Consider the following 72,089-nt stretch of genomic DNA (forward strand, 5'->3'; position numbering starts at 1 on the left):
TAACAACAACAGATGTCAGCCTCTGGAGTTGGGGGGCTGTGACCGAAGGGGCTCAGTTCCAGAGGATATGGTCAGTTCAGGAATCTGCTCTGCCAAAAAACATCCTGGCACTCAGGGCAGTTTACAATGCTCTATTGCAAGCTTATGGGAAGCAGACTTCCTCAACAGACACAACCTCCATCCGAGGAAATGGGGTCTACATCCCCAGGTGTTTGAACAGTTATTTCACTGGTGGGGCTGTCTGCAGATAGATCTGATGGCTTCTCATTTCAACAATAAGCTGTGCTGTTACTGTTCCTGAATGATGGATCCGCAGGCTATAGCAGTGGATACGCTGACAACACCATGGATGTATCAGTTTGTGTACCTGTTCCCTCCTCTACCACTAATCCAAAGGTTTCTAAAAAGACTAAGAAGGGAAAGTGTTCAAGCAATTCTAATTGCCCTGGATTGGCCTCGAGAGGCATGGTACTCAGACCTCCTAACCATGGTTCGGGAGGATCCCGACCTCTGCCACTTCAAAAGGATGTTTTTCAACAAGGTCCGTTCATCTATCTAGACTTACAGCAGCTACGTTTGATGGCTTGGAAGTTGAGAGAGAGATTCTAGCAAGAAAAGGTCTTCCTTCCCGGGTTATTTCCACCATGGTTCAGGCAAGGAAGATGGTTACATCTAATCATTATCATCATATTGGGAAAGTATGTTTCCTGGTCTGAAAGTAGAAGGGTTTCTCCCGTGGAATTTAGAATTGGTCATTTTTTACTTTTCCTGCAAGAGGGAGTGGATATGGGCCTACGTTTAGGCTCCATCAAAGTAAAGATTTCCGTTCTCTCTATTTTCTTCCAGAAACAGCTTTCCATGTTGCCGGAAGTACAATCTTTCCTAAAAGGAGTTCTTCATATGCAACTGCCCTTTGTACCTCCCACGGCTCCGTGGGATCTCAATGTGGTGTCCTTTCTTCAATTGGACTGGTTTGAACCCTTACATAGGGTGGAGTTGAAATTTCTGACCTGGAAGACGGTGATGTTGTTAGCATTGGTGCCTGCCAGATGTGTCTCAGAATTGGGGGCCTTATCCTGTAAGAGCCCTTATTTGGTTTTTCATGAACACAGGGCGGAACTCAGGACCCAATCTCAGTTTTTGCCAAAAGTTGTTTCAGTTTTTCATGTGAATCAACCCATTGTGATTCCGGTGTTGTCTGATGCTTCTATTGGTTCAGAGTCCTTGGATATGGTGAGGGCTCTGAAGGTTTATGTCAAACGGACTGCTCATCATCGGAAATCTGATTCGCTGTTTGTCATTTATGATGACACCAAGATTGGTCATCTGTCTTCTTAGCAATCAATTGCTTGTTGGCTCAGGATTACCATTCAACAAGCCTATACTTCGGCGGCTCTACCCTTGCAGACATCTATTCATTTCCACTCGATTAGATCTGTGGGCTCTCCTGGGTGGCTGCCCGGGGTGTCTCGGCCTTACAGTTGTGCCAAGCTGCTACTTGGTCTGGTTCAAACACCTTTGTTAAGTTCTATCAGTTCGACACCCTTGGCCAAGGATGACCTTCAGTTTAGTCAGACGGTATTACAGGGGTCTCAGCACTCTCCCACCCATTTGGGAGCTTTGGGACTTCCCCATGGTACTAAAGTACAGTTCTCCAGTATCCACTAGGATGTAAGAAAAAATAGGAATTTGATACCCACCGGTAATTCCTTTTCTCGTAGTTCATAGTGGATACTGGGTGCCCGCCTCAGTGCTTTGATTCCTGCTTACCTGATAGGTGTTTGGTTGGACCTCCATTGCGGTCCGCTTATTATATTGGAATTGCTTTGCTATCCTGGTTAGGTTGGTGTTGCTATCCTCATTCTGGTTAGCGCCTTCCTTTTGGGTTATGGTTGTGTGTTGGCTAAGTGCCTCACCACTGTTGTACCTGTTTTCTTCTCTTGTGGTATGTCCGTCTCCTCAGCACAGTTTCCTAGACTGAGTCTGGTAGGACGGGCATAGAGGGTAGGAGCCAGCACACACATACACACATTAAAAGGTATTAAAGTGCCAGACTCCAGTGGACCTGATCTATACCCCATGGTACTAAAGTACAGTTCCCTAGTATCCACTACAGACTACGAGAAAATGGATTACCAGTAGGTATCAAATTCCTATTTTATTATTTAATTTAATTGTATCTACATTCAATTTTATATTTGTATATCTACATTTTTATCAGTTCTACCATTAACATCACAACTGCCATGCACACCCACACCAACTTACAAAGACCTCGGCCAATATTTACTAAGAATTCGAGTTTGTCCTTTTTGTGTTTTTTTTTCTAAGTCCCAATCCAGGAATTCACTAAGCACCAATCTCGGCAGTGTTTGGACTATTCATAATGGTTTGATTCGCAAAGTTCTGAAATACGAATGAATAGACCATCGGTCAAACACGGCTGTTATTTCATACAATACGGGCAAAAACTATTCATTCGTATTTGGGTGTTAGTTTCTGAGTGCTCAAGTGTGGGTCTGTTTTTTTCGATTCGTTAAAAAAAGCTGCAAAAAAATAGACCTGCTTTTTTCAGTCGAGTTTGGATAACTATGCACGGATCAGTGAGATCTGTGCATGGTTATCTATGGGAAAGGGTCTGTTTAGTGTAAAAACTGAAAAAAAAAATTGCGTGGGGTCCCCCCTCCTAAGCATAACCAGCCTGGGGCTCTTTGAGCCGGTCCTGGTTAGAAAAATATGGGGGGGGAAATGACAGGGGCTCCCCCATATTTAATCAACCAGCACTGGGCTCTGCGCCTGGTCCTGGTTCCAGAAATACGGGGGACAAAAAGCGTAGGGGTCCCCTGTATTTTTGAAACCAGCACCGGGCTCCACTAGCCAGGTACATAATGCCACAGCCGGGGGACACTTTTATACTGGTCCCTGCGGCCCTGGCATTACATACCCAACTAGTCACCCCTGGCCAGGGTACCCTGGAGGAGTGGGAACCCCTTAAATCAAGGGGTCCCCCCACTCCAGCCACCCAAGGGCCAGGGGTGAAGCCCGAGGCTATCCCCCCATCCAAGGGCGGCGGATGGGGGGCTGATATCCTTTTGAAAAAATGTGAATATTGTTTTTAGTAGCAGTACTACAAGTCCCAGCAAGCCTCCCCGCAAGCTGGTACTTGGAGAACCACAAGTACCAGCATGCGGTGGAAAACAGGGCCCGCTGGTACCTGTAGAACTACTACTAAAAAAATACCCCCAAAAAAACAGGACACACACACACCGTGAAAGTATAAGTTTATTACATACATGCACACCTCTATACATACATACTTACCTTTGTTCTCACGAGGCTCGGTCCTCTTCTCCATGTAGAATCCTTTGGGTACCTGTGAAAAAATTATACTCACAGAATCCAGTGTAGAATCAGACCTTTGTATAATCCACGTACTTGGCAAAAAAATAAAACGGAAACCCGACCACGCACTGAAAGGGGTCCCATGTTTACACATGGGACCCCTTTCCCCGACTGCCAGGACCCCCCCTGACTCCTGTCAAAGAGGGTCCCTTCAGCCAATCAGGGAGCGCCACGTCGTGGCACTCTCCTGATTGGCTGTGTGCTCCTGTAGTGTCTGTAAGGCAGCACACGGCAGAGATACAATGTTGCGCCTATGCGCTCCATTGTAGCCAATGGTGGGAACTTTGCGGTCAGCGGTTGACCGAAAGTAACCTCACCGCTGACCGCAAAGTTCCCACCATTGGCTACAATGGAGCGCATAGGCGCAATATTGTATCTCTGCCGTGTGCTGCCTCACAGACACTACAGGAGCACACAGCCAATCAGGAGAGTGCCACGACGTGGCGCTCCCTGATTGCCTGAAGGGACCCTCTTTGACAGGAGTCAGGGGGGGTCCTGGCAGTCGGGGAAAGGGGTCCCATGTGTAAACATGGGACCCCTTTCAGTGCATGGTCGGGTTTCCGTTTTATTTTTTTGCCAAGTACGTGGATTATACAAAGGTCTGATTCTACACTGGATTCTGTGAGTATAATTTTTTCACAGGTCCCCCAAGGATTCTACATGGAGAATAGGACCGAGCCTGGTGGGAACATAGGTAAGTATGTATGTATGGAGGTGTGCATGTTTGTAATAAACTTATACTTTCACGGTGTGTGTGTCCTGTTTTTTTGGGGGAATTTTTTTGGTAGTAGTACTACAGGTACCAGCGGGCCAATTTTTCCACCGCATGCTGGTACTTGTGGTTCTCCAAGTACCAGCTTGCGGGGGAGGCTTGCTGGGACTTGTAGTACTGCTACTAAAAACAATTTTCACATTTTTTTTAAAAGGCTATCAGCCCCCATCCGCCACCCTTGGATGAGGGGACAGCCTCGGGCTTCACCCCTGGCCCTTGGGTGGCTGGAGGGGGGGACCCCTTGATTTAAGGGGTTCCCACTCCTCCAGGGTACCCCGGCCAGGGGTGACTAGTTGGGTATGTAATGCCAGGGCCGCAGGGACCAGTATAAAAGTGTCCCCTGGCTGTGGCATTATGTACCTGGCTAGTGGAGCCCGGTGCTGGTTTCAAAAATACGGGGGACCCCTACGCTTTTTGTCCCCCGTATTTTTGGAACCAGGACCAGGCGCAGAGCCTGGTGCTGGTTGATTAAATATGGGGGAACCCCTGTCATTTTTCCCCCCATATTTATTCAACCAGGACCAGCTCAAAGAGCCCCAGGCTGGTTGTGCTTAGGAGGGGGGACCCCACACAATTTATTTCAGATTTTTTAATACTTTAAGCAACTTTTTAAGGTACACAATGAAACCCTGCACGGATCTCACAGCTCAGGCCGGGAATCCTTGTGTTTTGTCAGGCAGTGTTTTACTCATCACTCCCGTAAAACACTGCCTGATATTACGAATCACATCGACATCGAAAAAAACGATTGTGCAAAACTCGGCAGCTTAGTAAATGATCGTATCAGGATTCAAAAAGTTGCAGTAAAATGCACCCGATACCATTCGAGTTCAAACACCCTTCAAAACGGCCAAAACACAAATCTTTGTAAATATACCTCCTCATCTTTGTAAGTGGGTGCTTTTCTAGGCAATCCATTGGTTTATGTAATGTACAGTTTTGTACTCTCATTTTCCTTTATACCTTGTTTGCATGCGGTGTTTTTATTTCTGTAAAATGTTAAATAAGGAAATTACAAGAAGAGTCACTTGGATAACCTCTGACTATTTGATCATGTTTAGCTATAACCTGCTGACCTTGGAAGTTTAATTGCACTGGAGGTTCTTTCTACAGACTATAGTGTTTAGGCGCTTATTTCTGTGTATGGCATATGCCTCACATACTCTATGGATTATTTCTGCTGATGTCATGAGGTGCCAGACTTAAATGATTAGTGTGCATGTGATGTGGGTCTATGTCCCTTTTTTTGGCGTGCGCCTTCGGCGCTCACTCTTTTTTTTTTTTTTAAGGATTTATTTATTAAGGTTTTATAATAAACAAATGAAATCGTAATTTGACAAGTCAGAAAGATTAACAGTCTTATCTCGCAGTAAACTGTATGACATAACAATCACAAGGTCAATAAAATTTTTGCTAAACCTTGAACAATCTGACTCTGTATTAATTACTAGTTAAAGGTAAATTAAGAAATAGAAAGATAGATAAAGAGATGGGTAAGAGGAACACACAAGAGGGAAGTAGAATACGGGGAAGAGTCGTGTGATAGCAGCATTGACAAATAGTAATATATCGAAGATCAGCCTATAAGTCCACTCAAAATATCCTCACAAAGCAGAAATATACAATAGGCATTACAGGTACTGATTTAAATCAAAATTTCTATACACATAAGTTATATGTCACCGTTTTACAGTCTATCATTTTTAATACATGAGCTTTGTTATAGGGGTCTAAAGTATTGATAAAACAATTCCATTTTACACAAAATTTGTAGAGTCCAAAAAAAGAGTAAATTGTCAAAAATGTTTTCCAGTCGTAGTACATTAGTTGTAAGAGCTTTTGTTTAACCTCCGTAATGGTAGGAGCCGAATTTTTGACCCATCGGATTAATATACATTTCTTAGCAAGGGTGAGTATAACACTCAGCAAAGGGCATATCTTCGGTTTTAGATTCCAATTCTTAAAATTTAAACATAAACATGCTAATGGGTCTGGGTGAACATTCATGTCAAACATTTGATTAATAAGTACTAAAAGTTTATTCCAAAAGAATTTTACTTTTCTGCACTCCCACATACAATGTAGAAAGGATGCTGAAGAGACTCCACATGTAATACAGCTCCCTTTTTCACTAGGGATCATATACTTGCGTTGTAGCGGAGTGATATATGCCCTGTGGATCGTTCTCAGGTGTACCTCTTGGAGGTACGATGATCCCAGAAATTTAAGGGATCTTAAGCAGGGGTCAGTAAGTTCAGCAACATCCGTCAGGGCCGGAATATCCTTTTTTCATTTTAAGAGCAAGTTTTCCCATTGAACTGTGGGAGAGCAGTTCAGCAAAATAACGTATAAGGATTGCACTTTATAAGGGCGTGAACAGGTAAACTTAAGTAAAGAATCAATGTCATTGGGATGTGTTTTGGAAAGTATTTTCGAACCCCTAATCATTGTAGAAAGAGAAGGATGACTGATAGAATACACAAAGTGACGCACCTGGAAATACATGAACATATGATGTTTAGGAAGGTCAAATTTATGACGCCGTTCTGAAAACGAGTAAATAGAGCCTCCAGGATCAAATATTTTACTAAATGAGTCTAGCCCTTTAATTTTCCATTGTGAGAAGGCAGGATTTTGTAAAGATGGCAAAAAAACTGGGTTTCCCCAGAAGGGGATGAACTGTGAAAAATGAGGATTTCTATGAAGTATTTTGTTAACAGTGTTCCAAGCTGAAAAAGTGTCCTTAAATAGAATGTGGTCTTTAAGCTTAGATGGTATTTGGGAGGGATGTAGATGAATTAGAGCAGCTGGTGAGTATGGGGAAAAGATAGCATGTTCTAACTCAAGATCAGTATAAAGTGATGTATTGTGAAACCAATCTATTATATAACGGAAATGTACTGCCAAGGAATAGGCCTTTAAATCTGGGAAACTAAAACCACCGTCTTTTTTTGCCGATTTCAGTTTCAATTTAGCAATCCTTGGGCGTTTACCACACCATATGAATTTTAAAAACAGAGCTTCAAGTTTGAGTATATCAGAACGTGTAAGGGAGATCAGGAGCATCTGTATAAAATAAAATATTTTGGGGAACAAAATACTTTTGATGACTTCTATTCTACCTAGTACTGATAATGGAAGATCTTTCCATGCTTCAAGTTTCAAAAGTATGTTACCCATAGCCTGAGAAAAGTTTATTTTATATAAGTTAGTTAGGTTGGGGCAAATATTAATACCTAGATATTTAAAGTGGGTTTTAGAAATTTTAAAGGGAGGAATGTCCGTGTTCAAAAAGATGGCCGGTGAAGTATTACCTAGCAATAAAATTTCCGATTTTGTGATATTTATCTTATAACCTGCAATTTTTCCGAATGAAGAGATTAAATGGAGGAGAGCTGGTAAGGACTGTTCTGGATTAGTTAAGAATAAAAGTGTATCATCAGCAAAAAGAGCTATTTTTAATGTTTCTGTTCCTAATTTAATTCCCTGAATACAGTTAGATTGATGCACGGCCACAGCTAGTGGTTCAATCGATAAATCAAAAAGGAGAGGGGAAAGGGGACACCCTTGCCTCGTTCCTCGTTTTAATAAAAAGGGGGGGGACATTACTCCGTTACAAAATACATAAGACGAAGGGGAAGAGTACAACGTTTTTATAATTGAGATAAAAGATTCTGGGAAGCCAAAATTTATCAATGTTTGGTATAAATGTGGCCACAGTAAAAGGTCAAAGGCCTTTTCTGCATCTAGAGTGAGAATCAAACTATGGGGTGAATCTGGGGATAAAAGGTTATTTTCATGTTGTATGACTGAGAGAACTCTTCGTATATTCACCACTGAATGCCTTCCGGCTATAAAGCCAGTTTGATCTTTGTGGATCAGTACAGGTAGAATGTCTTTAAGTCTTTGCGCTAAAATGGATGTAAAAATTTTAAAATCAACGTTGAGCAAAGATATCGGTCTGTATGAACCCGGCAGGGAGAGATCTCTACCCTCTTTTGGCAAAACTTTAATCACAGCATCAGTAAAATATAATGGAAGAGTCCCCCCAGTCATAATATGGTTAAAAACAGATTGTAGTGTAGTGCACAATTGTGTGGCCATTTGTTTATAAAATTCATTGGAATACCTGTCTGGGCCAGGGGCTTTACATGATTTAAGTTTTTTAATGGTATCATAAATTTCAGTAGTCAAAATAGGAGATGTTAAAGAGGAGGCAAGGGCCGAAGGAACTTGGGGTAGTAGTAAATTGTCCCAGAATTGTTGTGGATACGCTTCAATCGAATTAGACAAAATATGGGGGGGATCATTTAAAGTTGGCTTAGGGGGGGAATACAAATCTGCATAGAAGTCTCTCATAACTTTGGAAATGTGAGCATTTGAAGATGTGTATGAGCCATCGGCTAATTTTAGGGGATGAATGGTCATAGGTTTTCTAGATCCTTTTAATAAAGTAGTAAGAAGTTTTCCTGATTTGTTTCCGAAGCGATGAAACTTATAACTGACAGTAAAGTAATATTTCTCACCAGAAGAGTGTAAAAGTTCATTAAAATTAGTTTTGGCTAGGAGGTAGGAATTTTTGGTTTGTGCTGTAGGATTGGTTTTATACGCTTGATAAGCCTGTGATAGATTTTGTTGGCTTTCTAGATATAGGGAATTATGTTTACTTTTAACATGAGATTCATAGGAAATTATCTCACCCCTTAAAACAGATTTCGCCGTAAGCCAAAAAATAAAAGGGTTTTCCGCTTCATATATTGCATTATTTTTTTTATATGTTTCCCATACAGATAAAATTTTATTTTTAAAGCCCTCTAAATTACCCAAATATGAGGGAAATTTCCAGGAAGGACGACCAATTTGCTCCTTCTTGTAGCCTAACTCTATCCTGACTAAGCCATGGTCCGAAATAGAAACCGGCTCTATCATTGCTTGGCGTATATGTGGAAAAAGGACAGAAGCGATTAATATGTAATCAATCCGAGACCACGTATTATGGGCCATTGATAAACATGTAAATTCCTTCTCGATTGGATTCACAGCTCTCCATGTGTCAATAAGGTTAAGTCTTTTAGCTATCCAAGGGACACCCATTTTAGGTAATAATCTAGAGGTCTTACTAAAATGGGACTTATCTAAATATAGGGATGAAACTAGATTTAAGTCTCCACATACAATTAGAGAGGATAGATCACATTTGTATAGCACCGTCAGAAGAGAAACAAAAAATGATTTCTTATATGTGTTGGGTGCATAAACATTGCAAATAGAATATTTCTTATTTTCTAATTGGCATTCTATGAGAACATACCTGCCCTCGGGGTCTGCTATAATAGATAGCACTTCAATTGCTAAAGATTTTTTTGCAAGAACGACTACCCCGCACGACTTTGAATTAAAAGAAGCCGCTCCCAAGACTACCCAGTTGAGCATCTGTAGTTTTTTTTGTTTCATGTAATACCAAGTGCGTCTCCTGTAAACAAGCTATGTCGATAGACTGCTTAGTAAGATACATCAGTATTTTACGCCTTTTTGCCGGAGTATTAATTCCTCCAACATTTAAAGTGCCTATTTTTATAGTAGACATAATTTGTTGTATACATATACTTTGCTTAAGACTGATGAGAAAATAACATAAAAGCTGCTAACAACTCCGAAAACATTGGGCAAGGAAGGAGGAGGGAAGGAAAAAACACAAGGGAGGTAAACGAAGACATATGGGAGATCAGACAACACACAGAAAAGAGAAATCAGTGTCAGAATAAACAGCATTTCAATATATACCGATGCAAGCATCAGGATAACCTTTTAAAGAACGTTGGACTTCAGGTAAACATTAATAAACTTTAACGTTAAATATATAAATCACCGGCAAGGCGACACATCCGTTGCCAGCACTTATAGTTGTGAAATAAAACAGAGCATCACAAGCCTAGTCCGAATGAAATAACAACAAAACGGAAAGATACGCATTGTAGCAAGAAGGTCAGTCATCTGCGGTGTTATCAGCGACATCCATATTGGAAGCAGAGATTTCTTTAAAGTATGCTGCCGCATCCTGTGGATTGGTAAAATCCTTGAAAGAGGATCCTTGGAATACTCTCAAACGTGCTGGGTATATCAGCGCAAATTTGTACTTCTGCAGTATTAATAAGGTGCAGATGGGTGAGAATGACTTGCGTAGATGGGAAAGTTCCACGGAGTAGTCTTGGAAGATACGAAGTGTAGCTCCCTCCCATTTAAGACCTTCCATTTTACGATAGGCTCTCCATATGGCTGTTTTATGCAGGAAGTTCATGGTCTTAAAGATAACTACACGTGGTTTATTTTTAGTAGCCCGCGACAGGTCTCCCATTCTATGCACTCTCTCTATCACTAAATCAGTGCATTCCATCTCAATATGTAGGAGTTTTGGCAGAGTGATACGCACAAAGTTTTCCAGCCCTGAGCTCGTTAATGATTCCGGCAAGCCCACTATACGGAGGTACCTAAACGAGTCTCCGTATCAGTAACTCGGCTTGTAAGCAGCTGAATCTGCGCTGTGATGTCGCTAACTGCTTTCTGCAGCAATGGTGCCATTGTATCTTGTATTGCAGCTACAATGTCCGCATATGTTGGGGAAGCCCCTATATTAGCATCAGTACGCACCTTAGATTCTCCCATGGCCGTGAGGATCGTCTTTTTTGCTGCTGGCTTCTCTGGGCTGGAGTCCGTGGAGGCAGGGGTGTTTTGCTCAACACGTCGCTTCTCCTGTCTGGGAGGGAGCACCGGCGGCTGTAATTTTGGTGGCGCCAGCGGGCCCAGGAACTTGTCCATGATAGCGGGGACAGGTAAAGGAAGGTGCCCTGTACGTACTGTAGTCAGCGGGGGTTATGAGTTGTGGCTGTGAGCAGGTAAAACGAGCGGTATTGCTGGCGGGACGGAGGAGCGCACGAGAGCTGCTGCTCACTCCTTCATGCCGGAACCGGAAGTCTCTCGGCGCTCACTCTTTATATACAAAGTATCAAGAGGGACACCAATGCTCTTTATGTAAAGATTAAGGGGGAGGAGGAGAACTGGAATAGTAAGGGGAGGAGTCTATGCCAGGAGCCAGATGTTGACATAGAGGTGGGCCTGTGTGTTTTTAATACCAGTGCCTAATTTTAGTCCCAGTCCGGGCCTGCTGCAGTGGGACCATGCAGTGTACTTGTTATGCACACCAGTGCCTGCAGGAAGGTACTGGTGTCAGAACTGTTATGCACTCCAGTGTCTGCAGGAATGTACTGGTGTTTGAACTGTTATGCAAAACAAATGGACTCACAGACAAACTGGGGAATATGACATAACGTACACAGAAGGTGATAGGGTAACAAAATACACACAAAGTGAACAGAGAAGCCCAGAGGCTAAGGAACTGGGTATCTCCCTTGTATTAGAACTGCTCAGATAGAAAAAGCAAGATGTTGTGTTTTAATACGTAGAGAACCCGAAATGCTGTTGCTAAGGGCAACAGCAAAACCCTAAAGGGTTACCAACGGGTGTGGCAGTAAACTCCTTGGTCAGAGATGGAATGATAGACACAAGGAGAGTCTCCACAATCCTATTTCTCACTTGCAGTGCACAGGTTTTAGCTTACTGCCACTAAACTGACCCCTGACACCTAGCACAGTGAGACAGGATTAGACAGGCAAGTCTTAGAATACAGCCGCAAACTTGCTAAGTTCACAGAGTAGTAACAGAACCCCAGCAAGCTAAACGACTGACTCCAGTCTTACTGCTAGGTCTGGATTGGCAGAGTGTAATACCAAATCCCCAGGCCTATTTGCAGTAAGCAACAAACAAATACAAAGCTACACAGTACTGGCTAACTTTCATGAACTGACTAACCAACAAAGATTCAGCAGCATCTGCTTACTCTGAAAAGAGGCCTTATAAAGCAGGTGCTGTCCACGCCCCACTCAGACCTCACAGACTGTGAGCACAAAAACCAGCACCGGATCCCCTGCCGTGCACAGAGCCTATAACCACTGCACAGCAAAAGACCCGAACCGGAGTATCAGCTGCGCTCAGGTTACTCCACTAGCACTTGTCTCCCGGTTGCCATGACGACGTGGCAGCACAGGGCAGGAGACCCTAACAGTACCCCCCCTCTGACGAGGGGTCAAAGAACCCCTACCACCGGGTTTATCGGGGAACTGCGAGAAGAAAGAGCGTATCAGTCTGGGGGCATGAAGATCACAACTGCGCACCCACGACCGCTCCTCCGGGCCATACCCTTTCCAGTGCACCAAAAATGACAGCCGACCCCGAACCACCTTGGAGTCAAGAATCCTTTCAACAACAAACTCCCTCTGGCCACGTATCAGAAGAGGGGAAGGTCTTCCACTGGAAGAAGGATTACTAATCGCCCGTTTTAAAAGGGAACAATGAAATGTTTTATTGATACCCAAAGAACGGGGCAGATCTAACTGAAATGCCACCGGATTGATAACCCTGGTGATCTTATAAGGGCCGATGAACCGGGGGCCTAACTTATGAGATGGCTGTCTCAACTTCAAATTCTTGGTAGACAACCAGACGAAGTCTCCTAATTTGAAGCTGCAGGGTCTTTTCCGCTTATCAAAAACCCTTTTGGTCACTAATGACACAGACACAAGGGCTTTCTTCACTTTCCGCCAAATACCTCTAAGGACCGAAACCACAGAGGAACCACCAGGCGTGGAGTCCAGGGGGTCAAAAGAATTGGCCTTAGGATGATGCCCATACACACAAAGGAAGGGAGAGATCCCTGTAGCAGAGTGAGCCGCGTTGTTATAGGCAAACTCCGCCATGGACAGATGAGCAACCCAGTCAGTCTGACACTTGGAGACATAACACCTGAGGAACTGCTCCAAGGACTGGTTCACCCTTTCAGTCTGCCCATTAGACTGCGGATGGTAGCCTGATGACAAGCTGACAGAAATCTGGAGATCGGAACAAAATGCCCTCCAGAATTTGGCCACAAACTGGGATCCGCGGTCAGAGACCACATCAAGTGGCAACCCGTGGAGACGCACAACATGCAGCATAAATAATTCAGACAGGCGTCTGGCTGATGGCAGCCCAACCAGTGGAACGAAGTGCGCCATCTTCGAAAACCTGTCAACGACAACCCAGATGGCTGTCATCCCCGAGGATTTGGGCAAGTCCACCACAAAATCCATTGAAATGTGGGTCCATGGCTTAGATGGAATAGAGAGTGGATGTAATGGGCCAACAGGAACCCCTCTAGGAGTCTTATTTCGGGCACAGATGTCACATGCCCGAACCCACTGATCCACATCTTTAGCCACCGAGGGCCACCACACCGCCCTAGATAGCAACTCCCGAGTTCTGGCAATACCCGGGTGACCTGCCGACTTCTTGGCATGGAATTCCAGGAACACTCGCTGTCTTAACCTAGGAGGCACAAACAAAAGACCTACCGGAAGGTCTGGAGGAGCCTGCTCCTGTGCTCTAAGGACTAATGATAAGAGGTCCTGGGTAATGCCCACTTTAATACATGATGGGGAAACAATGGGCAACGGCTCCTCGGTGGTCTCCTGGATTGGAGCAAAACTCAGCGAGAGCGCATCAGCCTTGATGTTTTTTGACCCAGGGCGATATGTTATCAAAAAATTAAAGCGAGCAAAAAACAAAGCCCATCGTGCCTGCCTGGCATTGAGACGCTTCGCTGACTCTAAATATGCCAGATTCTTATGGTCAGTGAGAATTGAGACCACAAACTTAGCCCCCTCAAGCCAGTGTCTCCACTCCTCGAGTGCATCCTTAATAGCCAACAATTCCCGGTTACCCACGTCATAATTCATCTCGGCAGGCAAAAATTTACGGGAAAAGTAAGCACAGGGATGAAGGCGATTATCAGACACTCCCATCTGAGAAAGCACTGCCCCAATACCCATCTCAGAGGCATCCACCTCCACCACAAAAGGACGCTCTGGATCTGGGTGTCGCAGCACCTTGGCCGAAACAAATGCCCTTTTGAGACGGGCAAAAGCCGCTTTAGCCTCACAAGACCAGTGAGCAACATCCGCCCCTTTCTTAGTGAGTGCCACCAAGGGCGCCACTATAGACGAAAATCCAGCGATAAATCGTCTATAAAAATTCGCAAAGCCCAAGAAACGCTGAAGCGCCTTCAAACTAGTGGGCTGCACCCAATCCAGGACTGCCTGTACCTTGGAACCCTCCATTTGGAAACCTTCTGGGGAGATAATATATCCTAGAAATGCGATTTGCTGAACTTCAAATTCGCACTTCTCCAGCTTCGCCCCAAGCCGGTGGTCTCTGAGTTTCTGGAGGACTAAGCGTACATGCTTCCGATGTTCCTCCAGGGAATGGGAGAAGATTAGGATGTCATCTAAGTATACAACTAAGAATCTATCCAAATATTCCCTGAGCACATCATTCATGAAATCCTGGAAGACTGCAGGGGCATTACAGAGCCCAAAAGGCATCACCAAATATTCATAATGCCCTGAGTGGGTATTAAAGGCAGTCTTCCATTCATCCCCCTCTCTTATTCGGATTAGATTGTACGCACCGCGTAGGTCAATCTTAGAAAAAATGGTGGCAGTACGAAGCTGGTCAAACAAGACCGAAATGAGAGGCAGTGGGTATGAGTTTTTTATCGTGATACGGTTCAATTCCCTGAAGTCGATGCAGGGTCGCAACGAACCGTCCTTTTTACCCACGAAGAAGAACCCCGACCCAACTGGAGACTGTGAAGGTCTGATAAATCCCTTAGCCAAGTTCTCCTGAATGTACTCTGCCATAGCCTGAGTCTCAGGACGTGACAGGGAGTACAACCTGCTCTTGGGAAGCTTAGCATTTGGCAACAAATCAATGGCACAGTCATAGGGGCGATGGGGAGGTAGTACCTCTGCAACTTTTTTGGAGAACACGTCCGCAAAATCTGCATAACACCCTGGCAATCCTGGCAAACTTAGCTGCGAGAGCCTGACTGGAAGGCTCAAGCAACTCCAGAAACAATCAGTACCCCAACTAAGAATCTCCCCAGAGACCCAGTCAAATTGAGGATTGTGGGCCCTTAACCAGGGTAACCCCAACACCAATGGGGCAAAAGTACAGACAGTCACATAAAAGGACAATTTTTCAGAGTGTGTGGCTCCAATAAACAAAGAAATCTGGCTAGTGCAAGAGGTAATTTTACCTTGGGATAATGGTTCCCCGTTTAACCCACAAATCTCAATTTCCGATGCCAAGGGTACTAAGGGAACAGAGTGTTTCAGGGCGAATTGGCGGTCCATAAAAACCCCGTCGGCCCCACTGTCCACAAAGGCCTCAGTCTTGACAGTTTGACCGAGGATCTTCAAGGTCATCGGAATGATAAAAGTCTTCTTGGGAAATTCTGACTTCTGGCCTGACAGGATATTTCCCATCACCCTCAGGCCCTGAAGTTTTCCGGCTTTTCTGGGCATGATACTACCACATGACCTTTATTCCCACAGTACAAACACAACCCCTGCTGTCTCCTCCGCGTCTTCTCACGCGAGGAGAGGCGGGTAGCCCCAATCTGCATAGGCTCCTCAGAAAATTCCTCAGAGTCTGAGGTTCCCTTGGGAAGGAAGGAAATCTCAGTCTCCCTTTCAAGCCTACGCTCTCTCAGCCGTCTATCCACCCGGATGGATAACTGCATGAGCTGATCCAAGCTATCAGGCAAGGGATATTGTACCAGTTGGTCCTTTATCTGGTTAGAAAGACCTCTTCGGTACTGGTGTCTCAGGGCTGGGTCATTCCACTGGGTATCATGGGCCAACCTCCGAAACTCCGTACAGTAAACCTCAACTGGCCTTCGCCCTTGCTTAAGGATCGAAATCTGAGCCTCGGCTGAGGCCGTCTTGTCAGGGTCATCATACAACATGCCCAGTGCCGTAAAAAAAAATCAACACTTTTAAGCGACGGACAGTCAGGCTGCAACCCATATGCCCAGACCTGTGGGTCTCCTTGTAGCAAGGAAATCACTATGCCCACCCGCTGAATCTCCGACCCAGAAGACTGAGGCCTAAGCCGGAAGTATAGCTTGCAGCTCTCCTTGAAACAAAAGAACTGCGAGCGATCTCCAGAAAAACGATCCGGGAGATTTACTTTCGGCTCCTTAACCCCTGCAGGTGCTGCTGCTGCGGGAGCTCCGCCAGCAGCCTGGGAGGTGTGCATTTTAATGGACAAATCATTAAATTGTCGAGTCAGGACCTGCACCTGATCGACCACCTGTTGCAACGTATTTTGAGGGGTATGCTCCATATTCCCACAAAATTTCAACAGGAGTATTAGGCTGCTGAATATGTTATGCACACCAGTGCCTGCAGGAAGGTACTGGTGTCAGAACTGTTATGCACTCCAGTGTCTGCAGGAATGTACTGGTGTTTGAACTGTTATGCAAAACAAATGGACTCACAGACAAACTGGGGAATATGACATAACGTACACAGAAGGTGATAGGGTAACAAAATACACACAAAGTGAACAGAGAAGCCCAGAGGCTAAGGAACTGGGTATCTCCCTTGTATTAGAACTGCTCAGATAGAAAAAGCAAGATGTTGTGTTTTAATACGTAGAGAACCCGAAATGCTGTTGCTAAGGGCAACAGCAAAACCCTAAAGGGTTACCAACGGGTGTGGCAGTAAACTCCTTGGTCAGAGATGGAATGATAGACACAAGGAGAGTCTCCACAATCCTATTTCTCACTTGCAGTGCACAGGTTTTAGCTTACTGCCACTAAACTGACCCCTGACACCTAGCACAGTGAGACAGGATTAGACAGGCAAGTCTTAGAATACAGCCGCAAACTTGCTAAGTTCACAGAGTAGTAACAGAACCCCAGCAAGCTAAACGACTGACTCCAGTCTTACTGCTAGGTCTGGATTGGCAGAGTGTAATACCAAATCCCCAGGCCTATTTGCAGTAAGCAACAAACAAATACAAAGCTACACAGTACTGGCTAACTTTCATGAACTGACTAACCAACAAAGATTCAGCAGCATCTGCTTACTCTGAAAAGAGGCCTTATAAAGCAGGTGCTGTCCACGCCCCACTCAGACCTCACAGACTGTGAGCACAAAAACCAGCACCGGATCCCCTGCCGTGCACAGAGCCTATAACCACTGCACAGCAAAAGACCCGAACCGGAGTATCAGCTGCGCTCAGGTTACTCCACTAGCACTTGTCTCCCGGTTGCCATGACGACGTGGCAGCACAGGGCAGGAGACCCTAACAGTACTGCCTGCAATTGTTATTGGCTCCACTCCACAGATTCCTTTGGTGCAGCCACACACAAGTACAGTACTACAGAGGTAAGGGGGCTCCCAGCAATAATTACCTGATGATGGGGAAAGATAGAGAGAGGCAGGCAGGCAGTGCTTCCTTCACCCAGACCACAGCTCTAGCTCTTCCCAGCCCATAGTGTACTGCATAGACATACATGATCCCACACTGTAGATAGATTGACAGTGAGGTAAATGAATTAAGAGCCAGATTTACACACAATATATGAGCCAAAAGGTTCATGTGGGCATTATGCACAAGTGCAGCAGTATATACTGCTAGAAATCTGGTGAGATTTTATCAGAAATGTGTGGAAGTGATAGGCAGAGGGGGCACTGCCTTACCTGCCATAGCCTTTTTACTCCAGAGTTTTGACTATACAAATGATTAGAATAATACAAAGAAGGTGTTTATTAAATATTCTTTGAATGTTTCATATACTTTATACAGTCAATACTCTGGAGTATATGTTAGTATGACAGGAAAGGCTCTGCCTTGCCCCACCGCATATATATATCTGACACCTCAGTGTCAATCATGTCTGGTCCAGCCCTCTACTCTTTGAGACCCCTCCCTTCTTTTCTGACTTCAAGCCTTCCCTTATTCTGGAGGCGTACTGGGGGGGCCTTTCAAAATTTTGCTATGGGGCCCACAAAGGTCTAGTTACGCCCCTGCATTCAGGTCCTTGTCTAACTGTGTTACTTTGACACCAGGAAGGTTCCTAGCATGGAATTGCTTCCCCTGGGGTCTCAGTGACTGTCAGCACCCTTATTACACACCAAGCTTATTACATACCTCATAAATAAAAAGACGAGTGACATTTGCAGAGAGAAAAGATGCTGCAAAGCAGTAGTGTCCTGTGTCTTACTTGTGTGTTATGTTGTTCTTGTAATGCTAAAATAGGATTTGTGTGAAGTAGCACTCAGCTATATAATAACCTCAAGGGAAAGCACCTGCTCTCATGGAAATTGCTTATTACTGTACTCCAAAGGAGAGTGCACATTTTGTTAAACTCTTTTATAGAATGTTACTTTTTTAAACAGGCAATTATCCTTCTTGCTTAGACTATGCCTAGTTTTATTCGGAACCAGCTTGAGCAGAGTAGTATGGCTCAATTTATTTGAAACGCGGTGGAGCGAAATAGAATAACATGCATGACTTCCGCAATTACTTGTGCACTATCCGTGAAACTAAATGCTAATATTTGCTGTATTCCAAGTGGCACGCATTTATGCCCTTATCCATTCACTTGGGTATGTAGCAGTCATCAATTTTATAGTGCACTTGCTCCACAAGAGATCAGTCTAAAATCAGATTACAGATGTGCTTGTAGGCTCAAGTACTTAACGTGGGAACCCCTGGGCTAGCATAACTGCTACAGAATGCCATCCATTTTATGATGTTTTGAAGCAGTGTAGTTATGCTAACCCAAGAGGTCCCATGTTCTGACCTTGAACCATGTTCACATAATTCAGTATAGACATCATTAAACTTAGATTAGGTACAAATTAAGTGTTGCCTCCCTGTTACTCCCATTCAGCCATACAGTATGTTAAGATGCAAGAAAAAATTATTTCAGGCACTTGTGAGTGGAGTGTCTATTAGACCTCCATATGCTCAGATTTGACCTAGAATGTGCACTACTAGGAAATGCTCAAAGTTGTGTTTGGATGCCTAGGGATGTGACAGAACAGAGTTGCTTCCTCGGGGGTTACAGTTAGGCATCTAAGGAAAAACTTTCCTGAGGTAATAGTGGATTTTTAAGGGAAGATGTGTCAAGCCTTGGAGATAAAGTGGAGTAGCTGCTCAAGGCAACAAATCAATCGGCTTCTATCATTTTGTAGACTGTGCTAGATAAATGACAGAAGCTAAATGGTTACTTTGGGCAACACCTCCTCTTTATACCTCTCCAAGGTTTGATACATCTCCCCCATAATGAGTACTGTAGCAGTATTGTGTGTGTACATGGGTATGGATATAATGTGTTTGTGTATATTATAAGGGCACGGTTGTGCCCTTATATTAAGGCTGAATCGAATAAACTGAATTATCCCATAGGGAACTTCTCAGATGGGGCATGGTGTTTGAAGTGCTACATCTCAAAAGTGATTGGATGTACTGAGCTGAAATTTGGCATGGACACGTAGAATCGTCATGCCATATTTCAGGGCAACATAATTAAAAATTAGTAATTGGGATATAATCTAAACAATAAACTGTCAGGGTTTTTTTCTGCCACTTCCTGTTTGGCTAGTTTAACAGTTTTGTAATGTAGTCTATGGGGGGATTTTTAGAAGGAATAAGTCAGGGTAGAGGAGGCATAAGTCAGAGTAGAGGTTTGTTTTGTTAAGCAGAGTTTGCCACACTGTAGGGCCTTTTGTGGTTAAGGTTTTTCAGAAAGTTAGTTTTTTTTTATTTAGTAAAATATGCCCCATTTTAAAGATAGGGCATTTCAATTTGTTGCACCTGTTGCGCCTTGTAAGCCAGGGGTGTACTCAGTGTAACTTCACTTGGATGCACTAACATGGCCGACTTTCCTCACATAATTTGTATTTTGTTCAGTGGAGGTGAATTACGTATGTCTCAGTTATACAGTGAGACAGGGTTTGTTTTAGGGCTGGTGGGGCACAGTGTGATAGTAATTAGCCTTGGCACCACTCATATTACTGAGTTTTCATCTTCTGGTTCGAGCAGTGCCAGAGGCTGCTGTTGGACCACATGATCAAGGCACAGCCAGTAACTCGTCATGCTGCTGCTGCTGCTGTACATCTCTCTCCCCCTTCCCTCCGTAGTCTGCTTCTGTGCTGTAAGCAGCCTCAGACAGCTACCTCTATCTCCCTCCCAGCATCAGCCACAGTGACTTCCTTTCCCCCCTCTCTGCATCAGCTGCTGTTGGCTTTCTATCCACCGCACCCAACTCCAGGAACACAGGCTGTCTTTCCCCTGCCTTTAGAAAGTGTCCATATTGTGGTCACAGCCTGCTATTACCTTTTCTCTCCCTGCATCAGCCGCGGATTTCTCTCTCCCAGCACACTGGCTGTCTTTCTCCTGCCTCCAGCCTCAGTCACTGGCTGCTGCCACCACCCCCCTCCCTTCATTAGTCACTGCTGGATTTATTTCATTCTCTCCCAGCACCAGGCACACTGGCGGTTCTCCTCCTTCTCTGGCATCAGTCAAAGGCTGCTGCCGCCTCCCCCTCCCTCCATCAGCCAGCGCTGGATATCTTTCTTCCGCTCCCAGCACCAGGCACACTGGGGGTCTTTCCCCCTCCTCCGGACTCAGTCACAGGCTGCTGCCAACTACCCCCTCCCTACATCAGCAAAGTATTTTGACCAAAGTTAAAAGTAAAAACAATTCTGTTTGGTAAATAAAATTATTTTTGCATTTTGCACAGAACAGTGATGTTATACGAACATTTTAAGTATGCTATCCATGTCACAAATTATCAATGTTCAGTACATTGTACATGTGCAGACCCGTACTATACATATACAGTGCAGGTCTTGCTTTGTTGGAAACAGAATTGCTGCAGATGTCAAGTGTTTGACAGTCTGCAGCCATTTGGGGGCAGAGAAGGGGCAGCGATGGTCTCTGTTTCTCAAACTGGAGGCATGTTGCCTCCATTTTTGGGGAGTGCCAAGGCCAAGCTCTCTATATTCTGAAGGAAACTGCATGGCCTCTTGTTAGGAACAATGGCTTTATAGTCATTTAATGTACCCTTAACAGAACCTGAAAATTTATATTTATTGCATACTAAATAACCAGCTATCTAACAGATTTCCCATAGTAATTTGTGATTTTATTCATCCTTAGCTGGAGGTGCTCCAACAATCACGTTGAAACCTTATAAACAGACAAAAGACTGGCAGTTGCCGGAGAAAGACAGGGATTGCCTTTTTGGAGCACTCTTTTATAAAAGAGTGCTCCAAAAATGCAATCCCTGTCTTTCTCCGGCAACTGCCGGTTTTTTGTCTGTTTATTAGGAACAAAGTCTGCAAGGATTGTGTGACCCCATGGGTCATCCAGATGGCTGATGTAATTGCAGATGATCCAGTGCTGCTTCCTCGGATGCACCACTGGATCGTAAATGCATACAGGATGTGTTGTACTTATACCAGACACCTGCTGCTGCATTACCATATCTGTACATTGCTGCTGTTTTGTTCCAAATCTAAATCAGGCCACTACATTTTCAATATACTCCTCAGTCTGTGTATCTGAGATCACAACATATGAACACAATTAAAAAGCATGCACAGTGCAACTTAGACACATATGCAGTAGCAAAAAAGTGCTCCACTGCACCTGACATGTGCAGGTCTTGCACCTCTTAATCAGCCCCAATGTAACTAAAAGGGAACCATAGTGAAATTTTCCACAGCTTTGGAAGGAAGTCTTTTGTTTGATATCCAAGGACTTCAACATCAATCTACTCTGAACCAGGGACAGCAATTTTACACTGTTACCCATCTTTTGTCCACAAAATGGATCTACAGTATATACAGTTTTCTCGGCCATAATAGCCGCTCAGCTGCTATTGCACAAAATTGGAAATACAATCCCCTGCTCTTATATATAAAGTGATATTCAAGCCCCAATTCTTAGTCAATATCCCTAGGGATATCATATTCCACAAAAGGTTTCCTCACCACTGATGAAATGATACTCTTGGCATGAGTATATTATAGATGGTGAAGGAGACTCAAAATCCCACCTTTAACACAGAACAACCTTAAAGGAATCTCACGTTATTTTAGATTACAGTGTACCTGATGCATATTTATATGTTAAATTGTTTTGTCACTCCCCTTTAATTCTCCCCTTAACCTTTTATGTTACCCTATTCCTAATTGTTTTGACAATCCCTAAAAATTTAATAAATAATAATAATAATAATAATAATAATAATAATGCACATAGTTTAACCCACACATGTTAATGATATCTGCAAATTAACTTAGTATAGTACCTCATCAGTTAATAATCACTATTAGCAATATTGATTTAATTATAACAATATTATCTTTAAGAATGTAAAATATATGAAATTGCATTTTATAATAAAGTTTAAATTGGAGTTATTTTTTATAATAAAAGTACCTTTAACTGAATTAAAGATGGATCTTAGAATATGTTAGTTTGCAATTTCCAGTGTTGAGTGCACCATTAGAGTTCTTATTATATTATTTTTTTAGACAGTCTGTGTTTAAAAAAAGAAATTAATAATGTGCTTTAAGGTCCAATAAAACTTTAACTGATGATTTATTATGCCTGTAATAGCTCTCTTGTGGTTAGTGTCTACAAAGAACATGCATTATATCTGGCAGTAATAATTGCTCTCTCTCTCTCTCTCTTTCAGTTATATTTACATAACATGTACTAATCTTAGTGGATTATCATATGAGTACTAGATTTTTAAAAAAAATACTTTTGCCTCATTTCTACAGTATGAAGTTTTGGAGTAAATTGTATAGAATGAATTATTAGTTCCTCTACTGAATTATTGATATTTTTGTCTTTATACATGTATATAATTAAACATTAGTTTCTGAAAGTCAGTTGAAAAAATAATTCAATATTTTATTTTGTTTCCCAGACATGCTTAATGTACTTAACAGAAAAATAAAGAAGTTCAGCTTTATTTTATTTTTCCTTTACTGTAAGCAGAGTCCAATCATTTTAATCATGCTACATAGCTATTTTTCAACTGCTGATCATTCTTTCTTTCATTCTTTCTTGGTTTAAGAGTTACAGAAGGTGGAACTCAAAAGGTTCTTCCCCGTAATCATTTTCCCTTGGATTGCTCTCTTTCTTAAGATGGCAGTTTGCCTCTACAATAAGAATTCCATACAGAATATGTTTTATTTTCTTTTGGGATAGTTCAACCTCCTCTATTGTGATACTGTACGACTTCTTTTCTATAACTTTCCTATCACTTCTCTTTCATTAAATCAATTTCCTCTCCACTTCATCTATTACCTTTCTGTAACCCCTTTACGTACTATCTACAGTAGCTATCCCTTTACTGTCTTTTACCTTCAACTGTCACATGTTTTATACTTGTTTTAAAGATATATAATCATATTGGTATCTTGAAGAGCAGAGCCTTAAAAATTAAAGAGTTCCACAAGCTGTAATTTCCAAGTCAATTACATTCCCACACTTTAGATTTGCTAAAGTATATGTGTATTTGCTTCTACCATACACGTGACAACATAAACAAATTCATACCTCCATATTTTGTAAGTATTAATTAGAGGGTATGAATTACAATTTGGTATTGAAACTTCAACCTCATTTTTTTTATTAGAATAACACAGTGTAACAACTGTGGCAAAAAATACTTAGTGTGAATCTAAAATTAATGGACAATGTTGTCTTCCAGTTTCAGATTGCTTAAAATCACCATAAACATGTGATTTGGCCAAACTTTTCAATGGTAATCTATTTCAAAATCAGCTGATTTTTTTATGATTTGAAAAGTTTTTTTTTCCAATCAATTCAAATTGGAAATCCTTTTCTATGGGTTCAGAAAGCACACTAAAATGCATTTTCCACCTAAAGAAATAGGAAAAGCTCAGCTAGTCACAACTATATTTACAAGATATGTTTATAGTATTTGATTTGCTGAATGGGTATTAACCTCATTTTAGGCTTGTTGGGGATTTTTAATATCTTTCCTGGCGTAATGGTAGGAAAAGATACTGCTGTTGAACTTTAATACCATAATGTGCAAGCAGCCAAAGGTTGCATGAATTGATTGTACTTGTAGTCAACAATGTTTATTTACTCAAGTTTTTTCAGTTCACTTTACTAAACAATGTAAATCGATATGGCTTTTATCCATGAATGTGAAATCTCAACCATGTTATTCAGTATGACAAGGAACAGAAATGAGTGAAATTCTTTTTGGAGATTTGCATAGTGATTTTACAAATCTCCCTTTGCTAATCCTATACTGCTGTACATTGGGGGTCATTCTGACCCTATCACATGCTGCAGTTCTTCGCAGCGTAGCGATCGGGTCAGAACTGTGCATGCGCCGGCGCCACACTGCGCCGGTGCATGGCCGCCCATTGCTGTGCTACGATCACCTCTGCCTAGTTGACAGGCAGAGGTGGTCGATGGGCGAGAGGGGGTGAAATGGCAGCATTTGGCCGCCATTTCGTGGGCACGGTCCAGCCAACGCAGGCGTGGCCAGACCGTGTGGTGAGTAGCCCGCAGCGGCTGCATGACGTTACACGCAGCCACTGCAGGCCAGGGAGCGATGAGTAGCTCCCGGCCAGCACGCTAAAGCTGCGTTTGTCGGGAGCTACTCTTGAAGTGCAAAGGCATCGCCACTGTGCGATGCCTTTGCACTTCTGCGGGGGGGGGGGGGGCTGGCACTGACATGCGGGGCGGACTAGCCCTGTGTTGGGCATTCCCCCGCATGTCTGAGTTCATGATCGTAGTTGTGCTAAATTTAGCACAGCAACGATCAACTCGGAATGACCCACATTGCACAATGCAAAAAGTAATTATTTCTCTGAATTTAAAATGTACGGCAATATTAATTTTCTTTCTTTTTTTGAAAAACAATTATTTTCTGTGCATAGTATTTTTGTTGCATGACAGCTGCACACTAAATTATTGTAGTATACAGCAGCTCAAAATGTCTACTTTTCTCACATTTGCGGAAGTGACTGTAAAGTTTCAAATGTTATGTGCAAGGACGCATGGTGTGGCTCAGTCATATCAGCCTCCAGTCTCTCCCCTATTTTATCAAATTAGCATTCTTTTCACACTGCTATGGCACATAAATCCACTAGTGGTATACAGTGCATCCATAGTTTGTGCTTTTCTTACATTAGCAGTGCAAAACATATGCTAAATCAGTATAAATGGCAACCAATGGGAATCATGGCACACCAAGGTCAAATAGCATTAAAAACACCTCTGTAGTACTGATAAACAATATTCATTCAAGTTGGATTTTTAAGAAAAATCCTACAGTATGGGAAATTATTGCATATGAATTAGACAGATATTTACAAGGCAGGCAGGTACAAGTCTGGACTTCTCAAAATGGTTGAACATTTGTCACAGGGGTGTGTCAGTTGGTGGTCACAGCAAGTGGGGGGAAGCCCAATCATTATCTCCTGCTTTTATCATCAAATCTAAAAATTCTATTCAAGATTAATAACTGGACAGTGAACTTTGAAATGTAAGTATTAAATGAAACTACAGTATTACCCTGAATAATCTAATTATTAATACTTTATTTATGTAATTCTACTGTAAGGCACATACACATCTGCTGATATACAAAGTGTGTGAGCAGAGGTATAGTTAGGTGCCATGGTGCCCGGAGCAAGGGTATGTTCTGTGCCCCCTCCCCTGTACTGAATTGGGGGCATGTTACATTTGAAAAGAAAAACATTGAAAAATCCTAAATTGGTGACAGGGCCGGTTCTAGACCTTGTGGAGCTCATGGTGAAAGTTTCCTTTGGGCGCCCCTCATGTTTAAAACAGGGACAAAAATATAGGGAGGTTAAGCCACAGTAGAGTCACTTATACATGTTACTCTGCAGCATCTAATGCAGAGAGAGATACCGCAGCAGCCACTGGGGCAGAGAGAGGTGCTGCAGCATCAATGTAGAGAGAGGAGCTGTAGCAGCTGTGGCAGAGACGGGTGCTGCAACAGCCAAGGGAGATAGAGGTGCTGAAGCAGCCAATGCAGAGAGAGGTGCTGCAGCAGCAGTGGGGACAAAAAGAGGTGCTGCAGCAGGGACAGAGAGTGGTGCTGCAGTAGCTGGGATAAAGAGATGTGCTGCAGCAGCCTGGGCAGAGAGTGGTTCAGCAGAACAGAAGTAACCTGCTGCATAGCTACAAGCAGACAGTGAGACATATAAAGAGGGCAGCAGAGCTCCGGCATGTGCTGACTGTCAGTGTCTCATGCTGTCTTCTCTGGCCTGTCCTTTTCCTTACCTACAGTGTTCTCCAAGTCAGAGTCAGTGTGCCCTGCTTCTCCTCCCCCTCCTCTGTGTCTGCCTGTACAGCGGCCTATGGTTTTGCAGGCAGAAGGAGAGGGTGAGCAGGCTGCTGCGCGCCCTCTATTCTTTCCGGCACCTGGAGCTCGCGCTCCACCAGAGCCATCCTCACTACACCCCTGTGTGCAAGTATTCAAGTGGACAAATTGATGAAAGGGATTTGAGATTTTAGTCCTTATTCAGAGTTAATCTTGAGTGTAAATTCAGACTTTTGTATGTCTCAACTTGCAACATTTCACACTAGTCATGCGCATCTTTTGCTTTCTGCAATGTTTTTGTTTCAGGTCTTACTTGTGACTCTTTGTGACAAGGGTGCATAGTCTGAGGCCAGAAAGGGGTGTGCAGTCACATGAAGTGGACAAGTATGTGTACATGCAGTAGGTGTGCAGTCACAATTGAGCACAGTAAGGGAGTACTGTCAGCATGTAGTGTCAATTTAAAACAAACATGGACAGCAAAAAGTTTCAGAGACAGCCGCCTGATGCTGTCTGTCATTTGTCAGCTCTGCTTATGGTATAACTGTATAAGTAATAGTTATGGTTCAAGGCTGCGAATGATGACTGCGTTTGATTGGTCACAAACGTGAAAGCACATCCATTTATTTAAATACATGAAAACAGCAGTAGCAGTGCTTGAAAAGTCACTTTATTTCTGCATAATGTGGCTTCCGTGCAGTACAAAGACTGATTAATGAACAAATGAGTATGGATAATGTTGCACATTTAAGTGATGAAATAATACTATGAAATAGTTTTTGTTTCCCAATTGCTCAATCTACTACTCTGACACCAGCCCATATTTAAATCATTCTTTGCCTTCCACCTGTCAAGGTCCAGCAAGTTTTACTGCACATCTACCTTATGCATTTAAGTACCTTTGGAGATCATTTCGACCCGTTTGCACGCAGCGGTTCATCGCTGCGGTGCGAACAGGTCGGAACTGCACATGCGCGGCGGCCGCTTTGCGCACACACGTCATTGCTCGGCGACGGTCATCGCCTGGCAGTGGCCAGAATAGACAAGAAAGTGATCGCTAGAAGATTGACAGTGGGGAGGAGTTCCGGGGGGCGTTTACTCGCCATTTTCAGGGAGTGAGTTCACTCAAAATGTATCAGTCTGCTAAACTCATTAGCAGATAATATAGGTGTGCAAAAAAGAAAATAAATAATAGTGAATGTGACATAAAATTTTTATTCAGATAGCTACAGAAAAATAATTAATTGACTCTGACATTCTCACACACTTCAAATACAGTATAATCAAAGATTCCATTGCTCCCAATTTAATGTATAAATCTGTGTATGAAATTGTCACTTGTGACATTTCTACAGGGAAACCTCATTCATTGCTGTTTGATTTAAATATCTAGAAACTGGCAGCTCATACGGTATGTCAACAGCCAAATGTAATTAAATTTGCATAGTCAGCACAAGATACAGATGTGTGCAGCCATAACATGCCAACAGATTATAAATCTGCTCAAATCTGCCAGTTATGCAGAGGGTATTAGAGGGCATTAGAGGGCACAGAGTAATATAAATGTAAGATACACCACATGGCCAAAACTATGCATACACCTTCTAATGTGTGTATTTGGCCACTTCAGCCACACACATTACTAACAGGTACAAAAATTACAGCATAAAGCTAATTTCAACATACAAACATTAGCAGTAGAAAGGGTCATACTGAAGAGCTCAGTGACTTTCAAGGTGGATTTTTCATATGATGGCACGTTTCCAACAAGTTAATCCAACAAATTTCTGCTCTGCTAGATCTCACCTTATGGGTGAAATTTAATAGCCTGCGAGTTGCAGTCTGTGCAGGACTTTGTACGAGTCTGCCCACAATTTTAAAGTGGCAATCATTTGCATGGTATCTCAGATGCAACACTCATAACTAAGGAGGTCATTCCGAGTGGTTCGCTAGCTGTTTTCGGTCGCTGATCAGGCAAAAAAGCGGCACTTCTGCGCATGCGTATGCGGCGCAATGTGCTCGCGCAGCGTACTATTACAACGAATGATGTAGTTTCACACAAGGTCTAGCAAAGCTTTTCAGTCGCACTGCTGGCCGCAGAGTGATTGACATTAAGTGGGCATTTCTGGGTGTCAACTGACAGTTTTCAGGGAGTGTTTGAAAAAACGCAGGCATGACAGGAAAAATGCAGGCGTGGCTGGGAGAATGCAGGGCGTGTTTGTGATGTCAAAACAGGAACTGAATAGTCTGAAGTGACCGCAAGCACTGAGTAGGTCTGGAGCTGCTCTGAAACTGCATAATTTTATTTTGTAGCCGCTCTGTGATCCTTTTGTTCGCACTTATGCTAAGCTAAAATACACTCCCAGAGGGCGGCGGCATAGCGTTTGCACGGCTGCTAAGAACTGCTAGCGAGCGATCAACTTGGAATGAGGGCCTAAGTTCCCCACTGCCTCTGAAAGCAATGTGAGCACAAAAACTAGTCATTGGGACTTACGTGGATTGGGATAAAATAATCAAGTAGCCACTCTCCAAACTTCAGATTACTACTGCATATTACATTAGTTAGATTGGTGTAAATATCAAGTGACTTGTAGAAACTCAATTAGTGAAAATGCACTTTCTACAGCTAAGCAACATGGTTTGACATTTGTCAGCCTGGCAGCTCAATCTGGGGTTAACAAAGGGCAAGGGGAAATTTCCTGCACAAATTCATATTGACAATCATAAAATTTGGAAGATACAGAATAATGGTCTGAGAATGTTTTTCATGTATTGACCTGGCCCCATTAGTTCCAATGAATAAAAATCTTAATGATACAACCTGCTAAACATGTTAAAGAATTGTGTGCTTCAAACTTTCTGGAAACATTTCTGAAACCGTTTGAAGAATGCCCTTTCCTGTTTCAGCAGGATAATATCCCCTTAAAAAAGTTCTATTAAGAAATGTTTTGCTGACTAACCCACAGATAACGATGAATTCAACACCCATTGTGAGTTGGGCCTGTCCGATCAACAGCAAAGTCTCACCTTGCTAATGCTCAATATCTTTTGAAAAACTTCCCAGAATGGAGGTTATTCGGAGTTGTTAGCAAACCAAAAAAGTAAGTGATTGGAAAAACCATGAAGCCCTGCAGGTGAGGCAGATGTAACATGTACAGAGAGATTAAGATTTACATGTTACATCTACCGCACCTGCAGTGCAATTTGACTTTGCCCAATTGTTTACTTTTTTGATTTGCTAACAAACCTGAATAAGGCCCTATGAGTCCAAATAGATGTTAAAATGTATGCTTTGAATAGATATGCTATGGGTTTGATGTTCAGAAGTCAACATATTTTTGGTCATGTAGAGTAATCCTTATGGAATTAAAGCAAATTAAAGAACGATAACCAAGTGCAGTACCAGATTTCCCACTAGGCATGTAAGGCACGTGCCTAGGAGCAGAACCTGCTGGGGGCAATGTGGCAAGCCCACCCTGCATCAGAGCAGCTGCTGCTTGGGTTGACAAGGAGTCGCATGGAGAGGTCAGGAGATATAGCTATAGCTGAAGCAACAGTAGCATTGGCACCTGTATGTGCTGGTGCAGGAGTGCTGTTATAAAGTTTCTGCCAACTTATAAGAGGACTCCCTGGTGCTGAGCTGTGAGGAAGATGCCAACAATATTATGACCAATGGTTACTACCAGGGCCCCACTGAGCAGGAGCCAGGCAGCCCAGGACTGCCATCACTGAGCTGCCAGAGCAGGTGTCTGAGGCCATCGGCAATAATAAGTGGGCATTGAGGGTCGTGAAGTAGGAACTGGGGGGTGCCTGTATGTGGGAGATGTCTTCCTGTCTGTCATTTGCATAGACCTGAGTGATGCAACTCATGATGAGGCTGTGCTGCTGCTGAATAGGGCTGGCAAGCAGTGGTCTCCTGCACTGAAGAGTCAAATGTACTGGAGGTATCATGTACTGTAAAGTCTCCTGTACTGGGGGGGGTCTCCTCTATTGCAGTCACGTGTACAACAGAATGCCTTGAATTGTGGGATCTCCAATACTGCAGGGTCATCATTACTTCAGAATCATATGGACTGCATAGTCACCAGTACTGCAGAGTCTCCTGTACTGCAAAATCTCTTGTACTGGGTGGTATACTGTACTACAAAGTTGTTTCTTCTGTAGAGTCTGTAGTGAGAGAAGATGCTGCAGCAACTCATGTCCTATGAGTGTGACTGGTCCTCTCAGTCACTAGCAGATAATAATAAGGGCTTTATAATTATATCAGTACCAATAATTATTTCCAGGGATTTAATCAAATCATAAGGGTTTGTGACCATGGGGGCTGAGTGTAGTTTTTAATGGGGGGCGGGCAATATTATAAGGGCAGTCTGACCCCTAAATCTGCCTCTGACCTTAGGAAATAAATAAAGTCCATATAGCTTGCTTTCAAGCAGAAAATTAGCTCTCTCAAATTGAAATTGACCACAATACCAAATGTATTTTGATGTAGGGAATACAAGATGCTTATAATTAGATTAACATATAGAAACCTGCAATAATACAATCAGAATTTTGCTAAAGATCAAGACAGTTATTATTAACAGACCTCACTTTTGTACAACCTTTAGAAGGCCCTCACTTTTGTACAACCTTTAGAAGGCCCTCACTTCTACCATACTTTTTAGGAGCAACGTTAGAAATGTATGTCTATGCTGATGATTTTTATGTTCTTTATTGTTTGTCTGTTTGTTGATTTTGGTTTAATCTCTCATGATTCTACATTCTCCAACAAATCCTCCATAGCTACCACAGGCTTCTCCAACACTGTGGCTTTTTGCTTTTGCCTGGACATGAACCAAGCAGTGGTGGAAGTAATGTATGATACTGCTGTACAAAAATGCAATATTGTTTAGATATACACAAAACACAAGTTGTCACCATTAACCAAGCAGTTATTGTTTACTGTACATTTTTTTCAGTAAGGATAACACATCAATTTTCATTAATAAAACAAACTGAAACAAATATGCATTCATACAAAAACCAACATTAAAATATTTTTTTTTCAAAAAAGGAAACCATATTGAATAAATTTCTGTGAAAAGCTATTAATATATATGGTATCTGTTTGTTCTGTAAATAAGACTTATCATCTGGGCAACAGTCTTATAATGAAATATAAATTATCCAACTCAGCTTCAGTAAGTCAATGATATAAATCAATGTTGAAGTGCCTGTGTAAAAATCTATACATTCAATTTATGTTAGATGAAGATTTTCAATAAATGAATATAACGTCATAGATTACTCACTTTGAAATGACTTTATATGCTGAGAATAGTGTATGTAGAACTACAAGCTTTTTGACCACTGCCAAATTATGTTTTCTTGATGTTGTCAGTAAAATGAGTATAATTTGTACATCTATAAACTACTATATCTGCATATTCACCGTGGGGAAGTAGCAGCCTGAGAGAGATTTGTGGTATCTGATGGAGTAGTTGCTATGTGGTCTCCTCCAGCTGTGTATTTAACTCATCAAGCATGTGAAATCCTGCTTGTCATCTTGACACCAGCCTACTGTTGCCTGTGAATATGAGTTTCCCTGACAATGAAACAGGGCAATTGCCTTCGTACTTAAATTTTAAGGGGTATATGTACTAAGCAGTGATAAAAGTGGAGAAGTGAGATAGTGGAGAGGTTGCCCATGGCAACCAATCAGCATTTATATAACATTTAAAATTTGCATAATATAAAAGTATACAGAGCAGCCATGGGCAACTTCTCCACTGGCTCACTTCTCCACTTTTATCACAACTTAGCACATGTCCCCCTATGAGGTCTATTTAATAAGCCTTGGATTGGGATAAAGTGGATGGAGATAATAATACAGCCAATCAGCTGCTCCTAACTACCATGTCACAGGCTGGGTTTGAAAAATGACAGTTAGGAGCTGGTTGGCTGGTACTTTAACTCCGTCCACTTTATCTCCACCAAAGTAGACCTTCAAAGCCAGTGTGACATCTGTCATTAATGGAATTGTAGGTAGGAGGAATCTGAGCAAATCAGGGGTCATTACTTCAGAGGCTGCTTGACCAGATATGGTATGACCATCATAGCTGCCACAGGCATCTCCAACACCATGATATTTTGCTTGTGTCTGAACATGGACATGAGGTGTTGGAAAACTATTGTATAATACTTTACAATATTGCTCAGATATATACAAAACATAGGTCACCACACTGAAGCATGCAGTCCTTGCTGCTGATTACCGCAATTGTATGAACAACTAATCCACTTAATGACAGACTTTTTTTTGTGTATTAACAAATGCAACATTAATTTTTGTTTATGTGCACATCTTCATTGTGATGGTAACTTAAAAAGTATTAAATATTCTTGATTCATATTTGTCTTCAATGTGAGTTACTGGAAAGATAATTTCTAATATAGCAGATATATGTGGGACATACCTGCTGACTGGCAATGTTCATTGCAATCAGATGGACAACAGGCATTTGATACTGTGTAAAAGTATCCAATGCCTTGTATCATGACACTTGTAGTGCCAAAATACTCTAAGTTGACATATCTGAGAGTGTCAAAAATGTTTAACTCATGACAAATAGGCTCTATTGTCAACCAGGATTGAGTTTATCACAACATGATGGATAAACCAAATTCAGTAGTTCACTCTTAAAAGATCTATTATGATGGGTGAAGACATTTTATCTCCAGTTTGTCCATTTATGTAGATATGGACCAGCTCTGGTGGTATTTTATGGTGTATGCTACAATGCCTATTGTTTTTATCTCCCCATCGGTGAAATACTGTACATGATAGAACGCATGTGTCTTACGGTTTTTACCTTGCAACTATGGAAAGTTCCCATAATGCTTTTAGAATCATGAGTCCTAATTAGATGATTAAAGTTAATTAATATTAAGAATTAATACAGAGCCATCTTTGCTACCTGATACTGGTCTATTGAAATATATAATACTATTGAAATTCATCAAGATACAAACTGTAGCCTTGAAGTGGAATCCAGCATACAGTAACGGACTACTCAGAGGGAGGTAGCAAAGTGATATCACAGTGAATCCTGGGACTGACCCCAGCTTTTTGTTTTGCTTTGCTATCCACTTGTGCTTCCTATGGGAGGGGGTATTTATACGATATGATGTCATTTTATTTATGTTTGTAAGTGCAATATATTAAAAAATAGAAGTTTTTATAGTAGCCTTAGATGTATTTATCTTCTCATTTTACAGTATACTACATATATGAATATCAATGAAGAGTTGTCTGCAGAGAAGACATCTATGCAGACAAATTGAAAGACATCATTAACGTTTGCATTGAACTAATGCAAGTTTGTAAATTAAGAAATACCTTTTTGTACACAATACTAAAAAGGGAAATATTACATATTTTTTAATTTCTAAGTGCCATTTCTAAGTTTCTCATTAGCTGCACTGCTTTAAGGTGTGCTGAAGTCTTTTATTTCTTTTTAACCTTGTGTACAGTCTATAACTATAAACTTCCATTACAATTATTAAAATGTTTTATTTATAAGGTGCCACAAAATTTCTGCAATTACATACATAGAAGAGATAGCATAATAACAGCATGTCAGATCATAAGGACAATGCATAATGGACCTCATTCAGGTCCAGTTGGTTCTGCAGCCAATGCTGCAAATTACCACTTTGTGCATGGACGTAGTATGGCATCACACTGTCTCTGAAAATCAGTGATTGACAGTCTGATGCCATTTTGGGGTGAAGAGGGTTTTCACAGTTTGCAAAAACGGCTTCTGTCTATGAAAACACAATCGTGTTGCAGTGATCCGATACTGCATCCTACAATAAAGGCTATGGGTTTGGAAACAGTAGAGCAGCTGCAAATAATGATTATCTCCATCCTGACTCTGCAAGTGATAACAATAGATGGTGCCCAGTGACCGAATACATTTACTGGTACTACTGAAATGTTTAGGGGGAGCAATAAAGTGGAAATATGTTGAATTAATACAAAAAGTACTGTAGTTGTGTATATTGGTAATAAACATTTACACGGTACTACATACCTTGCGTAAAGCTGGATGAAACGGTTACCTTCTACAGGTCAAGCATAACTTTAAGGAACTAATCCTACAGTACACCGAGGCTGAAAATCATCTGTACAGATGATTACAGATTCTAAAAATATATATTGTACAATATATATTTTCATTGTTTATACTGTCATAAATATTGCCTGGAAATTCATGTTTTTGAGGTTACTAAAACTCTAGGAACAAAAAGATGCCAAATCATGTGATTTTACCTGTTTTTGTTTGTTTGATTTTAAAAATGTAAATTAATAATTGGGGGCATTGGTGATGGTATTTAGTGCATAAATAACAATTTTTATTGGTTATATTATTGCACTAATCTGACTTTTACTAATATGACTTTTACTTTTTCTTTGATTTTACATGCCCTGACATAAGCCGTCTATGCCTCTCCTCTCAGTTGTTTGTCCTCTATAGCTATCAACAAATGTAAACCAAGTGGGTTACAGCAGCATACACCACAATTTGTAAAAAAAAAATGTACCACTTACAGAGTCACAATACATGTATGAACCAGAGATAATAATTTAAAGCTGGGGGTTTAATTTCAAATACAGTGTCACACAATATGTGTATGAGTAGAAAATAAAATATACTACTGTGGTACCATCTTCATCCACAGCATTACACAATATGTGTATGAGTAAGAAATAAAATATACTACACTGTGGTTGACCTTCACCAACAGAGTCACACAATACGTGTATGAGTAGGAAATAAAATATATTACTGTGGTACCACCTTCACCCACAGTGTCATACAATACGTGTATGAGTAGGAAATAAAATATATTACTGTGGTACCACTTTCACCCACAACATCACACAATACGTGTATGAGTATGAAAAAAAATACTACACTGTGGTTGACCTTCACCACAGTATCACACAATATGTGAATGAGTAGGAAATAAAATTTATCACTGTGGTACCACCATCACCAACAGCATCACACAATCCATGTATGAGTACAAAACAAAATATACTACACTGCGGATGAGCTTCACCAACAGTATCACACACTACGTGTATGAGTATGAAATAAAATATATTACTGTGGTACCACTTTCACCCACAACATCACACAATACTTGTATGAGTAGGAAATAAAATATACTACACTGTGGTTGACCTTCACCAACAGTGTCACACAATATGTGTATGAATAGGAAATAAAATATATTCCTGTGGTACCAACTTCACCCATAGCATCACACAATCCTTGTATGAGTACAAAATAAAATATACTACACTGCGGTTGAACTTCACCAACAGTATAACACACTACATGTATGAGTATGAAATTAAATATATTACTGTGGTACCACTTTCACCCACAACATCACACAATACTTGTATGAGTAGGAAATAAACATACTATACTGTGGTTGACCTTAACCAACAGTGTCACACAATATGTGTATGAGTAAGAAATAAAATATATTACTGTGGTACCACCTTCACCCACAGCATCACACAATACGTGTGTGCATCAGAAATAGTATTGGAACACTGCGGTTGACTTTCACCAACAGTGTCACACAATACGTGTATGAGTATGAAATAATAATATACTGTGGTCTGACTAGCAGTGTCACAGTACTTAACATAAATAAAATAAAAATGTTATAGTACACTGGGGTACAGCAAAAAGCAAAAAATAATAATATTTTTTAGAATTATATTTTTAGGTTTTTTTTTTAGCTGTTATCATATTAATTTTACACTGGAGCAGAGCCCCTGGATGGATGGACAGATCACCTCTTTCATATACAGCAGAGAGAGCACCCACGGTCTGATACAGCAGACAGAGCACCCCTGAACTAATACAGCAGACAGAGCATCCCTGGACTAATACAACAGACAGGACACCCCTGGACTGATACAGCAGACAGGGCACCCCTGGAATGATACAGCAGATAGAGCACCCCGCCTGGACTGATACAGCAGACTTTGCACCCACGGACTGATACAGCAGGCAGAGCACGCCTGGACTAATACAGCAGATAGAAGACCACTTGACAAATACAGCAGACAGTGCACCCGCCCCACGCCATTCAACACAGTCCTGAGATGGACACATCTGTCCAGTACACTCTCCACAGCCAGAGCGAAGATGGCTCAGATCACCAGTGACCTTTATAGAATCTAAAACCAGCAGGATGATGTCATTTTGCCTCGTTTTGGGATCTGAGTCTGGTGGAACACCCTCCATGGGTTAATGAGTACAACACAAAGAGTGTACATGGGCCCTCATTCCGAGTTGTTCGCTCGGTATTTTTCATCGCATCGCAGTGAGAATTCTCTTAGTGCGCATGCGTAATGTTCGCACTGCGCATGCGCCAAGTAACTTTACTATGAAGAAAGTAATTTTACTCACGGCTTTTTCATCGCTCCGGCGATCGCATTGTGATTGACAGGAAATGGGTGTTACTGGGCGGATGTATGGCGTTTTATGGGCGTGTGGCTGAAAACGCTACCGTTTCCGGAAAAAACGCAGGCGTGTCTGGAGAAACGGTGGGAGTGCTTGGCCGAACGCTGGGTGTGTTTCTGACGTCAGCCGGGACCGAAAAGCACTGAACTGATCGCACAGGCAGAGTAAGTCTGGAGTTACTCAGAAACTGCTAACTCGTTTTTGATCGCAAAAATGCGCATACATCGGTCGCACATTTAAGAAGTTTAGATTCACTCCCAGTAGGCGGCGGCTTAGCGTGTGTAACTCTGCTGAAATCGCCTTGCGAGCGAACAACTCGGAATGAGGGCCATGGACCATGATCTTCCTTTGTTAAAAAATTCCAAGATCGTTCCTAGCTATACGAGAAGTAGGAACATTAGATATCTAATTGTCAAAAATGATATCACTGGGTTTATGAAGACACCAACCAATTTTCTAAAAAGAAATAATGGTTGCTTCAGTTATCTGTGGCTACATGCTACTAGGTGAATTAATTTCACATCCATATACTGGTAAAAAAAAATATGATTGGATGGACCCTTATTGCAGTTCTAAATTTGCTGTCTGCATACTGTTATGTCCTTGTGGATTACATTATGTAGGCAAGACGCAATATCAATTCAAAGAATGGATGGCCCAGCATCGTTCGGCCATTTGGGCAGCAATTCATACTGGAAGCAGTGAACAACCTGTTGGCAGACATTTTGCCAAGTACAGGCACAGTACTCCTTGAAGTACAAAATAGTAGATCACGTACCAGTGTCACTAAGAGGAGTTAATCAAGCTAAAAGATTACTACAACTTGAAGCTGAATGGCTATTTAAACTCAACATCCAAAAGGTTTAAATGATTTTGCAGGGCTTAATATTTTTTTATAAACTTGTGTTTTATAAATATTTGGGTTATATTGAATATATGTGCAGTTCTGTTCTGGGATGATTTCAGATATTGGGGTATATTTACTAAGGTCCCGATTTTGACCGAGATGCCGTTTTTTCTTCAAAGTGTCATTTCGGTAATTTACTAAACAAAAATCTCGGCAGTGATGAGGGCATTCGTAATATTTTGGAAGTCCTAGGAAAAAATCACAAATCAATACACCATCGGTCAAATACGCCTGCAATTTGGTAGAAATCGGTAATTTACTAAAAAGTGCAAATCACAAACACTGCCGACAATAGCCAAACACTGCCGTGCTGAAATACAATTCGTGAAAAAGTGCTAAAAAAAACAGACCTGCTTTTTTATCCCGTGTTTGGATAGGCATGCACGGATCCATGAGATCCGTGCATGTTTATCAGTGGGAAGGGCAGCACCCGGCAATGTTACAATGTAGCGCCTATGCGCTCCATTGTATCCAATGGTGGGAACTTTGTGGTCAGCGGTGAGGTTACTTTCGGTCAACCGCTGACCACAAAGTTCCCACCATTGGTTATAATGGAGCGCATAGGCGCTACATTGTAACATTGCCGGGTGCTGCCTGTCATACAGTACAGGAGCACACAGCCAATCAGGAGGGTGCCACAATGTGGCGCTCCCTGATTGGCTGATGGAACCCTCTTAGACATAAGTCAGAGGGGGTATCTGGCATTCGGGGAAAGGGGTCCCATGTGAAAACATGGGGCCCCTTTCAGTGCGAGGTCGGGTGTCCGTTTTTTTATTTTGACAAGTGTCACAACTGAGGGCCTGAGCTGACGGGAGGCAGCCTCAGTTGTAGGGGCTGAGATGTAACGGAACCTGGGAGGTTGTATCAGACCTCTAGACATGTAAGTAACATGTAGAATAACTGCCCGAAGGCGTGACCACGACAACCAGGATAAAAGTCAATGATGTTTATTATGACAAACTCCGTAACACAGCAGCAGTAAAAGGAAACATAAAAGTCAACAGAGGATAAATACAATTCCTGGGTACTACAGGGTGGCAAGGACCACAGGCACTGGTAGTGTGAGACAGTTCTTATAATCTTCTAGTTGGAAAGTCCTTACCAGGCCTGACTGTAGCAATGGAGAGAACCCAGGATCGTACCAGCCGGTGTTCCAGGAAAGGCTGGGCTGTTGAAGATAAAACGGCTGCTAAGGATACTGGCTGGAACCAGACTGTTGTTGGTACGGAGTGGATACTGGCTGGGACCAGTTAAATAATAAACGAACTTGAGAGCGATTAAATAATAATGAAGTTTGGAGTTTGAGAGCGGTGAAATAATAATACCGGTGGAGAGTGGTAAACTGCAGAAAGGACACCGGCCCTTTAAGAGAAGCTGTACACTGCTGGAAGCTGGGCTGGAAGCAGGTGATTGTTTGAGAGCGGTGAAATAATAATACCGGTGGAGAGTGGTAAACTGCAGAAAGGACACCGGCCCTTTAAGAGAAGCTGTACACTGCTGGAAGCTGGGCTGGAAGCAGGTGATTGTTTGCTGGAAACAGGTGAGTCCAGAATGGATCGGAGAGTCAGGCTACACCGCAGATGGAATGCTGGAGCGGGTCTCTATAGCAGAAGTCTGGAGACAGGAGCTGGAACCTGGAAGACAACCACAGGAGAGAGACAAACTGGAACTAGGTTAGACAACCAAAGCACTGACGCCTTCCTTGCTCAGGCACAGCTTACTTATACCTGCAGCAAGGAAGGGGTTGGCTAGGCAATTATGCAAATCAACAATACAGACAGCAGATTGGTGGAAATGATCAGATGACAAAATCCAAGATGGCTGCGCCCATGCAGACACTTGGAGGGAAGTTTGGTTTGTAATCCATGTGAGAATTGAAACAGTAATGGCGACGCCGGCCACAGGATACAGGAGACGCCAGACTGAAAGGCGCACATTTAACCACGCGGGCACAGCGGAGGCCGCGGCTGATGAAATCACCACTCTGACATTCTGCATGTGGAAACTCAGGAACAGCGGGATCCGGTCCTGGAACGCTGAGCCAGCCTTAGGAGGCATCTGAAGGGTAAGTAATGGCGTCCAGATACCCGGATCGTGACAACAAGTACCTGGATTACAAATGGATTACAAGAGGAGCCTTCTACACTGGATTTTGTGAGTATAATTTTTTCAACAGGTACACCATGGATTCTACATGGAGAATAGGACCGACCCTCGTGTGAACATAGGTAAGTATGTGTATATGGAGGTGTGGATGTATGCATTAAAGTTATACTTTCAAGGTGTGTGTCTTATGTCTTTATTGGGGTATTTTTTTAGTAGTAGTACTACAGGTACCAGCGGGCCCGGTTTTCCTCCGCATGCTGGTACTTGTGGTTCTCCAAGTACCAGCTTGCGGGGGAGGCTTGCTGGGACTTGTAGTACTGCTACTAAAAACAATATTCATTTTTTGACAAAACGGCTATCAGCCTCCCATCCGCAGCCCTTGGATGGGGGGGAGAGCCTCGGGCTTCACCCCTGGTCCTTGGGTGGCTGGAGGGGGGGACCCCTTGATTGAAGGGGTCCCCACTCCTCCAGGGTACCCCGGCCAGGGGTGACTAGTTGGTTATGTAATGCCAGGGCCGCCGGGACCTATATAAAAGTGTCCCCCGGCTGTGGCATTATGTATCTGGCTAGTGGAGCCCGGTGCTGGTTTCAGAAATACGGGGGACCCCTAACGCTTTTTGTCCCCTGTATTTTTGGAACCAGGACCAGGCGCAGAGCCCGGTGCTGGTTGCTTAAATATGGGGGAACCTCTATAATTTTTTCCCCTGTATTTTTGCAACCAGGACCGGCTCAAAGAACCCGAGGCTGGTTTGGCTTAGGAGGGGGGACCCCACGCATTTTTTTTTTTAAATTTAACATTGCCTTTTTTTAATATAAAAGGCGCACAATGAAGCCCAGCACGGATCTCTCAGATCCGGCCGAGATTCATTGTATTAAAGTCGGCAGTGTTTTACAAGACACTCACGTAAAACACTGCCAAAAAAAACGAATGACATCGACATCGGAAAAACCGAAAATGCAGAATACGGCAGCTTAGTAAATTAGTCATCAGAAATTCAAAAAGTTGCAAATTTACACTTTCGATGTCATTTGTGATTGAACTTTGACCTCAAACGGGAAAATACGAATTTTAGTAAATATACCCGATTGTCTTAGAGAAAAGATGTTTAGTGTGTTGCACTTTACATGTTATTTTGTTTATTTTCCCCCAGTGTCCATGCAGCCGCCAGCCAGTGCTGTGTGACATAATTTCCGCGATGCTGACGGACAGCCATGACCGGAAATGGGGGATCCAAGGGTTGGTGTGACGTGCACAAGGTGGACAGCTGGTGGAGCCTGTTATGGAATAAGAGGTATAAATATGTTTACTTTGCACTGTATACACTTTATTTGCTGTGTTTCCTGATGAAAGGGATACGTTCCCTGAAACACTGAAATAAAACTTCACAGACTTGGCACTCAATTCCATTTAATATCATCCCTTCATAAAGTAAATAAATAGAAATGAAATAAAGTAAAAATAATGAAAGGTCTTGAGACTAAGAATTATTTTAACATTTTAGTTGTGTGTGTGTCAGGGCTTGTTTTTCAAATTGAGTTTTTGTTGCTGCAACAGCACTATGACCTCAGCATGTCCTGATTATAACATTGCCGATCCAAATGAAATAAGACATCATATGACTGATGCTATATTTAATATGTCGTGTCATATTTAGGTAATGCCCATACTTGTTGCATACAGTTCAATACTGTAAAAGGCAAGTACGGCATTTAAATTCCTATGCTGATCTCATGTCAATTAAAATATTTATATTGCATTGAAGGTGCCAGAGGTTGTGTGAGGTTGCCAGTGAAGGAGAGGGGGAAACTGTGACATTGAAAGGAGTGAGGAATTCTCTGAGGTGGACCATCAAGGGTGAATTGCTGTAAAGGGGGTTGGTGTGTGCTGTGGGTGGCAGGCAGGGGTGCATCAAGAGAGGAGGAGGCCCATGCACAGTCTCCGTCTTGGCCCACTCTTCTCTAGCAAGCAAAGCAATAGACTTTGGGCACTAGGACCACTAGGTGACCCTAGCACCATTCCAGAGTCTAGTGCGCATAAGCGGGTCTCTGAAAAATGGTGCAGCAGCTATTTTCCCAGTGATATTCCTACTGCATGTGGGGGAATGCTGGTAAACTGTCTATATCGCCATTTCTCCAGTGGTTTCTACAGCACTGTTGCTGCCAACACTGGACTCTGGTGGGTAAATATTTAAAAAATGGGTGTAGGGTGTGCGGCATTGGCTCCTCTAGACTCTGGGGGCCCATTTGCACTGCACACACTACACCCATTATAGAAACACCTAAAGGAGTAGTGTGGTTTAACGCCGGGTTCAACAAACAGATATTTATAAAATGTTACTATCATCTGTGATGTGTGTTGTATAATTGATTTTGGATGTCCATTTTTATATATATTTTTATATATATAGTTTTTGTGTCCTTATACAGCAACCATTTGTTATGTAATATGATGAATCAATAAATTAAAAACATTTGCAGTTCACATATCAGACTCTGTTGTACTGTATATTAACGCAAAAATCAAATAGATTTTTTTTTAAACAAACATAGTGGGGTACAGTACAGCACACACTAGTTGTGCTAAAAAATTCATATTTTTTTTTAAATGACTGACAAGTTACTGTGGACTCAGTGCCTTTACTTATGTGAATAAATGCAGTGAGGTATGGCCTGCAGAGTCACAGTACTTGTAGTTATGTGAACAAATGCAGTTGGGTATTGCACCTACTCCACACACAAGTTGTACAAAAAATAAAAATGACTACTTTTTTTTTTGAATGCTGCAAGGGTTAACTAATGCTGCCCCTAAATTAGGAGCTCCAGGCTGCACTGCAGAAAGTTACATCACCAGTGTGATTGTGCACAAATTAAGGGTTAATGTAATGGCTAATGACATTAAAAATAAATTATGCTGCCATTTATTATTTAGGAGAATATCTGGGCTGTGCAGTGCACTGGCAGTATAGTGGGTCTGCTCCCTCTCTGTAATGTCCTCACACTCTATTTGATGTGCTCTCTGTACAACATCTGCTGTGAAATGGCGCAGAGTCACCTCTGCAGGCACATATATCAAATCCAAAACCCACGAGATCCAATGCGAAGGATGATAAAGTTTTGCATTGTTATGGATTCTCCCAGATCCCACAAGTTTGTGTGGACTCTGTTTTCTGAGAACCGAGCCTGCTCATCTCTATCAAATATACAGTGATGTATATCCACCAATTAGCAGTAATAAATACAATTTACTTATCTGCTACTCTCAAGGGAATTTAAAGTAATATCTGTGGTCACAGATTGAATAGTTTATTCATATAAAGTGTTTGTACTATAACTACAAATTAATTTGTTCCTGCTAAGCAGGTTAGTGAATATTGATAATACAGTTTCTTTGAAAAAGCTCCTTGAAATTTTTTTTTTTAATGCCCACTGTCCACCTTAAGCCACAACAAAATGGTGGTAGTATTTTAGGGGCAATAAGTGGATTCTCAGCATTCACACCAAGTGAATAGACCTCATTGCCAGAGCACATTTATATGGCAACATCCTGGAGAAGGATACTGTATATTGAGGAATTCAGCTATTTGTATATTTAATTTAACATTGTGATATGTTGACTATATTTTATACAATAATATATCCGTATTCATTTTAATAATACTTGGCAAGTAATAGTTAAATAGTTACATAGTCAGTGAGGTTGAAAAGAGGCAAAATGCCCATCGGGTTCAACCAGTATTCTGTGTTAAGCTGTTCATATTATAATGCGCCTCCTGGAGTAATGGTCTAGTACCAATTGACACCAATGAATCTTAATACTCCCAGATAATTTAATGTCAATATGTTAAATGCTATAGCCCTTGATACATTTTCCAGTTAGAAATTTGTCCAATCCGTTTTTAAATGCATTTACAGAGTCTGCCATTATTACCTTCTCCGGCAGGGAGTTCTAAATCTTAATTGCCCTTACTGTGAAGAACCGTTTCCTACATCGTGTACAGAATTTTCTATCCTCTAGCCTCAGCGAGTGCCCACCCGTCCTATACAGAGTTCTTTTAATAAACAAATCTACTGCTAGCTCCTTGTAATGACCCTTTACATATTTGAAGATATTAATAATGTCTCCTCTTAATCGCCTCTTTTCTAGTGTGTATATATATATATATATATATATATATATAACCTAGTAAGCCTTTCCTCGTACTCCAGTGTTTCTAACCCTTCAATCAATTAGTTGCTCTTCTTTTAACTTTTTCTAGTTCCCCAATATATTTTTTATAATACGGTGCCCAGAACTGAACACAATATTCCAGGTGTGAACATACCAATGATTTGTACAGTGGCAGGATTACATCATCGTCCCTTATCTCAATGCCCCGTTTAATGCACCCAAGCACTTTACTTCCCTTCTTTGCTGCAATTTGACATTGTGTACTGTTATTAAGCCTATTATCTATGAGGACCCCCAAATCTTTTTCCACCATAGTTACCCCTATATTTTCCCCATCTAGAGTGTAAGATGCAAGTGTGTTTTTTGTCCCAAAATGCATAACTTTGCATTTTTCTATATTGAACCTCATTTCTCCATTTAGACGCCCAGGTTTGAAGTTTAAATAAGTAATTCTGTAGAGACTCCACATTGCCTTCTGAGTTAATTACCTTACAGAGTTTAGTATCATCTGCAGACACTGTACTTTCCAGGCCTATTCCTACATCATTGATAAATATAGTGAACAGCAGTGGGCCAAGAATGGCCCCTTGTGGTATTCCGCTGACTACTGGTGCCCAGCAGGAGAACATCCCATTGACCACTATTCATTGTACTCTGTCATCCAGCCAATTACTTATCCATCTACAAATAGTATATCCTAGGCCAAGTTCCCTTAATTTGTTGATCAGTCACCTATGCGGCAGTGTATCGAAGGCTTTTGCTAAATCTAAATACACCACGTCCACTGCTTTTCCCTTATCAGGATTCTCACTCACTTCCTCGTAGAAGCTAATTAAGTTGGTTTGACATGATCTGTCCCTTACAAACCCATGCTGACTTTTACTAATACATTTAGTAGTCTGTAGGTGCTATCTCTGTAGTCTATGCTATCTCTCAAAATGCCTTCCAAAATGTTACCCACTATAGATGTTAAACTAACTGGTCTATAGTTTCCAGGATGACTTTTTGTTCCCTATTTAAATAACCTCACTACCTCAGCTATGCGCCAATCCTTTGGTTCCATGCCTGATCTAATTGAACTATGGAAAATCAACTATAGTTGAATGCATGTTTGTCTTGTGGACCAATCTTGTCTGTTTTTGAAATGCACATGTTCCTTAACTACAGTAAATACATGCATGTGCGGGTTATTCAGGGGGTGATTCAGACCTGATCGCTGGGCTGCAAAAATTGTTGTCCTGTGATAAGATAGTCGCCGCCCAAGGGGAGTGTATATTTGCTGTGCATGTGTGCGATTGCATGTGTACGCCGAGCTGCTAAAAATCCCCATGTCAGCGGACAACTGCAAATCCGTTCGCACCTCACTCACCGTTGAATGATTTTTCTACTGTGTGCAGTCTGTGTGCAGTCCAGGACTTACTCCTACAGTGTGATGAGAACAGGCTGATCAGGTCTAGAGCTGACGTCACACACCCTGCCTGAAAATATTTGTGAATGACTGCATTTTCCCTGACACTCCCAGAAAACAGTCAGTTACCACCCACAAATGGCCTCTTTCTGTCAATCAGCAATTGAATGGCTGTGCGAATGACATTTTTGCCTGTTGCTGTTGGCCGACATGCATACGCATTGCGGTGCATATGCATGCGCAGTATATTGCTGATAGCCCGCTGTGCGAAAGCACACAGCAGCGATCAGTTCTTTAACACCCCCTACACAATATACAAGACACAATCTCCAGTTGTGACTGAAAGAGCATATTTAGATGGAAAAGTGATGTTTGCACATAGCTAAATTTACTAAGGATGTCTTGAGGTCTGGAATTTTGACAGAACTGTGGGCAATGCAGTTGTCTATAAGCAAAAATGTCATCTGTGTTCAGATGTACTGTATCTCTTACAATAATTATAGAGCTGGTATATTTACACATCAATAATGATGAGAGCTACCAAATCAAGCGTGCGTGTAGGGGCAGTACAGTCGCATAGGTTTGCCAATAAGTTTTAAATTATGGTATTAAAAAAGCAAGTACATTCTTCAGCAGTTATTTAAAGCCAAAGTACATAATATTCAATAGTGGCAAAGGTTAACGTAAAATGAATATACAGTTGTTTGACCCCACATAAAAAGGTATTTCTGAAGTACATACAGAACATTTGCTTTGTAAAAGAGCAATTCAATTAACCCTGTACTTAGATAAATGGATTTTTACCAAAAAATATACACAGTAGAAGTAATTTATATGTAAAACAAAGTTAAAAGCTTTAGTAAAGTTCAAGAAATATCATAGCATTACTGATTTAAATGAGACGATGGATTGTAAAGAATGTAATTAAAAGTATATAGTACAACATTTTACTGAAATGCATTAAGGAAATGAGTCCATGGATGTCAAATGCCTTAGACTGTTTCTGTAATTTTATTGTGGGTGTATATTTTATTATAATGAACATATATCTATAGATTTGTATATACTGCTTTAATTTGTTTTACTGTACATGCACTTAGAAAATTGGTAAAAAAAAAATGTTTTACACCATGAAATCAAGCAAAAGTCAAATAGTTTTATGATATTTTAAAAAGTTTCTAAAAATCTTGCATTAATATTGCACACTGCTGGAATAGTCTTCAAACTTACTTCAAGTAATAATAACTGGAAACTAAAGAAGACCAAAAACTGGATGAATTATGATTGAGTAGATTTTGAAATAAAAACCTGATTTGATTAAATACACTCTTGTCTTTTGCAAACATTTTCTTCATGATGATCTGAGACACTCCTGACAGGCTCCATGGGCTCCCAGAGCCAATAGATGTCATGTTAAAGATGATCCATGTGAGGAAATGTAACTTCAAAGACAGCAACTTCCGTAGACTTACAAAGTCAGTTTCTATATATTTCCTCTAGTATATTTGCTAAATAAAAATTACTTTTCAGTATGATTACTGATCAAGAATAATGTAATAAACATGTAACTGAAACACCAGAGGCCTGTCACTCTTTAGAGATTGGGCTCTTTTGCTACAGATACTAAACAACACCCAAAACATATAAAAATGCAAAGGCAATGGGGCCACAACATTATTTTACTTTGGCAAGTTACCTAAATAATGAATTATAACTCTTTGTCCAAATGCCAAAAATAATATCTTACAGTACTAAGGTAATGCTACAGACACAGATTTGTAAGTAATTGTCAGTAACATTTTCTGCAGGTTTGTTAAATGCAAGAAATATGGTGCTTTTATATCCATTCTTCCTGACCTACAGTAAATTGTTGAAAGTTTGGCATTGGATATTAGGATTATTGAATGGATAAGGATAGAAAACAGAGAGTTGTGGTAAATGGAGTGCATTCACAGGAGGGAAATGTTACCAGTGGAGTACCCCAGGGATCTGTACTTGGACCAGTGCTTTTTAAGATCTTTATTGGTGACATTGCAAATGGCATGAAATGGAACGTATGCCTTTTTGCAGATGACACAAAGGTATGCAACGGGGTAGACACACCAGGCAGGTTAAAACAAATGATTGAGGATCTAGGTAGACTAGAGGAATGGTCAAGTGTGTGGCAGTTACAGTTTAATGCCAAAAAATGCAAAATCATGCACTTGGGTCTCAAAAATCCAAAGGCTAAAGATAGTATTAATGGCACTATACTGCAAACTACTGAGGAGGAAAGGGATCTAGGAGTCACTATTTCAGGTGACTTAAAGGCAGGTAAGCAATGTAACAAAGCAACGAGGAAGGCAAGTCAGATGCTTGGCTGCATTGGGAGAGGAATCAGCGGCAGAAAGAAGTAATAATGCCACTGTATAGGTCATTGGTAAGGCCACATCTAGAATACTGTGTTCAATTCTGGAGGCCATATCTTCAAAAGGATATTAATACATTAGAAACTGTACAAAGAAGGGCAACTAAAATGGTGCATGGCCTACATCACAAAACATACCCAGAAAGACTAAGAAATATCAATATGTTTAGTTTGGAGCAGAGAAGGGAAAGGGGGGACATGATCGAAACTTTCAAATATATCAAGGGTTTTAAGAAAGTCCAGGAGGGAAACATTCTCCAAATGAAGAGAAGCAATAGGACACAAGGACATGCACTGAGACTGGAGGGAGGGAAGTTCAGGGGAGATTTGAGGAAAAATTACTTCACAGAAAGGGTAGTGGACAAGTGGAATAGACTCCCTTCAGAGGTAGTAGAGGCTAAGGCAGTAGAGATATTTAAACATGCATGGGATAGACATAAGGATATCCTTACAAAGAAAAAAGAATCAAATAAGGTTAGAGATAAAAATAATGTAAAAAAAAAAAAAGGTTGACTAGATGGGCCAAGTGGTTCTTATCTGCCATCAAATTCTATCTCACTGTTCCTGAATTTCCTTTTTTGTGGTTATTTTTAACATAAAAAGGCGTGTATTTACTAAGCAGCATTTCTAGCCACAGGATTTAAAAAAAAAGGCAATAATATTACTATTAGAATATAACTTTTAAATCTCATGGCATTATTCTCCAGAAAACAGATCATTTTCAAACCACTCAGTAAATATACACTGCTCAAAAAAATAAAGGGAACGCTAAAATAACACATCCTAGATCTGAATGAATGAAATATTCTTATTAAATACTTTGTTCTTTACATAGCTGAATGTGCTGACAACAAAATCACACAAAAATTATCAATGGAAATCACATTTATTAACCCATGGAGGTCTGGATTTGGAGTCACCCTCAAAATTAAAGTGGAAAGACACACTACAGGCTGATCCAACTTTGATGTATTGTCCTTAAAACAAGTCAAAATGAGGCTCAGTAGTGTGTGTGACCTCCATGTGCCTGTATCACCTCCCTACAATGCCTGGGCATGCTCCTGATGAGGTGGCGGATGGTCTCCTGAGGGATCTCTTCCCAGACCTGGACTAAAGCATCTGCCAACTCCTGGACAGTCTGTGGTGCAACGTGGCATTGGTGCATGGAGCGAGACATGATGTCCCAGATGTGCTCAATTGGATTCAGGTCTATTGAACGGGCGGGCCAGTCCATAGCATCAATGCCTTCATCTTGCAGGAACTGTTGACACACACCAGCCACATGAGGTCTAGCATTGTCTTGCATTAGGAGGAACCCAGGGCCAACCGCACCAGCATAAAGTCTCACAAGGGGTCGGAGGATCTCATCTCAGTACCTAATGGCAGTCAGGCTACCTCTGGCGAGCACATGGAGGGCTGTGCGGCCCCCCAAAGAAATGCCACCCACACCATTACTGACCCACTGCCAAACCAGTCATGCTGGAGGATGTTGCAGGCAGCAGAACATTCTCCTTGGCGTCTCCAGACTCTGTCACGTCTGTCACATGTGCTCAGTGAGAACCTGCTTTCATCTGTGAAGAGCACCGGGCGCCAGTGGCGAATTTGCCAATCTTGGTGTTCTCTGGCAAATGCCAAACATCCTGCACGGTGTTGGGCTGTAAGCACAACCCCCACCTGTGGGCGTCGGGCCCTCATACCACCCTCATGGAGTCTGTTTCTGATCGTTTCAGTAGACACATGCACATTTGTAGCTTGCTGGAGGTCATTTTGCAGGGCTCTGGCAGTGCTCCTCCTGTTCCTCCTTGCACAAAGGCGGAGGTAGCGGTCCTGCTGCTGGGTTGTTGCCCTCCTACAGCCTCCTCCATGTCTTCTGATGTACTGGCCTGTCTCCTGGTAGTGCCTCCATGCTCTGGACACTACGCTGACAGACACAGCAAACCTTCTTGCCACAGCTCGCATTGATGTGCCATCCTGGATGAGCTGCACTACCTGAGCCACTTGTGTGGGTTGTAGGGAGTTCATACAGGCACGTGGAGGCCACACACACTACTGAGCCTCATTTTGACTTGTTTTAAGGACATTACATCAAAGTTTGATCAGCCTGTAGTGTGTTTTTCCACTTTAATTTTGAGGGTGACTCCAAATCCAGATCTCCATGGGTTAATAAATTTGATTTCCATTGATAATTTTTGTGTGATTTTGTTGTCAGCACATTCAACCATGTAAAGAACAAAGTATTTAATAAGAATATTTCATTCATTCAGATCTAGGATGTGTTATTTTAGTGTTCCCTTTATTTTTTTGAGCAGTGTATTTGTAAGTGTAAAAAAATAACTTATTCATCCACTGGCTTTGTTCCTAATGTATGACTGGTTTTTAGACTAGTTCACCTAAGCTCATCATACTGGTACCAGGGCTTGTGTGCATGAACAAAGAAATCACTTTTATAGCTTCCTAAATGTGGCCTTAAAGGCCCTTTTGGCTGATGACAGCTTCTGCTACAAGTGTAGAATAAACATCAGGCATAGACACTACGTAAAGACATACTGTATGTATATTGATATAAATAAATACAAGATAAGTAAATGTCAACTAAAATTAGTCACCTTTATTAATGAAATAAAATAAAGACTCACCTGGCCTTATCTGGACGTTGACCTAGCCGGGCTCTCATGCAAGTGAGCAGGCTGTGCTGCCCCCCTAGCAGGTGTCACCCCTAGGCACATGACTCATATGCCTAGTGAGAAATCCCCCACAGCAAACAGCGGAGGGAGTGAAATCCAGGATACAAGAGGCAGGTTGAAAATCCAATTACCTACTACAGTATAAACTCAAGTCACTTCCTATACTCCACCTTTGCAAAACAATAATCTGGTTAAACTCAGTGATCTGCAGTCAGGGTAGGCAAAGGAGGCAGAGCCCATTCCTGTCATACTATAGACCAAACTCTAGAGTTTTGAATATAAAAATGATTGGAATAATACAAAGATGATATTTATAACTTATAAATATCTTTTTTTGTATTGTTCTAATCATTTTTCAAAATTGTTACCACAATGTAAATGACATTTTCCACATAACCTGTCCCAAGCTTGGGTTTTAAAGTCAGTTGTGCTAACTTCAGCGGTCTTATATTTAAGGGTAGTTTCAATCAAGAGAAAATTCTTAACTCAACATTAGAAAAGTATCCTCATACATCTGGCAGATGTGTCCTTATACCAATGTGTCCTCATACATCTAGTGCCAATATGCCATGCGGCGTGAGTGAGCCATCAGGTCCTTTGCACTCTGCTAGCACAGTGCATCTTTTTTTGCCAATAATGCACCTTAAGCACAATGTGATATGGGACTTGTATTGAAAAAAATTAAGCTCCAGTACACTCAATCAAAATACTTTTCAACATTAGTGAAGAGGAGTCTCATGGGGGAGCCAGTGTGAGTCGTACAATGTATTAACTCAATGACCTTAGTGGTATTGTCCTTAGCTCTTCTCAGAACAAATCCCACTTGATCAGAGTAAATAATGCCTGGGAGAAGCCGTATGAGATGACTAGCTATGAGCTTTGCTTATAATTTAAGAGAGATACAGTATGAGCCTTTAGCTCACAGCTAAGGATGAGTCTTCGTATTCTTTCAGTAAAACTGTAATATGAGCTCCAAATGATTGAGAAGAGCATACATACCAATATTACATTACAGCCCCAAAGTAGTGGGAGGAGAGTAGTTTATACTTAAAAGCTTTATAGTAAGAGATTGTAAAGCTGTCTGGGTTTGGACTTTTAACAGATGTAAAGGCTTTAAGGGTGTGAGATAATTCCAATTCTCTTAAAGGATAGTTAAAGGCCTGAGTCACCACCTCAGGGAGAATATGGAAACCTATATCCTCTAAGATCCACTTATCTGCAGCACTACTATGTGCTTCCTGCTCTCCTCTCAATTGTTCGTCCTCCATATCTATCAACAAACACGAACGTAGTGAGGTACATCACACACCACAATTTGTACAAAAAAAGTAACAACTACAGTGTTAAAATACATGTATGAGTCAGAAATAAAAATATAACACTGTGGTTCTCTTCCACCTACAGTGTCACAAAATACGTGTATAAGTCAGAAAGAAAATTACACTGTGGTTTCACCTACAGTGTCACAATATGTGTATGAGAGAGAATATATACAGATGTAGCCATACTCATCTTACTGTGATGCAGCATGCTGCATCACGGCATGCTAGGCTGTGACTATTTGCAGCAAGTAATTACTTCATTAATTCCTTTAGGAATAAATGAAGCGATAGCCGGCTTTGAATAGTCGCAGTCTGGCATGCCATGCAGCAAGCCGTATTGTAGCATGCTGCATCGCAATAAAGATGAGCATGGCCACATCTGTATTACATTGCAGTTTAACCTAAAGTGTCACACAAGATGTGTATTAGTCAGAATATATATTACACTGCAGTTCACTTCCAACTACAGTGTCACACAATATGTGTATGACTCTGAAATAATAATATACTGTAACACTGTGGTTCACTTCCATCTACAGTGTCACACAATATGTGTATGATACACTGTTGACTGACCAGCAGTGTCACAGAAAGATAATAGTATAGTACACTGGGGTTTAGCACAAAATATATAACTATTTTTTTTAGCTTTTATTGTGCTTACACTGGGAAAGAGCACCCGTGGATTGAGAGAGCACGCCTGGATGGACACAGCAGCTCCTTGATGGACAACACACCACCCCTTTATGTACAACAAAGCAGGCTTGGGGTTGGACCACCTACAGTGTCACAATATGTGTATTATACACTGCGGTCTGACTGACAGTGTCACAGAAAAATAATAATATATTACACTACGGTGTAGCACAAAAAAGTATACATATATCTTGTTTAAATTATATTTTTAGCTTTTATTTTGTTTACACTGGGGCAGAGCACCTCTAGATTGATAGAGCACCTCTGGATGGAAGCAGCAGACCCTTGATGAATGGACACAGCAGCCTCTTGATGGATGTACAGAGCATCCCCTTGATGGACAATACAGCAGCCCTTTATGTACAACAAAATGCCCCTGGGGACAGTGTCACAATATATGCATGATACATCGCGGTCTGACAGTCAGTGTCACATAAGAATAATAGTATAGTACACTGGATATAGCACAAAAAATATATTTTTATATATATATATATATATATATATATATAATATTTTTAACTTTTATGTAGTTTCCACTGGGGCACAGTACCCCTAGAGCAGAGGTTCTCAAACTCGGTCCTCAGGACCCCACACAGTGCATGTTTTGCAGGTAAACCAGCAAGTGCACAGGTGTATTAATTACTCACTGACCCATTTTAAAAGGTCCACAGGTGGAGCTAATTATTTCAGTTGTGATTCTGTGAGGAGACCTGCAAAACATGCACCGTGTGGCGTCCTGAGGACCGAGTTTGAGAACCTGTGCCCTAGAGCAACAGAGCACTTTTAGATGTATACAGCAGCCCCTTGTCGGACAGAGCTCCTGTGGAGGACACAGCAGCCCCTTTATGGATGGACACAGCAGCGACAGCCACAGCATGAGCACATCTGCACTATATAAGCATCCAGATGGAATGAAAATGGCATGATCACCGGGGACCTTTATAGAAGCCCAAACCCTGCAAGAACATGACAGGGGAAGGTGACGTTTTGCCTCGTTTTGGGATCCAAGTCAAACTGGAAAACCAAGTTGGACTTGGATCCCGTCCCGGATCGGGAAGTCCGGGTGGGTCCAGTTGTCATAGAACTGTACCCACTCTTCTCTAATTATATCATGGTAGTTTACCATGCAGACCTGCAGTACAATATTTTTAAGCCTTCTAAGATTAATATTGTATTATTTGCTGACTTACAATAAGTACTAGAAACCGGTGTACCATTATACACATCAGTACAATTTCACAATCATTAACTGATGCAAACACAGTACACTATGATGGCAATTTTTCATTATTTTTTTCATGTCATTGATACTTTTGGATTTGAGACCAAAAATTCCACAAAAGGAAAGTCATTACTATAATCACTATTATTGTGTGTGCTCCTACATATATTTCTAAGGTTATTTAAGATAGCACCAATTTTACAACACTATTCATTATATCTGATTACAAATTTTTATGTATAGATGACCTCATAAAATAGAGTTAATGCTAAATACTCTCAGCATTGCTTATATTCCCATAAAATATAATTTACCAAATGTTCTCACTGCTGTTAGCCTTACATCTTAACTTTGACTTAGTGTCACTCTTTTCCTTGTAGAAACTACAAATTTGAATGCGCAACATTTGTGTGTATGGGATGCATATTATTATTAATTGTACTTCTTACAGTAATGGTTATACTATTTCAACAAAAAAAAGTTTTACATGATTATTGCGGATCTATTGTGAATATTATTAACTGATTATTTTATGTGTATTATATTTTTATATTCCTTTATTTTCATTTATTATTTCTTATTCATTTGTCTACCACAGCTATAATTCTTGTTTTACACAAACTGTTGCTAAAATGAATATTAGCTTTACTGTATCGCAGTATTGTTTCCTTGGCTAATAATGCACAGGCATTAGATATTGTAGTGATTAATGCAATTGAATGTTAAAGGATTGGTTTTTTTTTTACAAATAAAACACCAGCTGAATAGTATTGTTAATGGAAATGCCTCCAGATTCTGTTTAGAAAAATAATCTGAAATGTGTAGCATGCAAAGGTCATTAGAATCTCATCAGTCTATCATTTATACACGCTATTTTAGAATACAAATGTTTTAAGTGCAATTTTACTATAGTAATAAAAGTACCATTGTACAGTACAATACAGTTAAAAGAAACTCTTTTTATCCACTATCAAAAAATCTAGATAATTGGTTCCATCAATCCATCTCTTGGTTAGGATATAAATAAAAATGGCAATCTCTAGCATTGTGAACAATTGAAATCCTACTAATGCACTATTTTGCATAATTACCAAACAGAATGCATGAATTTATGTGTGCAAGTAAATGCTAATTTTTTTCCCTCTAAATTTTTTCAATCCCCCTATGAGTTTAGTAGTTTAGTGACTCACAATCTTTCAAACTGTGAAAATGAAGCCCAAAGACCAGTATAAAGAGCTTAAATATAAATATATAGTCTCATAAAAGGCAGGAGAAGGCTACAACATACAGTAATATCCAAGTGCTAAGATATCCCAGTGAGCAACATTCAATTAATTATGACATGCATGCTGCATCATATCATCCAGGCACTGCCTAGATACAGTAGTCTATCATTGTGAAGATATTGGGGTAAATTTACTAAGATTCGAATTACTACCGATTTGGTGTGAAAATCATCACGAATGACATCGAAAGTGTGTTTGTGCAACTTTTTGAATTGGTTACGCCTAATTTACTAAGCTGTCGTATTTGTATTTTTTGTGTTGTCCGATGTCGATGTCATTCGTGTTTTTTTTTGTAAGAATGCGGCCGGTTTTGTTGTTTTTCGGCCGTGTTTTTGGTTTTTATTACGACTGCGTCACATGTCTGTTCCGGCAGTGTTTGTCCGTTCCCGGCCGCGTTTTTTTTTCTAAGTTTCGATTTTGTCACTCGTCCGTGATTGGTTGTATTCGTGATGGAGGAGTGTCTGTGCACATTACTATAAAAACGCCCCAAACCGTCCGCACCTCGTGGGTTTAGCTAGTGGAGAGGAGAGAGGAAGGTGTATTAGGAGTTGGTGAGTTTGGTGGAGTTGTTGGTGGATTTGTTGCGGAGTTTATCGATTGTTGAGTGCTGTACTGTGTGTGTAAGTAGTATTGTCTTACTTGTTGTGTTGTTTTTTCAAAGTTTGTCTAATTTTTTGTCCTTGTTTTTTTTTAAAAGTCTATTGTCATTGTTTGTGAGTGAGTGAGTGTGTGTGTGTGTGTGTGTGTGTGTGTGTGTGTGTGTGTGTGTTGTGTGGTGTGTAGTGGTAGTGGAGGAGTGTGTTTTCTGTTTTTTTTTCTCTGTGTTTCTTGTAGTTTGTAGGGATTATGTCTCAGTCAGAGGTCAGTGTGGTGGAGGAGGTTAGTGAGAGGGAGGAGGTGAGTGAGGTGGAGGAGGTGAGTGAGAGGGAGGAGGTGAGTGAGGTGGAGGAGGTTAGTGAGAGGGAGGAGGTGAGTGAGGTGGAGGAGGGGGTGCCTGTTGCTGCGTTATCCAGTGATAGTGATGGTGCTGTGGCTCCGCAGCCACGCACCACTACCAAGACTGGGCGCAATGTTAAGTTCAGCTATGCTGAAAACATGGCTTTGGTGCGGGAGCTGATGAGGCATCATCGCCAATTGTTTGGGCAGGATGCTGCCAAGGTGTCCTCACGTAGGAAAGCTGTCCTGTGGGGTAAAGTTATAGCGGCAGTGAATAGTGAGGGTGTGGTGAGGCGGACTGAGGACACGCACCGGAAGCGCTTTTATGACATCAAGCGCCGTGTCAAGGCCAAGATGGCCAAGGAGGCCAAATCAGCCCGCCAAACCGGGGGTGGACACCCCTTCCGTGCTACTTATCGTGATTGGGAGGAGCCTGTGCGGTCCCTTATTCCTTCCGAAGTGGTTGCTGCGACTCATGTCAGGGATTCGGACCGGCCAAGGCAGGATGGTGAGTTTGTTTTTAATTATTTTGTGATATTGCATTTTTAAATATATTTATGCTGCTAATTGTTACTGTGTTTTTAAAATTTGAATCATTGTGTTGGTGAAGTAGTGCAGGCCTGTGCAACCTGTAGCTGTAAAGGTGTTTCCAAACTACAAGTCCCTTCATGCATTGCCTGAGTTTTGTTTTTAGTGAATGGTACATCTGTTGCAGTGCATGCTGGTATGTGTAGTTCTAATACCTAATCAGAGATCTTGCTTGTCCCTAATTTTTTTTAAATTACTTTTTTAAAATATTGTTATTTTTTGGTTATTGATGTGTTTTTATTTTTTTTTTTGTTTTTTTTTATGCTGTTTGTGTCAATTTGTTGTTGTAATTTTTACTAAAAATATTGCGCAGAATTAACCTTTGGACAAGGATTATTTAGTGCAACACCATCTTATTTTAAAAATACACACCCAATTAATGAATACAGAATAGCTTAAACAAAAAATATTTTACTTAACATTATGTTTACATAAACAGATGTTTACATCACAATAAGGAAGTTCAGATAACAAGGAGTATTTAAAGTATGGTCATAATGTTTTTTCAAATGTATCAACAGTACGCCAGAGAAGAGCCACAGACAGGCCACAGCCAATTGATGATGATGGTGGGAATGCAGGTAAGAATTCACTGTATTCACATATTCGGCTAACACATAGAAGCAAAAAAATAATAATGTTTTTCTTTTCACATAGGTTCTTCTTCTGCAAGCCGCCCTCCTCTAAAGCGGACATCACAGGGCTCTGTGAGTTTGCCTGCGAGGCCCAGTAAGTCACGTCGTGTGGAGTCTGAGTCTGCGGCTCCATCTTCACCACCCAGGCGGCGCATCTCCGCAGTGTTGCCCCAGCCACCTCTGGACATTTTGGCAAGTCCTCAAAGTGATGAGCCACGATCACCTCAGCTGTCTGGTGAGTAAAAAATGTTATGATAAAATTATTATAAGTTTTACACAGTGTGGACTATGAATGAACATGGCTAAGTCATATTAATTTTACTAAGCACTGATATGTGCAAGGTGTTATATGCTGAAACTGTTTTTTGTTTTTGTTTATAAATGTAAAAAATAATCTGTTTGCCTTGTGCCTTTATCACCTTGCACATATCATTGTCTGTTCAAATCCTTAGGTCTTCTCATGGTTAATTCAGCTGCACCACTGTTTGTGTATTGTCTGGACAATTATATTTGTGCACATTATTAGTCATGGCCATAATGTCAATTACCAAGCACATGTTTTTTTTTGCCAAAATTACTGCACCCATTTTCAGATGTCATGTTGGCCCTAGCATCCATTTTGTTTTTGTAATAACATTTTGTAAAAAAAATAAAATAAAAAACATTGATTAAGACAAATGTTTAACATGGCCCACATCACCAGTTATAAACATAGTCCAACTTAACACATTTGCATGTTTTGAGAAAAACACACAAATAACATTTTTGTTTTTTTTTTAAATGAAAAAAATTACTGCCTTTACAAATTAATGAGTTTGTTAGAAACCACATTTACTGCCTTGTTTGTGTTTATCTAAAGGAAGGGCCATACACAATTTTTACATGCATTAATGTTAAATGGGGACACATCTTCGTGTTTCACATATCATTATGGCTTAGAGTCTCTGAACAAAACAAATTAAATAAAATTGTGTTGTGTAAATTAGAAGGCACACACAGGCATTCACAGAAACTGAATTGCGGGTTTCGCACAGGACTACCCCCCCCCCCTCCACGGCATTATAGTGTTCTCACACCTCCCCTGTCCTGGATGTAAACTGCTTACCTGGTCCGCTCCTCTGGGTCGTCCAGGTGAGCAGTCTATATCCAGGACAGGGGAGGATAGAGAACACTATAATGTTGTGTAGGGGGGGGAGTTTGGTGCGGAACCCGCCAGTCAGTGTCTGCGCACGCCTGTGAAGGCACATATATGTTTCTTAAGGCAATATTCCAAGTTTTTTTGACAACACACAATCTGTAACATTTTCATGAGTATTATTAAGTATGCCATGTTTAGGACAAGCAAAGAAATATATTTTAAAATAATCAGTGGCTGTTGTGACCCCCATACAGAACCAACCATCATGGGCGAGGACGACCAGCAGGAACCTGACCAACAGGCTACCTTTACACTGCACCTGCAGCCCGTTGCTCCTACCCAGCCAACCCAGCAACAGGATATGCCCCAAGCCTCCGTAAGCCCCCAATTGATCCCAACTCCACCACAGCAACAAATGTCTGCAGACTTTTGGAGCAGTTGGGCCACACAACAGGTCCAAAACACTGCCTACCTGAACACACAAACACAACACCTTGCCAGTCTGCCGCATCATCTACCTCGCATTAGTAGGAACTCGGGCAGACTGATTGTTCAGGTAGGCAGAATAGCTACTTCAATGGAGCAAATCAGGGCGGACAACATGCAAATGCTGACAAATTTATCTCAAGTAATCGATGAGCAACAGCGGCAGCAACAAGCCCTAATACAAGTCATCCAGCACAACCAAGTAGTGACTGAAACTTTGTCCAGAATTGTTGCCAGCCACACTGCCACCAATAATCAGCTGAATGCCAGTATTCACAACCTTAGCCAAAGCATTACTGTGCTGGCAGCACAACAAGTCAGCTCCAGCTCCGGAACAACGACCCCTAGCCAGACCCCAGTTACCTCCCCTGTTCAAAGGTCAAGCAGAACATAGGTCAGCGACCCAGGACAAAGTTCTGCACCAAGATCACTAACAAAAAAAAATGATTAAGACAGGAAATTTGTGCAACACAATAAATGTTTTGCTATTGTATTCCCCAAAAAAACCTGTGTCCGTGTCAATCATTTTAAAACATGCTATGTGTGTATGGTTTTATGGGGTAATGATTGTCAATGTTTTTTTAATTAAAAGAAAAATAAACATACACACCAGTATAAAGAACAAACACTAACAAACAAAACAAACATTCCCCCCCTACAATACATGTAATAAAAGTGGTTAGGCACGGTGATTTTAAACAAATTAATACTTACGGGTAAAATATCGCTGAATAACTTCTTGCCTTACCTGCCTCCCTACATCTGTACTCACACTGTCACCAGATGTTTCTAACTCCTCTGCTTGCTGACTGTTTTCTTCATCATCATGTGGCAGATGTTGTTGCAAACACAGATTATGGAGAAAACAGCAGCAGAACACAATCCTAGTCACCTTAGAGGGACTATACAACAAAAGCCCAGCAGATTTATCCAGACACCGAAACCTAGATTTCAGCACTCCAAAACATCTTTCTATCACGTTCCGCGTAGACTTATGTGCATGATTGTAACTGTGTTCAGCAGGAGAATCTGGTTGGGACAATGGAGTAAGTAGCCAAGAGTAGCAGCCATAACCACCATCACCTGAAAAACAGATATAGGCAACATTAGTACATGTGTATGATGAATAATTACCCTAAAAAATAAAGGAGTTTGAAGTTAACACACATACACACAACACACTTGGAACATACCCAGCAGCCAGCCATCAGGCATTTGTCCGTCCTCAAATTTATCGAAGAGAGATGACTGACTGAGGATGAAGGAGTCATGGCAGCCGCCAGGGTAACCTGCAACCACACTCATAATTTTTAGATTTGCATCACAAACCACCTGGACATTAGTGGATTTGTCCATATGTCGATTAGTATAAATATATTGACGGCCCCTGTCATGATCCGGGTATCTGGACGCCATTACCTGCCGTTTAGGTGTCTTCTGAGACTGGCCCAGCGTTCCAAATCTCATCTGTGTCAACACTCTGCACATCCCTCCTGTCATTCTGAGACACTACCACAGCGGCGCCATGTTTGAATCCAACATGGCGTCTCCCGTCCTCCGTGGCCTCCGCCGCCGTTACTGTGTTATTGCTGCAGGTTCTCAGAATCATGTATCATGCCTGCCGTGGCCTCTGCTGCCCTCCAGGTGTCTCAGCATGTAGCTGTCGTCTGGCGTCTCCTGTCCTCCGCGGCCGGCGCCGCCATTATCACTATGTTTGCACATTTCATTACAAACCAGTTTTCCCTCCAGGTTCCAGCATGGGCGCAGCCATGTTGGATTTGATCACATGCTCCAATTCCTCCAATCCACCATCTCTGGAATCTGCATAATTGCCCAGCCAATGCCTGCATAGCAGCAGGTATAAGTATCCTGTGTCTAGGCCAGATAGATGTCAGTGCTTTGAATGTCATACCTTGTTCCAGTCTCTCTCTCCTGTGGTTTGTTTCTCCAGGTTCCAGCTCCTGTCTCCAGCATCCACAAAGAGACCCGCACCTGCTTTCCATCCTGCGGTGCAGCCTGACTCTGCAATCCTCTGTGACTGCTCCAGCTTTCAGCTATTACTTCGTTTGCTTCCAGCTTCCAAGCTTTCAGCTATTAACCCATCTGTTTCCAGCAACCTGCTTCCAACAGAATTCAACCTCCTTAAAGAGCCGGTGTTCTCCCAGCGGATTTCTACTTACCAGCAGTATTCACTACCACCGGTAACCACTCTTCATTTCATCTGTTTCCACGCACCCTAGCATCTTTCAGTTTTAACTCCGTATCTCCACCATCTGGCTGGTTCCGTCCAGTGACTCCTTCAGTGCATCCCAGTTACCAGCATCATCTTATACACCTATTGGCGTGTTCCTCGGTTGTCTCCACTACTACAGCCTGGCCTGGTAAGGTTATTCTACCCAAGGACTATAACATCTGTTCTGCAACCTACCAGTGCCCTGTTATACCTTCTATGGTTTAGTGATCCAGGAACTGTATTATCTGCCACTGCTAATACTGACTGTGAACACTGTTATGATTATACGGAGTCTGTTTAATAAACTTTCATTTGACTTTTAACTTGCTTGTCATGGTCACACCTTCGGGTTTCCTTCCACACTTACATGTCCAGGGGTCTGATTAAACCATCTAAGTTTAACTTCATTCCAGCCCCTACAACTGAGGCTTCCTCCCGTCAGCTTAAACCCTCAGTTGTGACAGTAAGCACTGACCATATGAATCCAGCCGGAGACCAGGATCAAGCGGCTAGACCTATGCAAGAACTGGCAGCCAGACTCGAACATCAGGAGGCTGCACAAGGTCACATCATCCGCTGTCTCCAGGATCTCTCTACTCGGCTGGATGGGATTCAGACGACCCTCCGTGGACCTGGCACATCTGGTGCGTCCACCACAGTGACTCCAGCTGTAACCCCACCCACCTTGCCCATTTCCATACCACGTCTTCATCTTCAAACGCCAGCAAAATTTGACGGATCTCCAAGGTTCTGCAGGGGATTTCTCAACCAATGCGAAATCCATTTTGAGCTTCAATCTGGCAACTTCCCCAGTGACCGTACCAAAGTTGCTTATATTATTTCTCTCCTCAGTGGCTCAACCCTTGATTGGGCATCACCATTATGGGAGAAGTCTGATCCCCTGCTGTCCTCCTATACTGACTTTGTAGCATCATTCAGGCGCATCTTCGACGAGCCGGGCCGGGTTTCCTCTGCTTCATCTGAGATTCTCCGTCTACGCCAGGGAACACGTAGTGTGGGACAGTATCTTATACAGTTCAAAATCCTGGCATCTGAACTGGCCTGGAACGACGAGGCCCTGTATGCTGCATTCTGGCATGGCTTGTCAGAACGCATTAAAGACGAGTTAGCTACCAGAGACTTGCCTTCTAAGTTGGATGAGCTAATTTCACTATGCACGAAGGTTGATCTACGGTTCAGAGAAAGAGCAATCGAGCGGGGAAGATCATCCGTTCCTAAATCTTCTGCTCCTCCTCCTCGTCAACCATCTCCATCCAAGGATGAGCCTATGCAAATTGGTCGTTCCCGTCTATCTCCCGCTGAGCGCCGAAGACGCCTCTCCGAGTCTCTATGTCTCTACTGTGCAGCTCCGTCGCACACTATCAACGCCTGTCCCAAACGTTCGGGAAACTCCAGATCCTAGCTCGCCAAGGAGAGGGCCGGCTAGGAGTAATGATCTCCTCTCCATCTCCTCATGATTGTAACCTCCCAGTGTCGCTCCAAATTGCTCAACGTTACAGGAACGTCATTGCCCTCCTTGATTCCGGAGCAGCTGGGAATTTCATAACCGAAGCTTATGTTAAACGGTGGTCCCTACCCACCGAGAGACTGTCCTCGTCCATCTCTTTGACTGCCGTGGATGGCAGCAAGATTTTTGACGCAGTCATTTCCTTAAGGACTCTTCCAGTTCGTCTGAGAGTGGGAGTTCTTCATTCTGAGTATATTTCTTTTCTAGTGATTCCAAGAGCCACACATCCAGTGGTTTTAGGCCTTCTATGGCTCCGTCTCCACAACCCATCGATTGACTAGACGACTACGCAAATACTGGCATGGGGTCCCTCCTGTGCTGAGACTTGTTTAGCCAAAGTTCTTCCTGTTTGCTCTTCCTTCCCCAGGTCATCTGATGTTCCGCCTCCTCCATATCAAGACTTCACGGACGTGTTCAGTAAAGCCTCTGCTGATATCCTTCCTCCTCATAGAGAATGGGACTGCCCAATCGACCTCATTCCAGGGAAGGTTCCACCGCGAGGCCGAACTTATCCGTTGTCTCTGCCTGAGACACACTCCATGGAAGAGTACATCAAAGAGAACCTGGCGAAGGGTTTCATCCGACCTTCTTCTCCAGCCGGCGCAGGCTTCTTCTTCGTTAAGAAGAAAGACGGTGGTCTGCGTCCGTGCATCGACTACAGAGGTCTGAACGACATTACCGTCAAGAACCGATACCCTTTACCCCTGATTACCGAGCTCTTTGATAGAGTTAGTGGTGCAACCATTTTTACAAAGCTGGACTTGAGGGGTGCCTACAATCTCATCCGAATCCGTGAGGGTGACGAGTGGAAGACCGCCTTTAACACCCGTGACGGACATTATGAGTACCTCGTCATGCCCTTCGGATTGAGCAACGCTCCAGCAGTCTTCCAGCACTTCGTGAATGAGATCTTCAGGGACATCTTGTACCACCATGTCGTGGTTTATCTAGATGACATCCTCATCTTTGCTAATAATCTCGAAGATCATCGTTTCTGGGTAAAAGAGGTTCTTTCCCGTCTCCGTGTCAATCACCTCTATTGTAAATTGGAGAAGTGTGTGTTTGAAGTTAAAACCATTCCGTTTCTAGGTTACATTGTGTCCGGTTCCGGACTAGAGATGGATCCTGAGAAACTCCAAGCAATCCAGAATTGGCCTATACCCTTAACCCTCAAGGGGGTCCAGAGGTTCTTAGGGTTCGCCAATTGTTATAGAAAATTTATACGAGACTTTTCCACCATTGTGGCGCCTATCACTGCATTAACCAAGAAAGGTGCTAATCCGTCCTAGTGGTCCAAGGAAGCTACGCAGGCCTTTCACCTTCTGAAGCAACGGTTCATCTCTGCACCAGTTCTGAAACAGCCCGACACCGACTCTCCTTTTATCTTAGAGGTAGATGCCTCCTCCGTTGGAGTAGGAGCAGTGTTATCCCAGAGGGCCAAAGATGGACATCTACATCCTTGCAGTTTCTTCTCCCGGAAGTTCTCCCCAGCTGAGCGCAACTATGCCATTGGCGATCAGGAGTTGCTGGCCATCAAGCTCGCTCTGGAGGAGTGGAGATACCTGTTGGAGGGAGCTTCCCTCTCAATCACCATACTTACCGACCACAAAAATCTTTTATATCTCAAAGGCGCACAATGTCTGAATCCTCGTCAGGCCAGATGGGCACTTTTCTTCTCTAGGTTTGACTTTAAACTCCAGTTCTGTCCGGGTTCTCAGAATCGTAAGGCCGATGCCCTTTCCCGCTCATGGGAGCAAGAAAATGAGTCCGAGTCTGCAGACAAGCATCCTATTATTAATCCGTTGGCATTCTCCACGGTAGGGATGGACTCTACGCCTCCACCAGGGAAAAGTTTTGTTAAGCCAGTTCTAAGGAAGAAGCTCATGCATTGGGCCCATGCTTCCCGTTTTGCTGGACATACAGGCATTCAGAAAACCCTTGAATTTATTTCTAGGTCCTACTGGTGGCCAACTCTGAAGAAGGACGTTATGGAATTTATTGCCTCCTGCCCAAAGTGTGCCCAACACAAAGTCTCCCGCCAGTCGCCTGCGGGGCAACTGGTTCCATTATCTGTTCCCCGTCGACCATGGACCCATTTGTCGATGGACTTTGTTTCCGATCTACCTATCTGCAACAAGTTTAATACCATCTGGGTGGTAGTTGACCGGTTCACCAAGATGGCACATTTCATCCCTCTCACCGGTCTTCCGTCAGCTTCCAAGTTGGCTCAAGTATTTATACAAGAGATCTTCCGACTTCACGGTCTTCCTGAAGAGATCATTTCGGATCGTGGAGTACAATTTGTAGCCAAATTTTGGCGAAGTTTGTGTCAAGCCCTCCAAGTCAAGTTAAAGTTTTCCACGGCTTACCATCCTCAGACCAATGGTCAAACCGAGAGGGTGAATCAGGACTTGGAGGCCTTCCTCCGTATATATGTGTCTTCCTCTCAAGATGACTGGGTTCAACTCCTTCCTTGGGCCGAGTTCAGCCACAACAATCAATACCATTCCTCATCTTCTTCTACACCATTCTTCATTAATTATGGATTCCACCCTAAAGTCCCAGAATTCCAACCGCTTCCCGCAACTTCTGTTCCAGCAGTGGATGTCACCTTGCGTCAGTTTTCAAATAACTGGAGGAACGTCCGCGCAGCCCTGCTTAAAGCCTCATCCAGGTATAAGAAGTTTGCCGATAGGAAGCGTAGAGCGGTTCCTGCTCTCAAGGTGGGTGATCGTGTGTGGTTGTCCACGAAGAATTTGAGGTTGAAAGTTCCCAGCATGAAATTTGCACCTCGCTACATCGGTCCCTTCAAGATTGAACAAGTCATCAATCCTGTTGCCTACAGATTACAGTTACCACCCTTCTTGAAAATACCCAGGACATTTCATGTTTCCTTGTTGAAACCGCTGATCCTAAATCGGTTTCATTCCACACTTCCTCCAGCTCCCAAAGTTCAGACTCAACGGGGAGTCGAGTACGAGGTGGCCAAGATTTTGGACTCACGTTTCCGTTACGGTCAGTTACAGTATCTCATTGACTGGAAGGGCTATGGTCCTGAAGAACGCTCTTGGACCAATGCCTCAGACGTACATGCTCCTGCCTTGGTCCGAAATTTCCACTCAAAGTTTCCTTTAAAGCCTAAGAAGTGTCCTGGGGCCACTCCTAAAGGGGGGGGGTGCTGTAACGATCCGGGTATCTGGACGCCATTACCTGCCGTATAGGTGTCTTCTGAGACTGGCCCAGCGTTCCAAATCCGGATCTCATCTGTGTCAACACTCTGCACATCCCTCCTGTCATTCTGAGACACTACCACAGCGGCGCCATGTTTGAATCCAACATGGCGTCTCCCGTCCTCCGCGGCCTCCGCCGCCGTTACTGTGTTATTGCTGCAGGTTCTCAGAATCATGTATCATGCCTGCCGCGGCCTCTGCTGCCCTCCAGGTGTCTCAGCATGTAGCTGTCGTCTGGCGTCTCCTGTCCTCCGCGGCCGGCGCCGCCATTATCACTATGTTTGCACATTTCATTACAAACCAGTTTTCCCTCCAGGTTCCAGCATGGGCGCAGCCATGTTGGATTTGATCACATGCTCCAATTCCTCCAATCCACCATCTCTGGAATCTGCATAATTGCCTAGCCAATGCCTGCATAGTAGCAGGTATAAGTATCCTGTGTCTAGGCTAGATAGATGTCAGTGCTTTGAATGTCATACCTTGTTCCAGTCTCTCTCTCCTGTGGTTTGTTTCTCCAGGTTCCAGCTCCTGTCTCCAGCATCCACAAAGAGACCCGCACCTGCTTTCCATCCTTCGGTGCAGCCTGACTCTGCAATCCTCTGTGACTGCTCCAGCTTTAAGCTATTACTTCGTTTGCTTCCAGCTTCCAAACTTTCAGCTATTAACCCATCTGTTTCCAGCAACCTGCTTCCAACAGAATTCAACCTCCTTAAAGAGCCGGTGTTCTCCCAGCGGATTTCTACTTACCAGCAGTATCCACTACCACCGGTAACCACTCTTCATTTCATCTGTTTCCACGCACCATAGCATCTTTCAGTTTTAACTCCGTATCTCCACCATCTGGCTGGTTCCGTCCAGTGACTCCTTCAGTGCATCCCAGTTATCAGCATCATCTTATACACCTATTGGCGTGTTCCTCGGTTGTCTCCACTACTACAGCCTGGCCTGGTAAGGTTATTCTACCCAAGGACTATAACATCTGTTCTGCAACCTACCAGTGCCCTGTTATACCTTCTATGGTTTAGTGATCCAGGAACTGTATTATCTGCCACTGCTAATACTGACTGTGAACACTGTTATGATTATACGGAGTCTGTTTAATAAACTTTCATTTGACTTTTAACTTGCTTGTCATGGTCACACCTTCGGGTTTCCTTCCACACTTACATATCCAGGGGTCTGATTAAACCATCTAAGTTTAACTTCATTCCAGCCCCTACAACTGAGGCTTCCTCCCGTCAGCTTAAACCCTCAGTTGTGACAGTCCCTAGGTGGTCTCAGCTCAACGTGTGTGCAATCTATGGCCCCCAGCACATTGGGCATGCCAGCAAGCTCATAGAAAGCTACCCTGACTGCATGCCACTGCGACTCCTGGGTAGGGAAGCAGATAGAGGCATTTATATGGGGGTCCAAGACATCCAAAACCTGAGTGGACATTAATAAATATAAGGTGAGTGTCATGATCTGTATTCAATACAATACTGTGTTCTAAGACCTAACAGAAGCAACACTTAGACATAGACGTGTATGTATATTTGAACTCAACTGATTCAAATATTTTGAAAAGGTGGGCTGGGAGATACCAATGACGTCGCCTGTCACAGCCTGGAAGCTCCCAGTAGCCATAAAGTGCAACACAGCCAGGAGTTTGTGCAGGCCTGAGACAGAGCGAGAGCGTGCTGTATTAGGTTCTAGTCCCAGTTTGACAAGGTCATACAGACGGAAAATGTTGTTTCGATTTAGCCTAAACATCTGTATGACCCTATCATCAGACAATGCGTTTAAGTTTAAACGTCCCCTAAAAAACGAGGCTGGCGCAGCATCCGCGGCACCTGTTCAACCTGCTGACCATGTTCACTTACCTGGCCCTGATTTATTGAAGAGTCATGGAGCACTCTCAGGTATCCCCCAGCAACCAAAAAATCTGAAACACACACAACAGCCGCCATTTCAGAGTGAGAGATATTCAAAATGTGCCTGGGAGCCTTTTATAGGGCCAAACATTCAGGTGTGACTAATGAATAATTGAATACACATGTAAACACGCTTCTCAAAAGCAGGTCTACTTTTTTTTAGGACTTTTGTACGAATTGTATTTTTTCACGACCGCAAATGCATTATCACGGTAGACATTACAAATACGAATGGTTAGTAAATGACCGTGATTCATACCTAAACAGCCGCGTTTTGACCGATGGTGTATTCATTCGTAATTTTACACATGAACTTCCAAAAAAATACGAATGGCCTCATCACTGCCGTGTTTTTGGCTTAGTAAATTACCGAGATGACACTTTGAAGAAAAAACGGCATCTCGGTCAAAATCGGGACCTTAGTAAATATACCCCACTGTGTCACATGTCCGGCACAGTTGTATGGAACAGGCTTGAAGTTAACCTGAAACTGTAGGAAGCAAATGCTTGTATTTAATACTGGTGTGCTTGGAGGACCAGGTGTCATCATGTCTTTGCCTCCTCCCTTAGACTGGTGGGCACATCCAGTAACATAACTGACTCCTGATAATCAGTGTTGCCAATGTTTGCAATGGGTTGTCTAATGTTTGCAAATTCAGCTGAAGTCATGTACATGTTTTCATGCAGTAACTGATCAGTTGAAATCAGCTATTTATTGGGCAGGGCATTTCTATATCTTCTTTATCTCTATGCTTATCTAATTATCTTCATGATTGCAATTATATTTCTCAAATACTTATTTTGCGTATCAAACACATAGGTGCTAATTTTCAGGCAGAAGTATGTTTACACACATGCAAAAAGTGAGTTTTAGTACACAGTGCTTCACAGGTGCAAATGTTTGTATATCTCCATCAGATACAGCACAAAGCTGTTCCATCTTTTGTCATTGGAGCGTCATAAGGACTTGAATGAGTCACGTAGGTATGGTTGGGTTTGGTTTTCTGAGAACCGAACCCCCCGAAATTTGAGAACCGAGCACGGATCCAAGTCAGGCTTGGTTTTGCTCTCCTTACTCGGATCCAAAAATGAGGTGAAACCTATGGATTCTGCTGTTGGATCCACAGGTCTTTGCTCGGACACTGGTCTCTATAGTAACCTATGGGAAACAGCTGATTGGCTGACAGAGCCATCTGTCACAGCTCTCAGCCAATCAGCATGTCCCCAAAGGCTACAATGGACAAGATGGATGCCCCAACAGTGCTAATAGCACCGCTGCCCAAACTGCCAACAGTACCATCCACACTGCCGACACCACCATCCGCACTGCCGACAATTCCACCCACATTGCCGACACTACCACACACCCCACACTGCCCACACCGCCGACACTGCCGGCACTCCTGCACTGAGGGCACTTCCAGCATTCCCGCACTGCCGACATTGCCGGCACTGCTGGACATGCTGCACTGAGGACACCACTGGGGCACAAACTGCCGCACCGTGGGCACCCCTGCACTGAGGACACCACTATGATACCCGCATTGCCGATACTGCCTGCACCCTTGCAGTAATAACACCGTCGGCATCCCTGTACTGAGGACACCACTGGGACACCTGCACTGAGGACACTCCTGCAATGAGGACACCGTCAGCACCCCTGCACTGAGGACACCACTGGGGCACCTGCACTGCCAACACCATTGGCGCCCCTGCACTGAGGACACCACTGGGACACCTGCACTTCTGACACTCCTGCAATGAGGATATCTTCAGCACCCCTGCACTGAGGACACCACTGGGGCACCTGCACTGCCAACACCATTGGCGCCCCTGCACTGAAGACACCACTGGGACAGCCGCACTGCCGATACTGCTGGCACCCCTGCAATGAGGACACCACTGAGACACCCGCATTGCTAACAATGCCTGAACCCCCCCACTGCCAACAGCCAGCATACCCACATTGAGGACACCGTCAACACCCTCACACTTCCAACACTGCCGGCACCCCGCATTGCCAACACCACCAACATCTATCCACTGAGTACTCTGCTGACACCCCCACTGCTGACATTCCCACATTGAAGACACCTCCGGTACCCTCACACAACCAGGCTCTCCTTCATTCAAGACACCCCTGCACTGCTGACAGCCGCGCACTGAGGACAACGCCGACATCCCCTGCCACAGTAAGTACACTATTGTTGTATCTGACCTGCACTGTACCTTGCCCTGTATCCAATGCGTATCTGACCTTGCACTGTAGCCAACCCACACTGGTCCAACGTGCACTGTATCTGACCCACACTGTAAACTGGACTGTATCCAAACCACACTGTATTCCAGACTGTATCCAACGTGCACTGTATCCACCCTGCTCTGTAACCTACACTGTATCTAACTCAAACTGTATCCTACCCGCACTCTGACCTGCACTGTATCTGACCCGAACTGTATCCCACACTGTATCCTACCTGCACTGTATCTTGCACTGTATCTGACCTTACACTCTAGCCATTGCGCACTGTATCAGACCTGCACTGTAACCTGCACTGTATCCAACCCGAACTGTTACCTGCACTGTATCTGACCTACAATGTATCCAACCCGCACTGTGGGGGTAATTCAGAGTTGATCGCAGCAGCAAATTTGTTTGCAGTTGGGCAAAACCATGGGGGTCATTCTGACCTGATCGCTCGCTGCAGTTCTTTGCAGCGCAGCGATCAGGTCAGAATTGCGCATGTGCCGGTGCCACAGTGCGCCGGCGCATGGCTGATAGCCAATGGATGTTGTTGCCTAGCGATCGCCTCTGCCTGATTGACAGGCTGTATATAAGTCCAGTCCAGTGGTGCAGCCGTATAAGTTAAGGGGTACTGCCATATAAGTCATGGGGTACTGCCGTATAAGTCCAGGGCTACTGCCTTATAAGCCAAGTGGTACTGCCATATAAGTCCAGGGGTAGTGCCGTATAAGTCCAGTCCAGTGGTGCAGCCATAGAAGTTCAGGGGTACTGCCGTATATGTCCAGTAGTACTGCCGTACAAGTCCATGGGTAATGTCGTATAAGTCCAGTGGTACTGCCGTATAAGTTCAGGGGTACTGTCGTATAAGTCCAGTCCAGTGGTGCAGCCATATAAGTCCAGGGATGCTGCCATATAAGTCCAGGGGTACTGCTGTATAAGTTCACAAATTTTGTGTGTGCATTACATCTGGGCAACTTACAGCACGTCCTATGTTTCGCACATTAATTAATTTGGTGGTGCAGAATTTTTTTTTAAAATGACGGGGGCATGCAGGAGATGCAGTTGGTGGCCCAAAAAATTGCAGACCACTTTCGACATTCAGCCACTGTGTGCCACTCGAAGATGGACCAGGTGTTTGTGCCACACACTTGTGCCATTCAGCAAAGTCATCCAGATACCTCAAAGCACCTCTTTTTCTTCTTTACATGATGTGCTGTTTGGGGCCTATTTTTTTAATCTGTCATCCTGTCTGACACTGCAGAGCCACTCCTAGATGGGCCTGTTGTTTGTGCCGCACACTTGTGTCGCTTAGCAATGTCATCCAGCTACCTCGGTGCAACCTTTTTGCCTAAAAACATTATTGTGAGGTGGGAGGTGTTCAGAATAAACTGGAAATGAGTGGAAATGAATGTAATTGAGGTTAATAATACCGTAGGATCAAAATGACCCCCAAATTCTGTGATTTTAGTTGTTTTTGTGATCTTTTAAAAAATCATCCAAATCCAAAACGAAAACGAAAACCAAACCCGAAAGGGTGGTTTTGGCACACAAAAAAACAGATCCAAAACACGAGCGAGGAACCAGATCCAAAACCAAAACACAAAACATGAAAAGTGCCCACCGCACATCTCTAACTACCATTACTAATATTTTTACATGTATTACTGTAGTAAATTTGCTTAAATATTTATTGTTGTTGCTGATACCTAGCTTTTGCAATATTTCTATATGAACATGCTACATGTATATTTGGTGCAATCCCTTATTTGTCAGTGGCACATTAGTTTTAAAAAGTGTATTGTATTATTTTCTTACTTGTTCGTCATGGCACACCCTAAGAAATGATCTTATGGGCAGGGGCATTTTAAGAGAGGAGGTGACCCACGTTCAACCTCCATTGTCAGTGGCAAACGCAGGATTTGCATGGGGGGGT

This window comes from Pseudophryne corroboree, chromosome 5, assembly GCF_028390025.1.
Source record: "Pseudophryne corroboree isolate aPseCor3 chromosome 5, aPseCor3.hap2, whole genome shotgun sequence".
NCBI lineage: Eukaryota > Metazoa > Chordata > Amphibia > Anura > Myobatrachidae > Pseudophryne > Pseudophryne corroboree.